A 72,089-nucleotide genomic window follows, 5' to 3' on the forward strand; every position below is an offset into this window, starting at 1 on the left:
AATTTTGTTGAAAATAAAAAGTAGTTCTAATTTTTGGACCAATTTTGGCCTAAAATGACATTTAGGTGACAAAAATCAAAATTATTATGTCACCATTATGTTCAGCATACTTTTTTTGTTAACTGTGTCAAATTTTGTCGAAAACAAATACCAATTTTGGCCTGAAGCATCAATACTAGACTTCTCAGTAGTTAAGGAGCTTGAGTACGAAGTTTACATCTTTGACGGACCAACGTGAAATCCCAGGGTCGATTTTTTCTCAAAAAATGCTCCGAAAGAAAAAATGACGGTTTTAAAGAATTTCCTACGCCTTCGGGCGCGGAAATTCAATTATATATAAAAAAATGCATGTTGGTACAATGCAAAATTTTGAAATAAAAAAAACACAGCGTTAACCACAAAAGTTTTGATCTATACCAAATCTTTCCGAATTGTAAGTATTCTTTTTTAGTCTAAATTGTTAAAATTCACATGTCAATATCGCCCCAAGTGGATGTTGTACGGAGTCCCTGTTTTAGAGTGGAAGAGGATGCCGTTAAGTACTTGAAATGAAAGACCAGAGTAAGAACTCTCAGTTGTAGTTGAAGAGCTTCGTGCAAAATGAGCATTTTTGTTTTTCTCTGAAGATTTAAAAGTTCTTAGGCATTAGAGGATAACAGGCACTTGCTATTTTATACTAGGAGAGAGATGTTAAATGTTTACATCTAAATTCCTCAGTGAACGTACGCATTTTTAAAACCGATTAATTATGGTCACGATTCTTATTGATAGTAGCAACATACGGAACCCAAAATGCTTACATTGTTATTCAATTTTAATCAGAGATTGCCACGATGTTAATTTTCGGGGCCTTGAAACTAACGAATTATATTCAACGGTAAAATTTGGTAAAATTTGAAACTTCTGCAAAAAAATACGCTATTGCCACTTATTCTGGTAGTATATAATCATACATCGCTTTCATCAAAATAGTGCTAATAAAATTTCTTAAAAGGTATCACTATAAAAAAGTGCTTTTAATTTTAATTGTATTAGTTGTTAGACTGCGAAAACTCACGGGGATATTTCATCTTCGCATATGTATGAAATAGACTTAAGCGCAACCTTTTTGATGCAAAGAAAAATGAGGGAATTAACATAAGAACGTAGTACAATATAAATTCACTTACGCAATACAAAACTTCACGTCCTTTCAATATTTTTCATTGTGTTATGCGTTTACACACAACAAGGCACTTTGCGTGATTAGCGCTTCTAACGATATAACCATCACCTTCCGCTTGTTAAGTGCATTGTGGTCACCATAAGGTGATTACTATTACATTGGCTTGGATATAAGGAAATGTTACCAATCCATTAACAAGTCAAAGGAAGGAAATTCAATTTGGGTTGATATCCTCATTGACAACAATGAAACGTGATGGGAATCTGCATATTTTTACAAAATGTACAATATTTCTTGCAAACTACCTTAAGAAGTCTAAGATTGGTGATTGATGATTATAATGGTAATGTCAGGCGTTAATTCCGCTTCAACAATTACAAATTCTAAGCTCCATGTAACAGAATCATCAACAGGAACGTTCGTGCTACTTATAAAACTTGGATAATAAAGACGAAACGGGTATAAAAAACACAAATAAAAAATTAGCTTATATTATTATATAACACCAATACGCTAATTCAAATTTTTAAATGCTGCACTTTATAATGATAGCCGTTTCTGTCTGTCTCTGCGCAAAATGGTAACCGCAATAGCGAGAAGCACGCAATGCGGTATAAAAAGGACAGACGAACACCCGTGGATTTTTCCACAAGCCGCCGACTAGTAGTTCACAATTTCGTTTATTTGAATATATTTTCCAATCCAAAGGAATGATAACTTAGGCGGTTATCTAGTGGAGTCGTTGAAATAAAAAGTCACGCACATGCGGTAGTAAGCAAGAAATTATCTCGAATTTGGTAAACAAAAATAAATTATAATTTTCCTGTTATAATTTTTTCTTTCGTTTTGTCATTAAAAATCATTGCTTATCTGTTAAGTTCGACGTACGGTCACGATACAACAAGTTAATAGAAAACAAATCAGTATTAATATATTTAATTTTATTTACCGCAACATGCGTCATCAAGTAACGTGACATTTATATATTTGTCACAACAACTGTCCATCTTTACTAATTTTAACGATGTTGGCTTGCAAACATATTAAAAAAAATACAAATTAAAAAACTAAAAAAGGGTATGTACTATTTTGTATTTATTTTATACTAGCCGCAAAAGTGATGGAAATAATCCATATTCCAGAAACCTCTTTAAATTTATTATATATACTTCTCAACAGTTTTTTTTTATTTTGTAAACAAGTTTATAAACAAAATGACCTTGCCCATGTACTTTTCATGAAAAAAACTTGCATTCCATATCGCCCTAAAATTATGACGTTAAATTTAGTTGTTAGTTACCTTTCTCTTTAATAATATCCGTGGTACGTGGTGCTACAGAACGCATGAAGTAATATTAAAGATGCTCAAAATATTGGCGCCGGAAACACATAGGAAGGGCGAAACCCCGTGCTTTATTCAAGAAGCTAACAACTAGTTTAAAAAATTCAATTTCAAAACAAAAAGGGACTTGCTCAAACTCGTATTTGACAAATGACGGTAACTTTATTCGGAATAGCTGGTTACTTTGTAAATAATAACCATCCTGCACAATTAATCCGCTCCATATCCTTTCCCTGCCGGAAACCATACGTAGTCACGTAAGATACAGTAGTGATGACTCAAGAATGCGTCAATTATTTTTTCAGGTACAAGTGGTAATAAAGTGCAGCAAAAAAACAACAACAACAAAAAAAAAAAAAAAACAACGAAGTAAAATATATCATTTAAACTATTGTAAATTAGTCTGGGAGAATTGGGTATTACTTAGGCATGCGAGGAGTGAAGTAAAATATGCCTTGGTTTCATATGGTTAGCCATTATGAAATTGCTAAAATGTGGTATTTTTAAGCAGTGTTTCCAATTTTTCCCTAACGAATTGGGACCGCGAATATTATAAAAAAATTCAAATTCGGCCAAAATATAAATGGCCACATTAACTTAAAGTTCCTAAAGTTAAATCTATGGAAACCTTTTGATAGTTTTCTGAACTCCGTAAATAACCTTCCAAACATCTGGAAAACTTCATAATACATTTAAATTAAGCAATCTGAACGCCGACGAATAAATTCTTGTTCTTTTTCATTAAAAAGTATTATTATGTATTTTCCTGACTTTTTCTGATTGGTTTATATTTTCTTAGAGTGATTACGTCAAATATTTCTGTTCCTAAAGAAATAATATCACTCACGCTTATTATTAGTTTTTCTTAAGTTTAAACTTGGTCGAGATTAATGCTCTCTCTCTCTCACCATTAACACATTTTTTGTAAAACACGACCCCCAAACTAAAATGATATCGCTGCAGGAGGGAGTGAAACATAAAATCTTTTATCGTGCTGTGGATGCATTTACTCCGCAAGGTATAAGAGAAATTTTGGTATTTCTTTTCGAAGGAAAGAAGCCGCTGAATAGGTAAACATTTTTTTATTTAAACGTTTGCAAGTGGTAACGTTTAAAATGGAGAATGGTCATGGAGGCTAGGCTACTTGGTTGTTTGTTGGCTGTGCACGAATTGGGCAGGAAAATATATGTCTAAACCCCAAAAAATTATATAAACGATTAATTTGTATTTATTTTTCTTTCTCATTGTTTAAGATATTTATTTCCCTTTCTTGTTTCCATTCAATCAATGATAGCTAGCTACCTAGTTCATATGTTTATTTTTCCATTTCACCATTTTGTAAAAAAGCTGGAAAAAAGTATGCGCATATTTAGAAACAATCACATAAAATTTAAGTCACTGATATTTTGAATTTGAAATCAGCTGTCAATTTGAAGTTCAAACAACCATAGGTGAGTTTTCTGAACTCTTCTTGTTCATTTTATTATATGAATTTCAATATATTTTTTATTATTCCCGCCTTTAGTATGAAATAAGCAATGCAGTCCCTGATGAAAATGACCACAAAGTATAATAGCGCTTTTATGAAATTTTGCGATGGTTCTATTTAGAAATTTATTTACTTTATATATTTTTTTCTTTTAGGCGAGCTACATACATGGAGCGCTTACTTAAGTGTCTTTATTGACTTTTTTTTGAAAAAATTTGCAAGTTAAACAATAACATTTCTTCCATCTTATTTTAAAAGTTTTATTGTTTCGCGGCACTGATACTCTCGTTTGAACTTTTGTAAACAAATGTGTAATCAGACTATAAGACTACAGTCACGTTCCGCGATTTTGAACTCTCACTGAACCGTACACAAATCTCAAGAACAAGAGTTAACTGCAGATTTTCACGCCCAAGAGATTAGTTAAATATGAGTTTGCGCAAATTCCCAGGTAATAATACACACGACCCCAGCTAATAAATTCGCTTTTTTATATGAGTTAATCAAGAATGCAAAAAACAAGGGGTTCTGCATTAATAAGACAATGTCTTGATAACACGATATTTAAATAAAAAAAGGAATCTTTCTCATATCCCAAATTTCTCGCAAGAATTTTATATAGTACAGTGACAATTTTTAAGTATTCCAGACTAGCCTATATCTATATTATAGGTAGCTAAAGGTGCTGTGAGGAGCAACAGGCGAACTCTCGTGGATTTTATAAAATCTGTGATCCTTCGCCTATCAACTAATTAACTTAATTGTGGACGAACTGATGACATACTGTCGTTGTAATAAATAATAATTAAGGATAATTAAAAACTAGTAAATAATATAATTACAGCGTCAAATTGAAAAATAAGGCGTGATAAATTTTGGATAAGTACCTGAAGACATGCAAACTTTATTTTGTTTTACGTCATAACAATTTCAAGGTCTTGTATGTGGTTCTAAATGTTGTAACATTATTCAAATTAACTCCAGGATGATGTAATTAGTCACTAATGTATGTTAATTATTATTAATGACACGTTGATTAAATTTCCTTAATGAGTAGAAATTTTGTTTTAAGATTCTATCCAACATTTGAAAAGGTCTATAGATTCTTTATGGCACCAAGGATATTGGAGAAACCTAAAATGTTCAATTTAGGGTGTTGTACTTTCTTAGGCACTTAAACCCGTCGGGTGTTATTTTAATCATCAAAGCAATATCATGTGGTAGTTAAGTTGCACAATTCAATTTGAAGATTCATTAGGGGGACTTGAAATAGCAATTAGGATTCTATTTGACATGAAAACTAAAAAAAAAATTATAATTAAGGTTACGGAAGAGTTTTACCTTATTGCAAAGCTTTTTTGTGACGCATTTTTATTTTGTGGATATCGTATATATCGCATATAAGAGGGCACTTGATAGAATTTCTTAAGACCTATGGAAGCGGGTTTCCATTTAATTTAACGAAACTGACAGTAAGACATTATGGATGCCATTAGACATGAACGAGTTAGTAAAATACGTCGTTAATACAGCATGCGGTTAAAGCAATCGTCCAGGCGCGTGTTTTTGTTCAGATAATATTTTAATGATGTCTGTTGCCATAAAGAAGGCATTCTAAAATATAAATATTTTGGTTAAATAGCGTGTTACGTATGTTAAGCTTTTATGTCAAATGCGTTTCGTATCAACCCAAATGCTAAATGGATTATTGTTGCACAATACAATACTTTGAGAAATGAAGAATTATTTATATAAAGCTGCTACAGAAACTCGAGCTGGTGTTTTTTTAGTGAACCTCTCTCTCATACACCGTATATATTATCCTCTAAGTTAAAAACTACAATATAAGAAGAGCACCTTGAGGCCTAAAAACAGACCTAATGTTGTTGTATGACTAATGTATCCTGTGTCCGCAAGGGTGAATAAAATTAATGCTTAATTAAATTCTTAAACATTCAATGTTTAAAAATATCAAACGTGCTATATGTCACGTTTTTTACACGTTTCACTATTACACGCTAGACTTGCTTAGCGGATAAGGTTTTGGAGCTGAACGCAGGCTACCAGAACTTAAATTTTACTTCATGTTAGGCTAGCGTATATGCAAAAATAAGCTTGAATTCGAATGCAAGCTGTCATGTTGTGCACGAAGAGATTATTCTAAATGACATGGTAATTAGATAGAGTTAAATTTGTTTTTATTATATGCTGATTGCTGTATTTTGTCTAAAACCATATGATAGCAGCATTCTTTTTTGAAAAATAATGCTTTTTTGTGTAGTATAAGGACAGACGCAGGCGTAATGGTGACATTAATGCTAAAAATATGCTTACTTATATTTCGTTTAGCTTAGTCGTTACAAAAAGGTTTATGGCTAATATGTTTCAAACACTGATTTATCCTACATAAATAATTATAAAGAATAAAGAATTCTTTAACAACAGTGTCAAAGAGTTAAAAATTGAAGATATAGCTAATTTTAAGGAGATATCTAGGATGGATTTGATTTGATAGGATTTGATAGAATTTAATTTTTTTTACCGTGCTAGAAGAATTGCTAAAATACGAATATGTTCGAAAATGTTATAGGGAGTCGAATTATATAGTTTTGTATAGTCCAGTTATTCTAAAAATCACGATAATTTGCCCGAGGTCAATATGTAAAATGTTGCTGTTTCGTTAAAGCAAAGGTGTCTTGTTTGTAGCAGTATGTAGCTTAGTGATGTGCTTTGTTTTAAGGCTCTGTGGGTCCATGGCTCCATTGTCATAAGTATTCGGCTAAGAATGGTTTTTGTTGTGCTTCTGGTGAAAACGATGACTTGTTGAGCAGGTTTCACTGTGAATTAGAAGAGTCTTCGATTCTAAATAAGTACCACTTTCAGAGATCATCCTTTTGTTCAATAAATATAAGAAGCGGTTCACTCAAATTATCGTGCGCTCAAATGGGCGCACCTTAGAGTCCTAAAAACTTAATAAGCGCGCAGCCGCCTAATCGAGAAATTAAGCAAGTTAATATACAAGCCTCATGCTGAATAATTTGTGACGAGTTTAACAACATGTTAGCAAAAACATGACAACAACAGACATAAATTATTGCTGATGAAGGGCGGAGTTTTAAAAGTCTTAACCACAAGCAATTAAAAGTCGTTTTTATGTATGTAACACGCACGACTTGTCATATTCACTTGTCAGTGTTTTTTGAGGACATAGGACTATGGATTTTTTGATAAAATTCTTAGAAAATACTAATTTTTACTGACGTCAGTTTGCTTAAATTTTACAAATTTTCTTACCTGTTTCATAACGAGGACGTTATGGAAAGTACAGCTTGAGCTTATTGGACGTTGGTTACTCGGCCCACACCCCTGACAGCTGGCTACAGAGTACTGGCCATGTGATGCCGTTAGGTCATTTCAAGAAATAGCCAAAAAATTATGTATTATATTTATTAAATATTATGTCCAGATTGTAGTTGCATCGCCATTACACTAATTGAATTGTATAAAAAGGTAGCACCCTTCTTTTTAGTGTGACTTGGTGTGACTTGCAATCTTTTTACGATGCTTAGTGAAGCGAATCATTCAAAAAATACATTTATGTATTTAAACATTTTCTTCTTTATATAGTTATTATTGAAAACTATGTTAGCTATAAAATTTCAATATGATTACAACCGTATATTGGAATTGGATCACAACGAATGATGAATTCAGAATAAGCTTAATTCTGATCGCCGTTGAAGACTACATGTTTACAGTTTTAAGTGTTGTAATAATGTAAAATTAATTCCAGGATAAAGTCAATTATTTTAACGATTGATTAATGACATATTAACTAAGTATTAATTCTAACTTGGTTTGTCTTCTACCGCTGCTGCAAGAAATTTAATGATTTTTTTAAAGGCATTTGTTAAAAGTGCTTATAGTGCGTTGGATTTTGTTAGATTCTTGAGCAAGTAACTGGCAAACCGGTGTGCAAAGGGGTTCTTGCCTTTTTGCAATGAGGCTTGCGAACAGAGGTGCAGCCTTTGATATTTTACTTTGTAAGCTAACGCTATTTTATATTTAATAAGTGGCTCTAGGTTCTTAATCTAATCTCACTTATGTTGTATAGAAGTTTGTTTTAGAAAAACAAACTATTATACCAACAAAACCATGACATTTGGCCTTAACCTGGAAAATTTCTAATCTTGCCTATAAAAGTGATATTTCCCCATGTAAAATTTTATGCATATTCTTTTCTTATTTTTCCAAGCCTTACTTATAAAAAAAGGTTAGCTAATGGTATTATTCTTGCCGGTAAGTATTTTTGTGGGTAAAAAAAATACATTTAACAACTATCTATATTATAATACCCGTAAACGTCTGTCTGTCTCTCACGCAAAATAGTAGCTTAGCTGCGCAAATAGCGAAACACACGCAATGCGGTACAAAAAAGGACTTGCGAACACGTGGATTTTTCCACGGGTTAACGGCTAGTTAATTTAACTACGTCAATTTTTGGAAGAAAAGCCAATAAATTATTCACTAAATACAGTTTTAATAAACCATTGTTATGATTTTATCGACTTAACTATCTTCTTTGACTGAAATTGATCTTGATTTCACACCAACATAAAATTGCGTAAGTTGGCATTTCTTCATTTTTGTCGCGGAAAATAATTTTTCGCAAATAGTGTCTTAAATATTATTTTGCGGAAAAGCACGAAGAAAAATACGTTGCAATGCTAGTACAAATAAGGTATTATATATTCTTGACAATATAATCGTGACAATGTGATGTAGAAAGTCGCTCAGTTCTAACTTTTTCTCCTCACCTTTAAAATTTCTATATGCACCATATCCCACTTCCGACAAAAGTTAGAATTGAATATGTATAACATTAAAGTAATATAAACCGGCGTTGCATACACTTTTTGTGATTATTTATTTATCACTTTTATTCATTAACATACTCTCGATTATAAAGGACCAAAACATAAGTTCGAGTTATTGAATACTAGGGTTTTCTGCTCGATAACTCAAAATGATATTTTTTTGTTATTTTTTTTTACTTTTTAATGTCAAAGAGAAACAAAAATATGCCCTGCAAAAACATGTTTTACTGTCATTTGAAATTTATTGGAGAACAAAAGTTTGCATCTATTTTACATGAGCAATTTAGTTGTTTAAAAGAAAAACGTTAACTTGATTTTTTCTATACATTTTTTCGGAGTTCCACTCATCACAATTATCTTGACTATAATAGCTCGATTTAGCTAATATTCCAGTTTGCGGGGTTTGATTATCAAGTGATTTTTATGAAAAAAAGCAATAGCGGGGAATTTAAGAACAGTTCCAATTACTGGAAGTTCAAATTCTCAGAGGCTTAAATTGTCAGGATTTTATTAAAAAAATTTATAATTAAAGTTGAGGCTATGGACGGCTGTGATATGAGGACAAAATAAGAGCAATGACAGGACTTAGATTTTATTAATTTTTTTCCATTTTTTCTGTAAAAACACAGAAAGAAACATGAGCAAATACATGTTTTAAGGTAGAAACGTTTAAAGTCAATTTTGTAGTACTTGTATAAAAAAGTATAAATGTGGATGACAAAATTAAATGATAAAGAAAATGAAGTTTTTCATTTAAACATCTTGCCCCAATTAAATTAATGAGACAGTGGCGGATTGAACAAAAAAAGAGAGATTTCCTTTCTGCATTTATTTTTTTTCATTTAGCACGTATTTTTGCATCAATTGACCATAACGAGTCGCATTCTCTTTTTACAGCTTAACCTTTTTACACTTAACCCGTTCTTCAAAATAGCAATTTGGATCATTGTTACTATATCAACAATAAAAATTGTATACTAAATCTCATTTCTCTATTTCTAATCAATTTTTGTTATCTATACGTTTGCAAGTGAGATTTTTCACACTGGAATCATATGTTTAATTCTAGTGTGAAGACAACGTGAGACTAGTTCCGTTGCCTGACTAAGCAGGTATAAATAAACTAACTAACTGAATTTTTGTATATTTTATCATTTGAAAGTATACGTTATATAAAATTTAAATTTAAATTTTAACTTCAAACACAAAAAATGAATAACTCAGTAAATATATTCTGGTTCTCACTGTTAGAATAAGAAGGTTAAATTACCTCTTTCAAGAAATCTGTCGTGAATAGAAACAAAAATGTTATTAATGCTCCTTGTCTCCGTTGTGTCAGTAAGAACGCATATTTGCTTACGAAACTTCAAAGAGTTTGTATGGTTTGATACTTGTCATACCATACTACAGGTAACGGTAATCAAATCATTTTATATCTTCCGCAGGACATTGTTAGTTATACACTATGGAATACACTCTTCGAATACGATGTCCAAGTGTAATATCAATCGTCTTCTTTCTCTGTCTCCTAACCCTGTTTTTTCTCCATGCAGCCGTCTGCCTAGTAGTGGCTTCGGCCTTGCAGGAAGCGACAATTAAATAGAATAGAAGAAAAGGTATTCCAGATTCACTGAGTAACTTTCTCTTTAGTTAGTATTTCTTCTTAAAAACCTGATTGTAATCCGTTATTAAGTTTTGAGTTTAAGTGTAACTTAGTTTCCAAAATAGTAGCTATTGACAATACAAGGCATATTTCAAGTAGACATTCTCAATTGTACCATAAGAATGTGCGCTAAGTAAGAGAGACTAGCCTGGTTTATGAAGAGAATAATAATAAAAACGTAGAATATTGTTAGGGCCTTACTGATACGTAAAATGTCAAGATGTCTTAGGCTAGCCATTCTTACAAATGATGTCAGTTTCGCATGCGCAAATGGTAATTTCAGTGGATCTTGTTGATCCAATTTCTACAAAGGTTGACTCACAACAGATAATGAACTTTGGATTGGCTTTTGATCTGTGAGTCACCCTTAGCAGTCTACTTAAATTGCAGTAATCTATCTAAAAACAGATAGCTCTGCAAAACTTTCTCACGAGTCATAGCGGTAAGCTAACGTAAAATAATGCTATTTTGTGCAATGCAAATTGAGTCATTTTAATAAAATTAATCCTGATCGACGTAAACACAAATAGCTAACATTATTGCTAAAAATATATCTCTCTGATCACAATAATAGACTTTTAATATCTATTGTAATGATAACAGCTGTTGCAGCAACACAGCATTTGCCTATGAAGACATTCAATCTATTCCTAGAATAGTTTTGCAACTTGCATTTCATAAATTATACGTTGTGGTGTTTCTAGGGAACAGTTGTTATAGTTTTACTAAATTCATACAAGTGATAAAAAACAAGATGAAACCATCTTTTACTATACTATAAATGACGCCGGTTGTTATACAACATTGGAAGCCACTTGCGCAAAGGTTTGTTTATTATTGCAGTGTGGTGCATCAAAATCTTAAAAACGTTTTCTTATCTAATGGGGTAAATTGTTGAGGAACTGGAGTGTTTTGTACATACTATGCTAGCTTTCTAGTCTATTGTACTAGTAAAGTATGAATTCAACCTGTCTAGAATATCCTTGAAACAAATTCTCTCTAAGAAAAATAAAGTTAAAGACGTAATAAAGGTTATACGTTACAAATGGCCATAGTTACCTATTTTATATTGTTTTTTTCTTTAACTACTACCTGTACTTGCTATTGGAATGAATTTATCAATGAATACTCGTTTGATTAGGAAATAGTATATTTAACGACGTCAGTGGGATCACAAATGACGTTTTGAGTATCGTTCACCTTTATTGTATAGCATAGGAAGGCGCATTACCTTAAAAATGTTAAAAAACATATCAAGCGTAATAATGTTTTGAATTTTAAGTTTGATAATGGGAATTATATTATCAAAATATTTCCTCTTTATTAATTCATCATTCCATTAACTTTAATTAATCATAAAACGCCAAAATAATTTCCGATATCGATAACCGTTGCTGAAATAATAAGATTGCATGGATTCTGGAATATAGCCCTTCCTTTTAGGATATCATTCTTGCAGTTGTTAAATGTTTACGTGGTAACTACATGCGTACGCTTTTCCTGTTTTTTTAACGTAATCAGATCCGTGATAGATTAGCCACAGAGTCAGGCACAACATATGGAAAAATTATATTTTTTCTGTTTGCCTAATCTAATTGAAAACATTACTCCTGAATACTTGTAGATTTTTAATTTTAATTATGTACAGCGTACGTAATAGTTACAAACGACAGGTTGGGCAACAACAGCAAAAACAAAACACATAAACAAATCGAAAGAAATAGAAACACAAACCCTTCTTCCGAAAATAACAATTAGTTGCGGTTGACTAAATTTAGCCACATAAGACAGCAAAAAATTCTAAAGAAAAGCCAAAATCATTTCCGCACTTCGTGATATTTTTTTCTTTTTACTTTCTACCACATCCAAAAAGCATTTAAATCTTCAGCATAAATTGCATGGTGACGCACACTGTTAAAATAGAACTCCTCCAAACAGTACCAAATTAGCAGATCTCAGTGGAGAAAGATTTTTCTATGCTGTAGGAATCTAAGTCTAACATGGCTAAACCATGGTATACCTCCTTTGTTAAAAGCAGAACAAATTGACTGAAAATTCTTTAGAAAAAAACAACACAAGGATAAAGCTAGTTTAAAAGAAAACTGGGAAAAACTTTCGTAAACAGCAGAATTTGGAAGTAGAATTTAATCAAAGGCAACTGTTCAAGTCGCCAACCAACGGAATAGCGATTATCCAATCTTTGCTATAACATACTTCCTAAATTACAACATTCACATCACTTTACTATCCAAACGGAACATTTTACAGAAATTGATACTTTCCTTAATCATGATATTAAAATTCCCTAAATGAACAACTACATTCCAGCTCAGAACGAAATGCCTATGTAACGATTGCCTAAAAACTTGCTCTTTTATTAAGACCTTAAACTGTGTTAGAGCAATGATAAACATATAATATTAAACATATTATATTAGTAATAATTTAATTCTCAATACAGAATAAGTCCACTGAATAAAATTAGTCAACAATATTTAATATAAAACGTTGCATGTTTTACCAAATCATCTCTTGGAAAGTATGTCATTTGACATTGACCTAACTCACAGGTGTAATTGAAGATTTCCCTAATTCTATAATATTTGGCACTGATTATTGTTGTTAACTTGAAAATAATGCAATGCACAAGTCAACCGACAAGACTTCAAAAGTACAGTGATTGTGTCAATTTCCTGCCCCTTTTAAGACGTGATAAGTAAGCGTCATTAGCGATAATTAGGAAGAGACATGCTCTGACCATGTGCGTCATTTGGCGAAGGCTCGTCTGACCCGTGGTATCACTTTCGATATCGCGCAGCGCCCTTCTGTTATGGTAAATTTGTTATGCTGGTATCCTTAGTTATCATGTTAATGACAAAGACAAGTCTGTCGTCTAATTACATCATCAAAGAACATTACGGAGATGGAAATATTCATGTTTCAAAATTAAGACAAATTAAATCAGTTCTTAATTCCTTGTTAACAAGCTCTGTTGAATCCTTTGTATTCGACAACAATAGAGTAATTAAAATTAATGGGCACCTCGATAATAAAAGATGCAGCGACTGTGGGATAATCCACATTCGAAAAAATCATAAATCTAGTTCACACCAAATTTCAAACACCAGAAGCAAGGTAATTTGATTGACAGTTTCTATGACTTGTTAATAAACGTTAAGTTTATTTAACGTTGTGTACATGTTATTATCCTTCTAATCAACGAAATATACAAAAATAAAAATAACATGAATGCTTTTATCAGTGTATGCTTTTATAACGGATAGCTGTGTTAGTTGAGGCGACAATTAGTTTTTTATCTTATTGCGGAATGTTTGTATTAACTTTCATATGTATTCTTAACCGCGTCAATTTTAATATAGCTTGTTTACTGTTTTAGGAAATATGATGTGGAGTTACATGCTTTGTTTTGCTTGCTATGCAGCAATACTATTTAAAGTAACAGCTACGAGGAAACAAACAGAACACGATCTGTTGTTAAGTCAAGTTGCTGCGAAGATTTCCGCTGATGGATTTGTGTCCGAAAATAGCAGGAAAGCATTATCCTTGTTGATGTCGGTAAAAGGGATTGAATGTCATGGTGTGCATTTTAAACAAACAGTCAGACATGAAGATTGTGCTACTCAGTTGATATCGAACAAAATATGCTTCGGCTCATGCTTTTCAAAAACAAAACCAATTATCGTTGGTCAGAAATTATTTCCACCTGAGATTAATACTTGCAGTCCAGGACATGTCATTGAAAGGAATGTGACAATGTCCTGTCCGAACGGAAAAAACTACACAGAGGCAGTGAAACTGACGAAACGTTGCTCCTGTGAGATTAGAGTTTAGTAAATGGTTTTGTGAGAATATGTAAAAAGTGTTATCATGACCTGGTCACAACATGTACGAAACATCGTAGACCATTGTACCTTGCAACATGAAAAGCTGGCATATTTTGTAATTTTTGTGTGTGTGTTTTTTCTTCTTATTTTTTTCAATATTTTGTTTATTTTATTCAAAATTGTATAATATTTTAAAGTTTAATAGCAACCAAGTATATCAGAACATTTCTTCTGCCCCTTTAGATTCAATTACAATTTTTGTTCGTCAAATTTCATTTTTCTTTGATGTAATAGGATTTCAGAATTTGAAATCGACTATTCTTATTGATTCAACACTTTATATAAATTTAAATGTCATTTAGCTATTGAATGATTTCCGCTCTTACACTCCAAAAAATACTTTGTCAAAAACCGCATTTGTTCATTCACAAAGCCATGAAATTGTCTGGCAAAGGATAAATTTAATTCAAAGGACAACAGGAAGTAACAAGGAAATTTTGTCAGATTACTTTTAACAGAAATATTTTAAAGGGAATTACTGAAAAAATGACGCCCATGTGGCTGGGAAAGAATAATGAAAGGTATCTATTGCAAACAACAATACCAATAATCAAGATTGGATTGATTTGTGATATCTTCGTCACCTAGCTGTAATCTGTAACAACTTGTTTTCTTCTATAGAATCTAGACACAGTGTGTTTAGGACAAGGTAAAAACGAAATATAAAGCCAACAAAAATTCATCAAGAAAACTCTTTTACGCGTCTATAAGCTCAGAAAATTTAATCCATCCGCCATCTTCAATTCCTATAAAAATTAAGTCAGGTCCGTGAGATTAAGCTCAAACAAAGTTTAAATCTTTTTTTATTATTTTCTGTATGCTTTAGAAAAAAGGAAACAGGTTGATCGTAATAGCTGTAAAATGAATCCCTACACAAAGAATATTGTGTTTGTTACAAGAAGAAGATTCCCAATTTTTAGACTTAACATTTGTACAAATTACTTTTTTGTCTTTTGTACTTCTATTTTTGTTTTGTTGAGGTTTTCCTGTCTGTAGAGAAAGTGTAAATGATCTTAATTTCTACTGTGATCAAGAGGGGAAGTATCATGTTAGCCAAACATGGTTCAGAAATTAAAGTTTCTCCTTCATTTTCCGTTTTGCGGGATCCGTCTGTTTTTTGTTTTTGTTTCGTTCATTTGATGATAAGCAAATCTTAAAAGTTTTAAAATGTGATAACTGTTAAAAGTTAAAAAAAAGTCCGATCTTGCTTTCATAAACAGCTTTCTTTTCTAAGCAAACAAAATTAAAAGGCTAGACGCAAGTTTGTTTAAGGTTCTGAAAATTACAGACCCATCTGTCGCTCACCTTGTTTGTTGACTACTATATACTTGAGCAGACCAAACTCACCTGTTTGGTGGTGCCCCAATGGAAATCAAAATTCAATTTAGGTTTGGCGTTGTAGGAAGCTTGCTTGTCGTTTTTCTGCTTACAAATTGCTTCGTTTTGTAGGGATTTTCTTAAAAATTGGACCTCAAGTTGCTTTTTAAAAAACAAAGCGTTTATTGAAAACGTCACATAAAAATATATAAAACTTCTTACAATTAAAGCAAATAAAATTGATTAGTTTTCCCCTAATTAATACTTAAACAACAAACAATTACAAGTAAAGGTAATCTAATTAGTTTAAATGTGGCTGGTGGTGATTCCCATAGCGACCAACAAATGTCAGCTTTTTTAATTTTTACAAGTCACAGTATATATTTTTATACACCCACGTGATAATACAACATTAAATTTGTCGATGTCAACAAATTAACGAATTAGGTTAAGCCCCTCCTACCTAGAATGATAAGAACAAAGAGAAAGGGAAACGAGTTGTTATAATACAAATCTGAGTTGTTGTTCTTTATCAGACATGACTGGACATTTGCATTTAGAGTGTGATCATTAACATTATTTTTGCGGACGTTGTCACATACTTAAAGATTATTGAATTCTTGCAGTACTTAACTCTTTTAGAACAAAAAAATAATAATAATAAGAAACAAACAAACACACACAAAAAACACAAGCAAGTTAATAAAAACTGTCTAAGCAGGTATCTAATAGGTACGTTGTTTCGTTTAAATATCAGAAGTCTAACAATTCTTTTAATTTTAAAATTAACTTTTATTTCAATTCCAGTAGTGAAGTTTGCTCACTGGTAGGTTAAAATTTTCGAACATAATGACTAACCAAAAAGACTTTTTCACTAAACTTGCTACAATTGTAGTACAACAGTCAATCAGACCAATGGGAATAGTACTAATTTTGGGTAACGTCATCCAGCGATTTTAACTGATTTTTTTTGTAACTGGGAGAATTTCATTAATTGCACATCAACAGGTAAACATATACATAAGATCCACAATGATGTAAATTTAGATAACAATCCTCTGTGGATTGCTGTATCAGTATGTTTTAATTTTTTGGCTCTTCTGCACTGATCAGAGTTGAGGAACTCGCAAAGTTTGGTTACCATTGGATACCTATGCCATACCTTCGTGCTCACTCGCACTTTTTTGGTCACCTTTAATACTAATCTGTCATAGGAGATAAAAGTTCTCCACAGGTGCTAAAAAGTGTATATATGTACTTTATTTTCTTTGATTTTAAAAGTCAACCGTAGAAATTCATAAGTTTAACTTCCTGTAATATTATTTTATATTTTGCAAAGTGTGATTTTAAACAATAAAAGGGACTAAAAATTAAAAACTGTCTTCTTAAAGGAGAGGCGAACAAAAAATTATTTTGTGGCAACCAGAAAATAAATTTTAAGCTAGAGAAAAAAATTATAGATTTTTAAATTCTAAAACCTACAAGGATGGCACTATAATAACAAATAAATAAATACATTTCACAACTAAGTATCTATATATCTTTCTAACAACATTTTTACAGAATTTTCATTGCTGTATGGGGTGAAAATTAGTAGGTTTTAAATGTACTTTCCAGTAAACTTTAAAAATAGCATCTTTTACTTGAGATAACCAAGAATATTTTACATACTATAGTATAACAGCATTTCATAACCTTCGTTTAAACTTCTTTAAACTTATAAAATATCTGTAATAACCAACAACAATATTTTTTTCATGTTTTAAGTCTCTTTTCCACACCATACTGCGAGCTTCGAACGATCAAGTTTGCTTTGATGAAATGGCGCCAAATTTAAATAAATGTACAGACCAAAAACATTCAACAACAAATCGAACGCGCAATATGATGACTTCATCTTTATTCACGAATCTTTGCTTTCTTTATTTTTACTCACAAAGTAAATATCAATTTGTTCGGTAGCTAGTATAAAACAATAAAAATATGTTCGTCACATGTTATTAAACATTTTTTGCTATTTTGATTTAACTTTTTCTTGATTCATTATTTTGATCATATTGACCTGTGACCATCACATTAAGGAGAAATATATACCATTGTTTTTTAATTTAGCCACCCGCTTGCAAATGTGTAAAAATACTCAATTATAAATAATTCAGCACTCACGAAGATGTAAAGAAAACTTTTTTTTTTGTATTATGGTTTTAGGTGAAAATTTACCGTTTTTATATCAAAATCAAAACATTCTTAGTCTTTGCTTCAACACGTTTTTTTTTTATATAATAGGTAAAACATTTAAAGTAATTTATTTTGGAGCAGATCAAGCCAGTCGGTCTTCAAAATAAGGGGCGGCGCCACTAGGGAAAAATAATGGCGCCGTCCTTGAAAATCAACACTGTCATCATAAACTTTTTTCAGCAGCCGTGCCGTGCACAGTTTGTCTCTCCTTTAAAATTATTAATTATCAAATTATTAATTATCTCACATTTTTACTTATAATAAACTTTTAATGTTAATAAAGTGACTCACATGACATGTATAAGCATCCGTCGTAGGCTTAAATTTGCTCATTTTTTAGGCATGTTAAACATTATGCGAAACCTAAGAAAATGTTGTGAAGTTTTTATGTATTTTGCTTTATAAATAGTTTTTTCTTTTTCTTCTTTATGTCTGAATTAACCAGTATGTAGTGAGATTTAAGTTATAATTACTGATTTTCAAGATTCAAATGTAATATTTTTTTTCAAATACTTGCCTACTTGGAGCCTGATCATGTGTTTTTCATAATCATATTTCAATAAAACTTTTTGCCATTAAGCATAACTCAGAAAAAAATACTTTTCACAAGCATTCGTTCGCTTTCAGTGCGGGAGGTCTTGGGTTCAAACCCCGGCCGAGTCATGCCAGAGACTATAAAAGTGTGAATCTAACCTTTCTGCTTAGCGCTCAGCATGAGAATAGGATTGATATCTTAGGCGGTTGTCTAGTTGAGCGATTGCTGTGCTTGCACGACTTTCGTAGCTCAAATGGGAGCTTTAAATACGCTAGGACCCCCTTCGCAGGACCCTCGTTGATAGCAGTACCAATAGGAACTGAAGAGGCTATCCTGGGTAAATAATAGTAATAATAATAATAATAATAATCCTAATTTCATTTGCAATAAAAAACCATGCAATAATTTGAAGAACCTGCTCTTAAACACAGACTCGTCACAAAAGATTAATTCCTATAATTAGGAGAACGAACAGAAACTATTCTAAGAAGGGTAAACAAAAGCGTGTTATTTTAATCACAATATATAGTTCTACTATCAGCGACGAATTTTATGCAGTTCTTGGCGAGTCAATATAATACACCTTTCTCGAATTAGTTTTGTTTAATGTACCGTTTTTAAATATGGTCACCTAACTATTTTTGTTTGTGATACAAGAGTTGATAGCTCGCATTTGACATTATATGGAATCCGATTTAAGTTCTTGTTTGAAGTTAAATTCAATATCTAATGTAAAAAATATTTAAAAACTTATTTCTAAGAAAAAGAGGCATAAACAAAAAATTTTGGGCAACATTTTTGTGATTAGGTGCCATGAAAAAAAATGTTGGCGATCAAAAACATTTTTATAAAAAATTATAATTTAAATATTTTACAAAAGAAAAATGATGACAGAAAAATGTTTTAATTTTATTTATTTATATTTTTACGGTTTAATATATACTTTGATATATACTTTGTGAAAGTATATATCAAACAAACATGTATATGGAAAAAATACATTCTCGTCTTGTTTTACAGAATTAGGGTTAAAATCACAAAACATTGCCTAAATTAGGATACCCAAAGATTTCCCTTCATCCATAATAACACTCACAAATTTTTGTACAATAAAAAAAAAATTGAAAATTTCTACTTTTGCGGATGATAAAAAATGCAATGTGCAATGCGTAAATTTTTCAAAAAAAAGAATTTTAAATTTTAAAATTGCGGACATAAAATTTCACATATTTGTAACCAGTCCATCATTAAAAATCAGACATAAACCAGGATTAAGGAGAAATGTGTATCGTGCTAAAATCATAAGCTAAAAATATTAGCGGTCTTGCCACAATTTAACTGTTTGATCAGATTTTCTAATTTCATCTTTTTTTAACTTACTTTTTTATTAAAATTCTCTTAAATTTTATTTCTCAAAAATTCAAAGAATGGTTGTGACCACCTCTGTAACAGCATCTAAACGATTGTAAATTTATTTAAGAAGTGACTTGCCATTGAATAATCCTTTTATAGGTATATTGAAGGTATACAATCTCATTTTATTAAACAATTATTTTCCTGTTTAAACCAAGCGTATATATAATAAATACTTTATATTTTGCTGAACATTTTCTGCTAAAATTCTGTTCACTGCTATTTCAACAAAAAATTAAAAAATGAACAAATATAATATTTTTCGCAGGAATAAACTTTTACGAGGTTGCTTCAAAATTTTTCAGAAATAAATACCATTTGCGACTCATAATACTTTAAACGCCATGATTGTTTACATTTAAATACTAAATACAATCTATTGCGGAAAAACATATATCTCTGATAATTGAACAAGCACAGTCCATCAGGTGACCAGATTTATCTCAAAGAGCTCTGGGGTCGAGAATGGGATATTCAATAATCTCATTACATGTTAATCATCATTATTAGAAGGACATTTACATTATTAAACTATTAATTTAGAAAAAGTATATACCTGAAGAAAAGAGGGTATATATCACTATATGTGTGATTCGAAACGACTTTTAACCACTACGAAGCATATTCAGAATGGAATTTGGGCAATTTCATGTAGCCATGTGTTTAACCCTTTCAGTAGTGGTGACATAAAGGGCGTGCTATCTGAGTTACTATTTTGAAAAAGCTATACCTCCATATCTAGTGACTATTGAACACTATAGATCAGTTTTTCGAAAAGTAGACTAAATTTCCTACAAGATTCAGTGGTTTTGAAGCCGCCCTTAATTACCCTTTTTTCTAACAATGTACAATTTTTTTTGTTGCGAAAGAGTTATCAAAAAAGATAAAACACATTTTAAACTAAAATCTCCACGAACCGCGCTGACAGCTGACAATGTGGTCAGCCTTAAGTTATATCACACAACAGATTTGATTCAAGTGATTGTGCGGTTTATAACGTTGACAAAACAATATCAGCAAACAACATAACTTTTGATGATGCACTAAACCTAAAATAAAGTTTCACGAGAATGCAACAAATGCCCGAGGCAAATTCAGATTTTATCATATTAAAAAATACTATCTCAATTTTTTAACCGATAATATGGCATTTTTTGTTGCTGCCATAGTAAATGACACAATTTAGCTTAACTCATATCTTTGCTAAACAAAGGTTTTCAACGGCTAAAATAATTATACACAAACTAACTAATATGAAGAAACAATAAAGCAATAGGAAAACAAACAAAAAAGCAACAGGGTGCACGCACACAAAGAAAACAAAAAGGAGCTGGTCACATTAACGACAACTAAATTTGGTCATCCAAAAAAAGGTTGTGACAGAATGGCTGACCAACAACCAAACTATAGCCTAAGTGTGGCCAGAAAATGCAATTAATGGCACTAACATAAATGATATGATACAAAAATATCTCATAATTTATTATTAGATATTTTTGTATCATATTATTTCTCCAGATAAAGTTTATATTCTTTAATTGCATCACGACTTATTAAACATCGAGTTGAGAAATTTAGTTTCCCCCGGCTTTCACGACCCTATAGTGACATTTGAAACGTGTCAAATTTTTCGGTATGTTCAAAGTACTTATCCATGAAAATCTTGTTAAAACAAACAATAAAGATATGTAATGTCTCGCCTGCAGTGGTGACATTACAGACCCATTCAAAAAAAACATATTTGAGCCCCATGAGTTAGACCTGCCTCAAAACAGCAGAAAACAAACTTCTTGTGTTCCTGTCTATAAGTGCTGATATCTTATTGCGTAGAAGACATATTGTATGAATATTCAGACATATATAATGCACATATAAAAATGCTACAGTACACCCGCTAATTAGAGCCAGCAAGAGATCGGAAAATATGTTCGAATAAACGAAGGCAAAATTATGCAGCAATAAATGTAGCTAAGGGTTTGCAAACGGCCAAGAAATTTATTCAAAATAGTAGAATTAAGGACATTGAAAGTCAGGATTAACTTTGAAGCATTTGTATTTAACATTTTCTTAATTAATTACAGAAAATTCGTCACACATTTATTTACAATGCATTGTATATTTTTCGATGCAAATCTAAAACTTTTGTCACCAAAAAAAGTAATTAGTAATCTACTTGATGCGCAGACATTTTGGAAAAAACCAAATTAGATTTAATTAAAAATAATAAAAGTTTCATTACAGGGGCAGTAGTGTCTGGCACGATTTTATTTTAAAAGCACGAAAATACGTGAACAATAGCATAATTAGTGGAAAAAATCCACTTCGTTGTTTATTAAACATTCTGTTCCCAAACGGGTGGGTTGATCCATCTTTAAGAAATTGGTACTATTTTGCTTCCAAGTGGTGCGTAGTTATCCACGCAGAAGACTACATTACTTATTTTCAACCGTGTTCTTGTTATTTGCCCTGGAATCATGTTCTTGTTATTTGCTCCGAAATTAAAGAAGTGTAGTGTAGATGTGGTTTCATTATTTTAAATTAAGCTGTTGACGTTAAATTAAAGTTATCAACGTCGTGACGTGTCGATAAACATTTAAGACATGCCTTTTTCGGTCACTTCAAAAAAATTGAACGCAAACATTAAAGAAGAGGTAAACTGCGCATTGCACGGCTTCTGACTAAAAGTTCATGATGGCACTGTTGATTTTGAAGAACAGAGCAACTCGCTTGGTCTGATTTATAATAAATCAATTTACATGTTACGGCCATCATAACAAAAAATGCCAGTTTGTGAGTGCTGAATTATTTATAATTTAGTATTTTTACACATTTGCCATTAATTTTTATTGTGATGCTCACGGGTCAATACGTACAAAATAATTAAACAAGAAAAAGTTGAAGATCAAAATAGCAAAAATGTTGAACAACATGTGACAAACATAATTTTTTTATTTTATACTACTGAACTTACTGAAATTTGTAAGTAAGAAAGATAAGAAACTAAAGATTCTAAAATAAAGATGAAGCCTCCATATTGCGTGGTCGATTTGTTATTGAATGTTTCCGGTCTGTATATTTAATAAATAACAAATTTCATCGTTAGAAGCTCGTAGTATGTTGTGGAAAAAGGACTCAAAATATAAAAAAAATATTGTTGTTGGTTATAAATTATACTCCTTAAGTACAAAGAAGTTTAAACGGCGGTTATAAAATGCTTTTACTACTATACTACGCAAAAGTTGCTTGCGTTGACCCCATACAACCATAAAAATTCTGTAAAATTGTTGTTAGGATAGATACATATTTACTTAGTCGTGAAATATAGTTATTTATTTGCTATTATAGCAGTTATTTCAATAGATTATAGGATTTAAAAATTTGACTGCAGAAAATAATTTTTCATTCGCCTCTCCTTTAAGCGTGTCATCGACTTACCGTATCATTATATAAAACTAGTCGATAATCCCGTCAGATAATCCACTTAGGTCAGAAGAACAATGGAAAAAATATTGGTAATTTTAAAACTTTTCATGACGTCGTTGACTTTATTGTAAAAAGCTTGAAAGGCTTTCAAGGAACTTTTTGTGTATCGACGGGTTATTGTTGACGTCATTAAAATTTAAATGACCGACTATTTCCATTGATCTTCTAGGTGAATTTTCCACGGGCTCATCGGCTAGTCTGATATACTAATTTTCCACCTTTGTCTGTCTGTGAAAGGTAAAGTTGATGTGTCCCTTTAAAGTCGCCGAAAACGTTTTAGAGACCTCACGATATGACGTGAATGTCTTTTAGACTGACCTCAATGACATTTTTAAATTAGAGAAACAGAGTCGTGACGTCAGTTATTTTTTATTGCGTGGGTAACTAGGAACCACCTGGGATCAAAATGAGATTAATTTCTTAAAGTTGGATCAACCCACCAGTTTTGGAACAAACGGGTTTATGACGTCATTAAAAAAGCATTTAAACCCCAATATGTCTTCAACTGTTCGTTAAAAACACATGTTCCTATCCATTCTCTTGATCAGCGTGTCAAGCGATGCACAAATTATTTTTTAACAAATTTGTGCATTGACACGTCATTATTGACATCATAAAAACCCGACTGACATTCTTTCCCACGGGATTATTGAACAGAAATGCATTAGACTTCTGAGGCGAAATATAGCTACGAAAAGCCGTCTTGAATAGAGAAAAACAGGTATTATTATAAAGCAAGCCGGGAGATACGACGTGAAGCGTCCGGGTAAGACATTAAGCTCGGTTCTCACTATGGGCTAACGATGAACTAACCATAGTGCGCATAGTTTGTCAGCCGATTTCAATTTTTGAGCTAAGGGTACCTAATATTTTCGTTTCACGTTCACACTACGGTGCATCGTTAGCTCTTTTGTAGCCGAATCTAATGCGACAAAGAATGAAAAAGAAAGATAGAAAAAAAGTCTTGTTATTATTACAACTTCGAAGAAGAAGACGTAGCCTGGAAAGAAAGAAATTAACAAAATTACAAAAAAAGAAACAACTTTTGGTCAGAAAGGCAAGGAAAATCTTTCACATTGAACGCCAACTCTTCTTCTTCTTCTTCAAACGTCATTTTTTTTTAATTTTGTCAGCTATTTAAGTTTTAAAAGGACCTTTCACAACGAAACATACTACTATTTTTAAAAACATAAATCGCTTTGAGCACGTTGTCGGCTTCCCTTGAAGATTGCTCAAAGTGAGCTTATCTCACTCTTAGCCGAAAAAAAAATATCACAAAATTTTGATTTATAAAAATCGGCTAACGATGAGCTAACGATGAGTTCAGCTGTGAGCTAAGCAGGTACTTTTACGTTCACACTATGGGCTAAGGTCTCATGCGCACTATGGTTAGCTCATCGTTAGCCCATAGTGAGAACCAAGCTTAAGTAATCAAGCGTTGAACACTAGTAGACCATGTTGCGCAACCGGCATGGTGTTTCAATGCAAGTACACGGTGTCTAACAAATCAAGTTGAAAACTTCCAGCAATAACATCCTTCAAATGTATTACGTCAGTTTTAGATAAACCTTGCTGCGCATTCGTAAGGAGCACTGTGCTACAATCCAGTGATGTGGTTACAGCATTGTTTCCAGAAATGTCTTTCCCGCAACCTTAACTGAAGTAAAAACACATGTTGTTACCCCGTGATAGCAATAACAGTTGGGCAGCATTTTTTATTTTGCGGAATAAGTTCCCGTGTGTCGCACTCTATTAGCGCAATATCCTTTTCTAAAAATAATTCAACGCGACTTCGGTTTGATTAAAACACGGCGATCGGCAACGAAATACGTTCCAGGCCATATAACAACTTAGCAACATTAATTCATTTCTTCAGGGTTTTCCCCGACTTACTGACGCGAGTGTCTTTGCAACCAAAATACAATATTCTCTCCAATTAACGGATACTCTAAAAGGCGGACACCTCTTGTTAGTGGACATTTTGGTCATACACCGGCCGTTTTCTAGTCAAAGTCTCCAAAAAGTGGTCACGTAATTAACGGACACTCTTTCTTATTGGCGGACAATATTTTTTTGCTCCAAAGAGCAAATATCGTTGTTTTTTCTCTCCAAGTAGCGCACAGTCCGAAATAATCGAAAGCGAGAAAAGAAAATAGACACAAAATAAATAGTTTTTCTAACATTTATTTCAAAGATTTTACAACTTTTGTGTCCTTGCATTTAATCTCGTCAATTTTCCTTATCAACCACTTTATCAGCTTGTCATGGCCATGAAAGCGATAAATAACAGGAACCTCTACACCATAGCCACCTTCAAATCGCTTTCCAATGACTTTAACCGTAATGACAGTATTCGGAGGCAGTAAAATGCTTCATTTTTAAAAACATTAATCATATTACTGAAATTTGTATCAATTGTTAATTTTCCTTTGTGACACAAAAATCGGCTTTATTTTCTAATTTAAGGCTAAAAATGTTAAACTTTCCAAAAGGCGGACACTTCCAATGGCGTCCATTAATTGAAGAGTATGCTGTAGTTACGTCAGCAGGCGGAAACATAATTTCGATGGTGGGCTAAATATCAAAGGTTAATCGACACTGTTGTGTCAACATTGAATCAATAACCTTTGCTCTGACTTAGATTTGACAAGGTTAATTTACAGTAAAAGGTTCACTACCAATCTCTTTTAGCATAAGATTATTCAAAAAATTTGTTTCCGGAACGAACTGTACATGTTGTAAGATCTAAAAATCTGGTTAACGTCTAAAGTAAATTTTTGTGATTCATCTCTTAGTTTTGAGACCACCCAGTAGATTCTAACAACAAATAATCAATTGAGATTACTTTGATATTAACCACTTGCAAGGCTTATAATAATGCAAACGATTACTTAGGTATTATCAAATTTTATTTAAAAAATGTTCTTTTTTTAAATTTTATCTGCTAAATAACGATTCATGGTGGTCCAACAGTATTCTTCCTAGGAGGTTTTGAAATCTAATCGTCTGTAAAGATCTGTTTGAAAGTGAGAAAATTCATCGACGACTTTAAAGAAGCGTCGAAGAAAATTGACATGTAAAAATAGATAAGTGAACACTGGTCAATATGGTCAAGAAAAATGCAGATCAAGTAAATCTAACAGAATCTAAAATCTGTTGTCTGTATTGCGAACGAACCACTTACGACCGTAATTACTAAAAGTAGGAACCAGCAGTAACCAACAGTAACCAGCAGTATTTCGAAGTAACCACCAGAGAACCAACAGTATTATGAAGTAACCACCAGAGAACCAGCTGTTTTCTTAAGTATCCACAAGAGAACCAGCAGTTATTATTAATTTACTCCAAATAAGGCTGCAACAGCCGCGCAAAGGTATTGGGATTTTTGTGTGCAGCACTTCTTGACCTTAAAACTACCAAATATGATAAATAAAAGGGCACCTAGCTCTCAGGGCTTTTTTCTGATACTTTATGCTCTTGCTATGTAGCTACGTTTAAGTTGTTTTCACGAGGTCCAATAAAATGCATTCCGTGAAGATTAATTTTCGCAAACATGAATAAAATTCGCGGAATTCGCGATACCAACTTAAGTTATTTATTTATTTATTTATTTCGCCTAAAGGCAATAATGGAAACAAGAAGAACAGAACGATAATAGTATTTTCGGGAATAAGTTTCATTCTTTGAGATAAAATATAACACGTTTCAAAAAAAAAAGTTCATATCGAAAGCATAATTTTTTTTACTTGAACAGAAACCATGTGAGAAAAACGCCGGATGCCACAATGTTTCTCCACACAATTTATTAATTCATTCGAACTTTACTTTGTCTACCAAAAGAAAAAAATGTCTCTTTTTGACCCTCCTCCGCATAGCGTTATATTTGGTTTACAATACACGAATTGTAAAATGAAAACCCTTTGGTCAAACACATCATCTGATTAAGCAGAATAATTTTTAGGAAACGTTGAAGGAAGTGTGTAATAGCTGCGAAGAATAAACTAAAATTTGATATGAACAAGAAAACAATGTCTCTTTTTGGACTCTTCTCCGTACAGTGTTTCTTTGTTATATTTGGTTTAAAATTCAGATGTTAGTTCGTTATTTAAGGCATATGAGAAAAGTGAGACCCGATACCCTATGTGATACCCGAGACCCGAGACCCGATACCCTGATACCGATACCTGAGACCCGAGACCCAATACCCTGACACCGATACCCGAGACCCTATACCCTGATTTTTTTTTTATTGATTTTTTTTCGGCGATGTTTTATTTCAATAAAAATCTATTTTTTCTCATTATTTTCTTGTTTTTTCAACCTAACATATCAGAGATGATATGTTAAGTTTATTCGAAGCAAGACGTACGTTCGATCGAATGAATAATTAATGAGGAAGTCCAGATTAAGCATGTGAAAGTGTCTGTTCGATGGATTGAATGGGAAAGGAAAAAGCAAAGAGTGAAGTTCGTGTGTTTAGTGAAGTAATAGTAATTTTAAAACGCGTTTTTATTATATTTTACATTCAATTACAACTACAATGGAATCAAGGTATGTTCTTTTTTAAATATAAATTGTTTTTCGAGTAACAGAGACTATGTAATCTCACCCAATTTTTCTTCTAACAGTTACATTTTGAAAAAAATGAAGTTGATGGAAGCGAGAATTCAGAAAGTAAAAGGAGATGGTTTTTGTGCACTATATGCTGTGTTGGGTGCTATGAAGCAAAAAAAATTTAGCGCGATACCTTCGTTGGATGGTCTCATTGAAATGACAAGATATGAACTCTTAAGCAATTTAGATTATTACGGAGTGTTTCTGCCGATGACACTGATATTATCGAAGAATTTGATGAATACGTAAAGATGAGGAATTATAATCAGAGTATAGTTGATTTAATCTTACACGCTATTAGCAATAGCATGCATTTAACTATAAAAATATTTTTACAACAAGAAAAAAGAATACGTGTTGTACGATCTCAACAATATTGTGCCCAACAGAACAACATCGTATAGACGTGTTGAAAGTTGGCAAACACTATGATATTTTGACATTGGGTGAGCATCATTTATTTCCGTGTATAATTCTTAGTTTAATACAGACAAGTTTTAATTGGAATATTATTTTTTTTATTAGGCACCCATGGCATCTGTGTGGATTTCATTAATCTTGATTCTGACGATGAAATTTCAGACGCAATGTCCGGTATGTCTAATTATCTTATACTTTAGTTTTTCTCGTATTTTGAATGAATAATCTACACAAAATATTTTTTCTTTTTCTACCGAGTGCATTTTTCACTTACTTTTTTATTTCTAACGTGCAGAAAGCTTATATTATTTATGTGTCTAAGTGATGATTCAGCATAATTTCTCTAGGCATTAAAAGAGAAAGTGATGATAGAGAATGGATCCGGGTCGGAAAAGTGGGGAAAAGAAGTAAGTTAATTTTTTCGATAGCTTTTCATGGTGAAACAACGTTGGTAAAACGGTAAAATATTATCATTCATAAAGTAGAAAATTTATCATTTTTCACTTTTTTATGGTTTAGAGCAGCGGGTAGATAACAAACATGATAAGCAAAGAAAAGTTATAATAATAGGTAAATAATTTTATTTCCATTTTTCAAACTTGAAGACAAACTTGATATTCTGGATCCTTGGGTATGGAGCTAGTAGAGTTCAACGTTTTAATTGATGATAATTACATAATATTATAGATACAAGTAGTGATAGTGAAGATAACATTTTATCGGAGAATCCATTCGAATGCAACTTTCCAACAGGTTAGGAGGTTTAACATTTTTATCAATATTTTGGTGTGTCTGTTCAATGATTTTTACGTGTCATTAATTATTCGAATTAGATAACGCGGGTTTAAATGAAGAAGAAAGTATCTGTGATGAAACATCTTCCGATAGTTTCAATATGATGGATGAGAGTGATGGTAATGAAAGTGATGTGGATATCATACCAGACGGTAAGAAATCAGACGACCTCTCTTTGGTGCACCTGATGGCTTAATGAACCTTTTCAACAGGATAGCCAATAATAAAAAAAATTATGTTATAGGTATATCGTATTACAATAACGACTTGACGCTACCAATTCTTTAATCTGGAAGCTCTGGGTCATGCGAAACAAAATGGATAGCAGATATGATCATTCGTCAGGACTTTCCCACCGGAAATATTGCTTCTGCAACACCCGTTTATGTTCAACATAATGTTGAATTTGTTGTCGACACAACTAAGCTTGGAGATTGGAGGGATGTGAAAGTCGATCTCATTCCTGACAAGAAGAGGAAGGCTACAAAGAAATTTTACTATGTCACTGATATTGATGGTGAATTGAGATCTGCAGATCAGTTCGAGTCGCACGAGTACAAAGTCACGAGATTTGTTTATTCACATGGACAAACTGGTGATTTTCATAAAGTCATCATCACTGTAACCGAAGGAAATGGTGGAATGAACCCGTTGGTGTACATAAAATACTACTTTGATAGCCACGAACATGCAATAGATATGAAAAAAGAAGGAAAAAATAACCGCAAAACATTGCACTCAACAAGAAAACAATTGCTAGAAACACGTAGTAATATTAACAAAAGGGTAAAAATACTTTCCATAAAGTCAGTGATAACATTGGTGGGTTTAAAAATGCACGAACTGTGGCTGAAATACCTAATAACTATAGACAATCATACGATGTCAGTAAAAAAACTGATGGTCTACACAGTAAAAATGAACTAGTTGAGTTGCTGGATTTATGCCAGGGTCAACTTGGCACAAGTAACGCGTTTTTGAGAGCTATAAGAACTGCACCGGAGCAAACACTGTTTATGGCCACTGATACTCAGTTAAATGACCTTGAGCGTTTTTGCATTAACAGTGAACCGCCAAGTATTTTAGTATTTCAGAGGGAAAAGACGTCGAGATTGTGAAAACGTTAAATTGGATTCCAGAGTCGATAGTTGAAGAAATAATGAAAGATGCCAGATTGTTAGCTGGTAACAATGAAGATGTCATTAAAGGATTTGGCGATACATATATGTTAAAAATGCTAAAAACGAAAAACAACCATTCACAGTTGGAATAAACAAGAAAAAAAACATTTTAACTTGCTGTGAAATTTGCTATCAGTTTAAAGGTTTCGGAATATGTGCGCATACTGTCTGCATAGCATTCAAGTTGAATGTGGTCGAACCTTTTTTAAAGCAATGCGAGAAAAAGACAACTAATGTCAGAAGCCTAGTAGACTTTTCCAAAGAGAAAAACGCGGGCAAAAAGAAAACGAAGGCAACTCAGAGAAGAAAAGGGCCAGCTAACGTTAAAAAGGTTCCAATCACAAATTTAATCAATCCACAAGCTTCTGGGTCTCGGGACTCGGGTCTCGGGTCTCGGGTCTCGGGTCTCGGGTCTCGGGTATCACATAGGGTATCGGGTCTTACTTTTCTCATATGCCGTTATTTAAAATATTAATTTTGTTTTTGTTAATTCTCGCGTCTGGTCTTCTGTCTCAACTGTTGCATGAAGCCCGAGTCACACCAGACATAAACATTTCAGAAAAATGGGTAATGAACTGTGGTGTATGTACATTATTAAATGTTTCACATTAGAAGCGGTAGATGTGTTTAATTCGTTTTATCGATTTAACTGGTCGTTCTCTTGTGGTTACTTAAAAAAACTTCTGGTTCTCTGTTGGTTTCTTCCAAATACTGTTGGTTCTCTGGTGGTTACTTCAAAATACTGCTGGTTACTGCTGGTTCCTACTTATAGAAAAAGCGACTTACGACTGCGACCTAGTCTCTAAATTAATAACAAAAATCGTCTGTCTGTTCAAAATGGTTGCGCGTTGTCTTAGTTTGTCCTCCCGCAAAGTAATTTCATTGAATTAAAACAGCCGAAAGTAAAGCACGAAATGCACGAATTGGAGAAATAATTTGATGGGCGAATTCCCGTGAATTTTTTCAAAGGTCAGTCTTATAATATTAGACGTGTGAGAAAATAGTATTTAGTAGTTATCCGTGATTTATAAGCAGTACTAATTCTAGATTTTTAAATTTATTCCTAATACTTTTTGTTGTTTCATAGTAACCAGTTGGAATTTACGCCTGACTGGTTATTTTAATATGATTTATTTATGAATTCTTTCTGTAATATTTCATTCCTTCCATTCATTATTAGCATCTCTAGAGAGCTATGAATAGACGTAACAACTTGAGTAGTTTTGTTGTGTTCAAGAAATCTTATCGAAGGCGAACTTGAAATCTATTATAAAGTGCAGTGGAGAAATTTTCTTATGGCATATGTGAAAAAATATTGAGCTACAGAGAAGGTTTGGTGCCGCTGGACAAACGAACACAAGTCGGCTGTTGTCCTCCGTGAATAAGTTGTTATTTACGGAGGACATCTACCGACATGTGTTATTCTGCTTGGTAGGAAGCTTAAACATCTTACAATTTAAAATAAAAAGCAAAGTTCTAATAATTTATAAAAGTTATAATAATTTTAAATATAATGAATAGTTATGCCAAATTGAGCGCATCACTTCCCTCTAAGCTAAGCTGAAATGTCCAGGGTTACCAAGTTCATTGAATACGTTTTCCAGAAAGTCATTTTCTGTTGGATTAAAGCGTGCAAAAATACTTTTCAGATATTAGAAACAAGTAAATACCAGACAATAAGTGATTGCGCCAAAGGTTTCAACCTCATCAAGAGATAACCGTATTTACAAGGTGTTTAGCAAGTATCCACTTGGGCTATAGTTTTTTATGTTGTGATATCAGAGTTCGTGGTTCAATACAGTATCACAGTTTACATGTTTATTTCATTAGGGATTTCGTTATTTTTTTGTTTCTCAAGGGATGTGGATTCCAGATGCTGTTTGTAATGTGTGCATATCGGATATATGTAAGTCGTTGTTTTATATCTTCATATGTACTTTACCTTTTTTTTTGGCTTATGTACTTGTTCTTTAATCTTATAACAGAATACGACTTGTTTCAGAATCAAAATTTATTTGACGCTGCATTTATATATACAGTTAAACTCATGTAATTCAAATCTCCAAGAAGATTTAAAATTTGTTCAAATTACATGAGTTTCGAATTATGGAAGTTTGACTTTTTTTGGCGAATTTGGGTGGGAAAGTGTTAACGGATTTACGGCGCTATTAATTATCAATGTTTTAAGATCCTATTGAGTAAAACGACGCGTAGTATTTGAGAAATAAGTTGCTATTTTCATGTAAAACAAGTGTTATAAATTTTTTAATTATCAATTTTTCTCACAAAAGTCAATGATTTTGCTCTGTTTTCTATTAATCAATCTTCTATGGTTGATCTTATCGGACATTTGCGACAACAGAGTATCAAACTTTGGATCGGTCTTAAACAACATCAGCACACGAATTTACGAAAGTTTTTCAATGCAAAGACTTCACGGCATCAAATGGGTGGTTAAGAGGCTGGAAAGAGAGTTTAATTACATTCTATGTACTTTTACTGTATTCAATCACTCTTCAATACAAGATGCAATAGAGACTCTGCATTGGAATAGAACGGAATGAAACAAAATAGATTTTTTTCGTTATCCGGTCCGGTCCGCGGAACGTTTTCCGTGTGTGGATATTGGCCTTTAGAGTAAACTCAGATGGTACCGGAGAATTCGTTCGATTTATATGATTATTCGAATTATAGGAGTTCGAATTACATAAGTTCAACTGTATGTATTTTTTACCTTCTATGTGTCGTATTGGAGGTACGACAAACTATTGCGTTATACCACCTTTAAGTATAAGTGTTCGTCTTCTTTCTACAAATAAGCTACTTCCCTTTTTTGGTTTTGTGGACCAGAATAAAGAAATAAAAAATACACAGTTCATTTAGCTGCTTATACGCACTTTTGGACACCATTATGTACCCCATATTGAATTCGAGGGGAAAAAAAAGTTTCCTAAATCGAATCTAAAAACTTAATTGTAAAGCATGATTTTAAAACGAATACAATTTTATCTCTTTAATAATAGCCGTATTTTGTCTGTGTGTCCGCGAAAGCTGCGTCCCATAACGGAAACACGAAATGCGATACATAAAGAACAGGCGACCCCGTGGATTCGCCACGAGCTATTGACTAGTCTCTATAATAATAGCCGTATTCCGTCTTTTCTGTCTATTCAAAAGGGTTACTGATATTCCTTTGATCTTTCCGCGATTTTTAGAAACCAGGGGGTTGTTTAATCGTAAATCAAATTATTGATTAAAATAAATTCTAAAAATTAATTTATTTCTTTAATTAATTGAATTACTTTAGTTTATTACCATAAGTAAGAAAAATAAATTTAGTCAGAAAAATGAATGCATTATTTTAATACGCCATTTTTAATAATAATTACCCCTGTGACCTCAATCGCCGTTTTCGCTTAGGAGGTACAGAAAACAAATGGGACAGTTTACTGAGAGTTTTACTAACTTTGTTTTTACCGCTCGCACATAATACACCAATTAAAACGCTTGATTGTTTGAAAAACCGATCCAAGACTTTCGCGGCCCGGCATACCGACGAAGAAACATGAGGACCGAAACATGATGGCCATAAATATATTGTCTAAATATATTGTCATGTTTTTAGTCACGTACAGATCTTAAACGCACCAGTTTTAGGATTTTTGGCTAGGAACAAAGATTTTAGAGGCTAGCTAGCTAGCTAGAACCTTACTTATTACTATTCTGTATGGTATAAGAGGTTTTTATCCTACCCACCATTTATTTTTGTGTTGAGACTGTAGCCATTTAGCTAGCTCCTATCTTTGGCTAAAAAGTGAGAGAATAAAAATGCAGCTTGCCTACAACAATATTCTTAAACAATAAGTGTTATGCTATAAATGCAGTTAGCTAGGTAGCTACATCTTTTTTTATTCTGAACCGGTAATGGGCTGTTCCCTGTGTTTTCATTAAAACGCAACGAAGTTTTTTTGGAAAGGGGTATAACGCCTATACGCCTGTTCAACTCTGTTTAACTATACTACGCAGTTAGCCCGGTGTTAACAACAGACTGTTTTTTTTGGTAAAGGCTGTTACGCCTATGCGCATTTACAACGTGGTTTACCTGTACTAAGGGGTCAACCCAATGTGATAATTCATTTTCAAACTTTCTCGGTAATCACACATGTACGGATGTGCAACAATGTTTACCCGGACTAACCACTCAGCCCTGTTGTGTTTTTTTAAACAGAGTCTGTCAGAAAGTTTTTTCCAAAGGCGTATTACTTCTAGACTCCTGTGCAACACGGTTTAACTGTACTAAGCGCTTAGCCCAGTGTCACGATAATTTGTTAACTTGTTAACTTTCACAAAAACTTATTCCGCAAAATAAAATAATATTGACTGATTGTTTTTGCTATGATGGAGTAACAGCGGTTTGTAAACTGTGCTTTTATTTCAGCTATCGTTGCGGGGAATATTTTGTGAAAAATATGTTACAGTCGCAAGACTATAATGGTTTATGCGATTCACTTAATTTACGACATACTGCATACCTGTACTAAAGCGCTCCACCTGATCGTGTGGCACAGTTTACGGCTCTTATTAAGCGCTCCACAGAGTGTTCAACATCGGGTCACACATTGACTTTGGCTTACCACGGCGTTTCGACGCCGGGTTTCCCGGCTAGTCTCTTTAATAATAGCCTTATTCCGTCTGTCTGTCTGTCACGCAAAATGGTAGCCCAGCGGCTTTTTTGATCTCGCTAAGTCCTAAACCGGGGGTTTGAAATATCTAATTTTGTTAATGGTAGTGTGCCATTTGATTTTATTCATTAACATTAATAAAAAAGAATAGTTATGGTTAACATTTTTTAAGAAATACACGTGCTATCAAAAACAAAAAACAAAATTTAAGAATAATAAAATATGAACGCCATTTTAATTATGAGCCCCCGTACGCCTCAAAGTTCTAGTGTTGACAACGTGGTTGGTGAACGATCTTACCTAATGGTGGCCATTTTAAAGGTTTGCAGGTCGTTTTTTTAACGTTTAGTTTTCTAAAATCTTTGTATTGTGCTTTTTTTATGTTTTGCATGTTAAGATAAAATATTGTTACGTTTTCTAGCTATGTATAAATCTTAAACAAACGAGTTTTTAGGATTCTGGGCTACAAACGTTGATTTTGAAAAAGCATGGCTAAGTTCAGGTTTTTTGGCATGCTTGCCAGCTAGCCTAATTTATTTCTAATCTTTTGAAGTTGTTTTTCTAGTTGTTAGCTAGGTTTAGGAGCTCCTTATTCTAGAAATTATATATTTTCACAATTACGTTTGCGGCTACCAGCTAGCTGTTTATTTATATCTGGCTTAAAAGTGAAAGTAGAAGAATGCAGTAACTACACGGAAATTCTTAATCAAGAATTGTTAGGCTAAATGCAGAAAGGCTTTGTTACTGTAATGAAAACTTCTTTTCCAAATAAAAACCGTGTCACACATGCGTATAAGCGTATTACGCTTATACGCATGTGTGACACGGCTTACCTATAAAAAGCACTAAGCTCGGAATTAACGACAGACTGTTTTCTGTGTTTTTATTTTAATCAAGGCTAGAATAAAGTTTTTGGAAAAAAGGGTATTATTCCTATACGAATGTGCGACAAGGTGTATATATACCTGTCCGTACAAGTGCCCAGCCCGGTGTCGCGATTAATTTTTAAACATTTACGGAAACTTATTTCACAAAATAAAATAATATTAACTGATTACTTTAGCTATGACTGGCTAACGACTGTGTTTTTATTTACGCTAAAGTTGCAGCATGGTTTTTTTTTGAAAAAAAATCACACCCGAAACACTTATGTTGTGTGCGCTTCACTTGATTCTTGACATATACTGCATACCTGTACTAAGGCACTTCACCTAACCGAGCCGAACAGTATGTGGTTCTTAATAAACACTTTTAAGGGCATTCAACGACAGGTCACACAGTTACTGTTTAACCCGGAGTTTTGATGCCAAGTATCCCAGGTAGTATTATAAAACACAGTTACTCATGATAATCCTGGACTTTTAAAATAAAGTAAATAAAATAATTGACTTACATATTATTTTAGTTTTCTGATTGTGTTTCGCCATTCACCATGATTCGACACGCCTGTTACATTCAGGATGCCTTAAGCAACGTTAAAGAACATCCTATACTTTCCTTATGTCAGTACTTCTCGATATAAACAATACACGTCTTCTGTCTGCAATATGACTACCAGCAAAAATACAATAATAACCGATTAGCTCGGTCGATACCGCAAATATCGCCCGAAGTCTAAGTGCCGGCCGAGCTTGTGACCTTGGTGCAATGACTGATTTGCTATCCGTCTAAGTTAGATAAAAACTAAGAAGTTCAGTTTACTGTTTCTTTAATATAAATTCACTATTTTCGTTATCACTCGAGATAAAAATTAGAAACAGTCATGTCTAAATGCAGAAACATTCTACGCAGAGTTCGAAACAATCTATAGAATGAATCCTTGTAAACAAAACATTACATGTTCGATGCTTTTAGAGGAATGTGTAAAGTTGGATGTGCAACTGAACTTTAGTTACAGCGATTATTAAAGTAATTTTTCGATCAGTTAGCCAAGAATGACACGGGCTTCTATATTGACCGAGTAACCAAAAAAGTGAATTTTAAATCTGAAAATGAGGGGGACAAATGTCTTATAAATTCGTCGTCCTGTATTTAGTATTTTTGATATAACGTACCAACTTTTTTTTAGACAATGTAGCTACCTAGCTAAGTAGTTAGCTAACAAGCTAGCCATTTTGAAGAAGCTTCCAGACAAGTTTATTGACGCTAAATCTGGGTACTTCAACAGTAAAACTTGACATTGCTGTTGTTTCTCTTCTTAGACAAGTTTTTATCGATAATGTATTGTAGAAATTAGATAATAATTTCTGATGCTTCTTGTGACTTTTTTATGGTTGTTTACATTTTAAGCCACCATTTTTCTTGACGACGTGCCATATCGACCTGTCATCAAGAGGTCTAGTCCAATTATATTGCCTAAAAATATAGGGTAACTGCGTTTGCCAGCCATAGCCTTCTAATTAAAAAATATCACAGCCTGTAATAGGATAGTTAGCACGTTGCTCCTAAACTGCTGTAAAATAACTTTATCTATAACTGAGCTCTTTTTTATCGACTGATTATGTTGTCTACACTACTTTTTCCCACTATTAATTGCCAGCCAACTAGCTAGTTAATTCAGGCAACCCCAATAGGCAAAACTAAAAACTTGACAAGCGAAAGCTTATTTCACGGGAACTTATTCCTAATAGAAAATATAGGGTAACTGTGTTTGCTAGGACGGGGTAACAATATGCTGTATCACGTTGTTTTATTTCAATCGCTATCGCTAATATAATAGCTGTCGTCTGTCAGTTTGTGCATCCAAAGCGACTTGTGTCAACCACACACGAAATACTAGCCCGATAGCGCAGGGACGAAAATCCGTCGGGCCCCGGCTGGGACAGGGACGGACGGGTTCCCGCTGGTACAATCAGGAGCGGAGTTTTATATAAATGATCAATCAGAAACTAAAGTTCTTTGTATTTCTTAGCAACGATTTTTGTGCTCTCCTAATATCGGTCCGAAACTTGACAAGCAGATTGGACCAACTCATTGCTGGAGAAAGAAAAGGTTTTTAACTGTTTGCTTTATTTTTTCTTTCTGATACTTCCATTTTTGTAATATTCGTTTTCTATATGTTTTTACATGCTAAGATAATAGTTGGCTTGACAATATATTTATATTGTCAAGTTTTTTAGCCATGTACAAATCTTAAATGCACCATTTTTAGGTTTTTTGGCTAGGAATGAAGATGAACAGACAGACGATGGCTATTATATTACAGGTAGTAATAGTAATAGTAATCCTCCGTACGATGCAAGGTGTCTATTTGGTATATAGCATCGATAAATGAAAACTTTTATAAGAAGTATAATCTTTGAACAATTCCAATTAACAAAAGAGAAAAATGAACGAAATTTTTCAAAAAACAAAGCTCCATAAACGTCAAAGGCGTCCTTTTTAGGGTGGAAGCAACCCTTTTAAAAATCCAATTTTTTTTTTCACTTATTGGTTACGAAGGTATTCTCAGACAAAAAATCCATAATTTTTATGTTATACCACACATGGTTTTAATGGTTATAATAAAATTATCTTTCACCCAAAATATTCAGGTTCTTAACTCCTCTTTAAATTAAAATGTCGTGAATAATTAAATAGTTCATCCGAATATAGCTTTAAGGCCGAACTCCACTAAGGGTAATGCGCGAAGAGCCGATACGATGTTTTGTTGTGTAAATTAGATATGGCGCAATATACTTCGCGCTTTCGGTGGAAATCTATTCGGCCGAGCAAATTCTGAAAGTAGAAACCTTCATACTCTTAGGGAACATAATTTGGTCGCACCAATCAAATTGCAAAAAATTGTAAACAGTGCGAAAACAAAAATAAATTCAATAATAATCAAGATAGTGCGGATGATTCACAAGCACGGTATGTGGACTTTAATAGAATTTGCTTTAAGCGGCAAATGCAGCAAAACGCCACACAAACTCAAGAAAATAAAAGCATCGTTTAGGATTGATGATTTGGGACGATACCTGTAATCTTGCAGATGCAGACTTTGCAAAGTGAAGATAATTACGATGAGCTGCTATTAAACGAAGTAAAAATGTTTTGGTAGGACACAAAATGTAGATCATACAGATAAAACCCCCAAGAAGATTGGAAGAATATTTCCGGAAGACTAATTCTGCTAAGCTTATGAAAGTAGGTCAGTACGACACTACAAAACTCCACTCCATATCTAGTTGAGCATAATTGTCAGAAGTTAAATATCTTGAGGACCAAACGTTATTTCTCCAAAAAAAGCAATATAGAAAAATTCACAGGAATTTTAAATTTCAAGTTTTTAGAAGCTAACTTCTTTAATTTATAACTAGCTGACAAGTTGAGAAATTCTTACAAAATTCCGGGGAAGGTTCAATGCAGGACATTTGATTAAACTTCCACCCCTATTTTGTTTAGAGATAGATTTAAAGAAATGTTGGAAAAACTTGAGGAATGCTATGATGGAATGTATCAAAAAAATTGATCTGGTAGCTAGATCTGCTAAATGATTAAGGACTAAGGTATTCGTTTTATTTACTATTTTTGTAAATACTTTTTTTTATGCTGTGCCTTTCATAGTCTTACCAGCTGGTGGGACTATGGAAGGTTTTGAAAAAATGAACACGGAGAATGCATAAGGCCAGCTAGAGAGGTGCTTCAGTTTGTAGCTAGCTAGCTAAACATTAATGATTTTCATCTTTTTTATGGCATTTGATTGTTGGCTAGCTTCTTAATCACTTCCTCTCTCTCCTTGGCCAAAAAGTTAGCTAGCTAGCTAGAGATATTTATAGCGCCAAGTCGTATTCTTGCGGTCGGAATGTTCTCCTTCGTTGCTCTCCCATGAGGTACAAAGTGGGCTTTTCACGGTCAAACCTTCACAGTAACAACCTTAATTAAACAGAATTTACAGGCAAAACGGCGTTAAAATGTCGCAAAATGCCAAAAATTAAGCAGTATCTAAAACATAATAAAGATTTGACTAAAAAAAAAAGAATTCCTTGAAAAATCCAGTATTGTAGTCATGAAGGTTTCACTACAAAAACATTATGATTACGGCATTTGTACACCATTTCATAATGGCTGCTTAACCTGAATACCGGCCCGTGATTTGTTCATGAAATGAACAGTTGATGAAAGTTGTCGATTGAATTAAACTGTACTTTCTTACTAACTAGACTTTATTAACTAATTCAGTTACCATATTCCCTCCAGACACAATAACATATGTTCAGAGTTTAGTTTTCACAATAGCTAGCTAAAGCTATACATACTTTTTTTCCCTCAAATTAAAAACAGAAAATTGCCATTTTTTTCGAGAGGATGCCTGACTGCTAAATATATAATTTTATCTAGGACAACACTTGTATATAGCTCTCTAGTCTAGCTGTATATGTAGTTGCCAGAAAAATTTTCCAAACTTATACTAGCTAATTATGCTTCAAAGAAGCTAGAGTTACAAATTAATAATTAAAGTAATGTATAGATACCTCACCTAAAGGCTTTTTCACCTGACTTCCAAAACACACAAAGTTTTAAAATGAAAGATTTCAACGTTTAATTACTGTTGTCATTTCCGCCAAAATACCGCCATTATTAGGACTATCCAAAGTCATTCTGTAATCTGATTGGCTAAAAATGCCTGTGGGATCTGGTCTGGTAATTATCCTTTTACTGATTTTTCCTATGTTTGTTTGGATTTATTACCCTAGCCAACACATCATGTCTTTATTGATCTTTCGCATACTTATTTGTCACTAAACACACTCATATATTGTATTTTTTGGAAAGGGCAGTAATTAGTTTATCAGTTTATGTAAAGTCTGCGGTGTTTATATGCGTGTCCAGCAGAGAATATAAACTTTTTGGTCCAAGGGTGACAACTATTCTCCTTGTGTTTCAATACTTTTGCATTTATTTCCTTGTCTAACAGACAATAACCCGAAGACTTTTTAGAAATTGATAACCCATCTTACCCATCATCTTGTTTTACTTTCACTCGAATGACTCTAGACACTTTAAAATAAGCGTGCGATTTTCCTAAAAACCCTTAAAAGTATAAGCTTTTTAAGGGGGCATATCTCACGCCCATAAAAGCCTTGAGTGTAACCCAGGCCTTAAAATGATCGTGGAAGAACTGTAAATTAGATATTACATCTTCTTATGGCTCCATGTACACTTCCGATTATTTACAAGAGCCAAAAAGTCCAATCTTTAAAAAAGCGGGGAAAGCGTGTATTTTGCAGCTACATCGAGAAATAAATAAGATGATTAAAAAAGTTTTAGTTCTGAATGAAATGAACAAAATGAAGACCCTGGCATTTTCTATTTCAGAAAGCTTGTACTATCATTACAAAGAATGACCTGGAACACAAGGAGAATAGTTGTTCAATTATAAACTACTATTTATATAGCATGGTATTTTAATTACTATATGTACTTTTGTTTCTTTTATTTGGATTTCTTAAAAACAGAAAAGAAGATTGTCGGTTTGTTTATCTAACTAGAATGTGGAATGTGGAATAAAGTATACGAAGGATTAATGTCTGTGAAACGTCTCTTTGTCCAAATATGTACAATTGGTTACAATGCAATGTAACTACTTCCGCACACTAAATGTTGGTAACTGAAAAGTACTATTTTAAAAATACTAGTTGTTAGTCTGTGGAAAAATCAACGGGTTCGCCCGTCGCAGCTAAGCTACCATTTTACGTGACAGACAGACACGTATACGGGCATTATAATAGAGATATATTTTATTAAAAATAAAATGTAAAAGGGGCTTGCGCCATCATAAGTATATAAAGGTTTTTATGTAATGATGATGGCGTAAGCCGAAAAGTTTTACATTTTATTTTTAATAAAACATATATTTTTAAAATACATTTACATGGCGAATTTTATTACAACATTAAAAGTAGCAGTTATCGTACACGAGCTTTTTTTATAATATTATTCTTTTGAGAAAGGCCAGATGAAGAAAATTATACAAAAACAAAAGTTTTCCACACACCTTTTTGATACGACCAACCCAAGGTTTGTTTTAGAACAGAAGTCAGTGAAAAATTACGAGGTTGTGAAAAGTTGGAGCTTGTGAATGCTACTCTTTTTCTTCTTCATTGAATATTTTTAAAGGAGTATATTTGCTGACTCAGCAAATTAAAAAAATAAACAAAACTACTTCAATGTGCCTCAAGGCCAATATTTTTAGGAAATAACAAAGTACGAAATTCGTATAGATAACACACCCACTGAAAATTCCAACTGCTTGAATTAAACGGCTAAAAATAGATTATTTCCACCTTAAGTGAGTCAGTGCTTAAATCCAACATAAAATTTTCCTTTAAGAAATTAAAACCAATTCTATATACAGGACGCTACAAGTCTCTGAAGACCACGATGTCAGAAAAACAGATATAGGTAAGCAGATACAGGTAAATGATAAATTACGTCATAGCTGATCAAAAGGTCGCACAAAAACGCACGGAGTCTAGACTCAACGAACCAAATATTCCCGGTCGTTTTCTGTGGTCACATCGCCAGTAAATACGTCAGACATCAGATCTAAGCTGTGACGTCTTGGTTGATAAATGGAATTAACGTGACGTCCAGTTGTCCGATATTTTTTGCAAATGGCGATCAAGAACAGGAAAGTCGTTAGAAAAATTGGAACACAAATTAGTGTAATCGTAAACGGCTTCGCTAAAATTTGAAACAGATTGTATCAACACTAAGAATTTATGAAAAAAACAAAAACGAAAGCAAAGTAAACACGTATCTCGTTACACTTTTCGTCGAAATACTTATTGTTTCAACATCTATCTGACGTGATGTCAGCTATAACAAAAACAAAAACACAACCACAACAACAACAACAACAACAAAAGCCACAACCACAACAAAAAAACCCACAACAACAACAACAACAACGACAAAAACGACAATTGCAATAACCAGTATAATGAATCTAACCTTTTGTGCATGACGTAGCACCTCTGTCCGATGTAAAAAATGTGCTGGTACATGATTTACAACCAGTGCAACTAAAAAATGTCGAAAATAATTTTGACATTCTTTGACATTTTCAACCCATAAATGTTTGCTGTCAATTTTTAAGAAACATTTCTCTTTAATAATAATGACTTGGTCACACACTAGTGCGGAATAAATTTCTCATTTTTGTATTTTTTAAATACGAAAACAAACCCTGTGAATGTTAAAGGTTCTTCTCTTCAATGGATTAAAATGAGGATGATCGCAATATTATTAAATTTTCACTACTACATAAGGAATTATTTCATGAACTATTCCATGATGTCATATTTAACAAATTATGACGCCCACACATGACCATGCATAAAAATCTTGTTGTGAATTAAAAAAAGCGGGTGCAATTTTTAATTCTTGAAAGCATATCAATTACCTTATTTTACTTGAATTTTGTGCATGCGTTTACTTTGCGCATGCGTTTACTTTGCGCATCTGATTTCGCGCGTCTGTTTTCGAGCATTAGACTTTAGAAAGTACAAGGAGAAGGATAGGTGAAAAGTTGGATGCTGAGTTGTCCTTAAGAGGGTAAAAAGCAGATGATAGATGATTGAAAATAAAATGCAGATAAAAGATCTTTAATACTTGCACGTAATTTACTATCTTGAAGTGGAAGATATACTTTATTCAGAAATTTCTACCTTATGCAACAACAATATGTGTAAAATAGCGTAAACGTTTTAGTATTTTTACAGGAGTATATAAAATAACTCACCCTTGCTTATCACAATACGAAGATCTTCTGCATTGAAAACACTCGGTTTGCTTGTGTTGATCAGCATAACTTCCTTTTTCGCATCTGTTGAACATAAGAGAAAAATGTAGGTAACACAGAAAAACGAGTCGATAGGATGAAGAGGTGACACAAAAAAACAGATCGATGGGACAAAGAGGTAACACAGAAAAACATATGTGGGATGAAGAGGCAACATAGAGAAACAGATGCGTGGGATGAAGAGGTAACACAGAAAAACATATCGATGGGATGAAGAGGTGAGAGAGAAATTTGATTGTGATTTTTCTTATAACAAAAGATTTATTACTGTTGTTGTTTCAGGCTAAGGATATCTTCTAATGTCAAATTCTAATATTGAAAATCCATCAGAAAACATAGAAAAAAAAATTCGTCCGGCGTACTTTCGGCAGTATCTTTCGTTCCGGCGCACGGCAGTACCAGGGGCACATGGTTGACAAAAAATTCCATTGTATATTCCATATCCTGTTTCATCACAAGTTACTAAAAACAAGAATATTTATTTTACATTTTAGGTAACGGTTTGGATCAGTGAATATTTGCAACAGTGCGCATCCGTAATGACCTTTTAAAGCCTAAATATATGAAATTTACTGATGTCAGAAAATCTTTGCTTATATTATCTTGCTTATATTATAATACCCGTATACGTCCGTCCGTCCGTCCGTCCGTCCGTCCGTCCGTCCGTCCGTCCGTCCGTCCGTCCGTCCGTCCGTCCGTCCGTCCGTCCGTCCGTCCGTCCGTCCGTCCGTCACGCAAAATGGTAGCTTAGCTGCGCAGGTAGCGAGACGATCGCAATGCGGTATAAAAAGGACGGGCTAACGACTAGTCTTAACAAATATTCCTTGCTAAAATTGAAAAGAGCATCATCTGAGCGGAGGTTATATATTGGAGTGGCGGGATATAGCCTGGCGCAGCGGAAAAAAAGATGTGTAAGCACAAATCAATCGAACTGTCACAATATTTCCCATTACCTGGACACTTTACTGAACGACAGTTGGTGCATTCTATGATACTCTGGTTATCATACTTCACAGGACTTGGATACACTTCAATTAAATTCTTTCTGTTGCATGAAAACTTGCATTCCTAGCCAAAAATAGAGTGGTTAATTGACAAAAAAATAATTTTCTGGGTTTATTTAATCTATATCTTAAAACTGATATGCTTACGTTTGGAGTTGTGTACAATAACTGTCAATACTAGAATTAGTTGGTCAACCGAAATGTAGAGTTAGTGCAGAGCAGGGGTGGTGGTGGGGCATCCATTTGTTAACTATGAATGTTTTTTTTTTGAAATCGGATAAAATTATTATACTCCAAATGAAGTAAATGGCTAGTTATGTGAGCCCACATAGTATGATTTATCCTTTTGCACACGGATAACACAATGCGTGTGTGTGCGTGTGGGGGGGGGGGGATTCTACGTCAATATTATCTGTAGCACGTTTTAGTATTATGTTATATACGTATTATCGGATATTCGGGTTATCATAATCTTACACCTCCGGGTTATCATACACCTCCGGGTTATCATACACCTCCGAGTTATTATACACCTCCGGGTTATCATACACCTCCGAGTTATCATACACCTCCGGGTTATCATACACCTCCGAGTTATCATACACCTCCACCTTTATTATTGTGTCGACGACCCTGTAGTAGAAATCGTCGATTGATTTGTGTCGGTATTTTATTTCATCAGTAAAATAAAATTTTAAAGAAAAGGATCTCTTACCTTCAATAATATTTGAGAATATTTAAAATTAATAAGACTTCGCTTCTTTGGATTTGCCAAAATTGTGTTATTGACAAAAGTTATGTTCTGTAGGGTACCATTAATATTAGAGAACTGCAAAGCAAAGTCGATATTATGTGCCATAACAAGGTTGGTAATATTCAGCGATTTCGCAGCATAAAACTTGATTTCTTCGTGACCCCTCCCTTTGTTAGACTCGATCGTCATATTTTGAACGCTCACGTAAGTCTTATTATAAGCTTCCATCAAACTGCGCCCTTGATAGGAAGTTGTGTTTATTATCTTCACGTTGATAAGATTTAGAATTTCTTCTTCATTAGAAGATCCTTGGAAGTGTAATAATAGTTTCATGTTTAAAAACACACAGTTTCTCATAGTAATAAACGCTGCGTCTCTTAAACTAAAGTTAGAATTTCCAGTAAACGACACATCTTTTATTTTGATGTTGCAGTAAAGAGTATGAAATGAATGCCCAACAATGGTCACATCCGATGGCTTTGAACCACTAAATTGAGAAGATAAAATGATAACTATCAAACAGAAAAACAGCGTAACCTAACTAGAACTCCAAGGAGTCCGTCCAAAACTCGTTTGTTATATCTTAGCATAAAAAAATTTTTTTGGACGTTGCAGAACATTTTTTATCTAAAAGTAACAATTACTCAGCAAAATATATTTTCTCTGAAAAAAAAGACCTATTTGCCATATCCATTCTCGTTCCGCGAAATATAAATACGGAAACACCGAACAGCATGAAAACAAAGTTGGTTATAAACAATTTTTTAGTTTGCAGAAAAGTAATGCAGTTATATTTGTTAGCAATATTTGCAAACTTATTTGTCATACAGGTTGTTATCAAAATTGAGCTAGGTATTAGCTTGCCTTGAAAATGAAGATATGAGTAAGTAATTGACTGGCTGACTTGTTCCAAACAAACGTGAAATTTTAAAGCATCAAAATTGGCTGTGTTGCTGGTATATATCCTGTCTATTATTCAGGCTTACTGGCAGTGGTTTTGAAATAGTAGTTGACCTTGTGCACCCTATTAATTTTCTTTCCAAATGAGGGTAGTTTTAAAGTATTTATAACTCACCATTTTACACGTTTGTGATTTTAGAATTAGGATACTAATTTAAGTTTTTGTTCTGGATTTACTAGGAAACAGTTAAAAAATATGTATTCACATCATTCTTCAAACGCAGCTAGGTGTTAGGCTTAGCTAGCTACCATATACCAACATATATGCTTTTAAAATCTGCTACATTTTAACATTTTTGTCACACTACTAACAACAATACCCTCTTTACAACTGTGGTAATTACGATTTTGTAAAATTGCCAGTGAAAAGCCACTAAAGTGAACATTTTGCTGATACATTCTTCAAACTTGCATGTAAACAACTAGCATCCCAAACTTGCTCATAACAAATTTTGTTTTTATGATATTCTGCATTTTTATTTTTTCATGATCGGAAGTTACTTAATGTGTGTAATAGCGTTTGTAGTGTATATAGAGCGACGTATTTGTACGAGAAATTTTCTGTATTACTACACTGGAATACCAATTTTTTAAAAGAACGCCTCCTATGTTTATGACCCCTAAATAGTTAAAAGTTCAGGGGTTTTAGGAAACTAAAGTTATGAACGCAGTTTGTGTACCTGTTGTTAGCAGCGATAGTAATATACAGAATGCCATTATAACCACATTCAAGCCATTGATGTTTTTTATCATTGCAGTGATAATATCCCGGACTAAGTAGAAAGATAACTTCACTGTTATCTTTCTTACGGGGAAAAAAGTTACGCCAGGTATACCGCAAAGATTTGCACGGTCGATCACTATTGCCGCAATTCGCTACATCTTTGCCTCCTTTGTCACTGATGTACCATGGGTCTTTTAAAAGTTTTTCTACACTTTCAACAGGAAATAACACCAAACATAGGCGAAGTAGAAACACCGAGAAAAACAACCGCCTTAGCTGAAGAACATGCATAACTTGCTGTAAAGTTAGTAATCTAAATATACAAAATATTTTAACATTTAAATATTTATCGCGATCTGTTTTAGCAAAAGCATCTTAATCAACACAGGTTGCAAGAAAAAGGTCATCAAAATATCTAAAATCTATCATTTGTTATCTCAGCTGTCATAGTAAGTGGACCTGATTTCTGCACATTACCACTTCGAACCTTCTACAGTCGTATCATATCTGGGGCAAACATAAATAAAGACACACTTCATTTATGACTATCTTAAGATGTCAAACTATTAACTAAACAATCACGGGAATTATTACTTAAGTGATCTCAAGTAACAAAACTGTACGTACCACTTAAGCTCATATTACACTACACAACATTATGCTGATGCAAACAGACAGTATTTTTGCACACGGCAACCTTAACAAGTTAAACAACTCGTATTGAAAAAAAAAACAATATAAACACTAGCTGTTAATACTGCTAACAAATTCCTATCACTTGACTTCCTTATTTGTTTCTGTTATTTTTGTAAATAATTGAGTCAGTTAATGTGACACCCACTTAATACTTTATCCTGAATATTTCAAAGTTGTCAATGATCGAAAAAAAAGAAAGGAGCTGCGATGATTATTTGAAATATATTGAATATGTCAAAAATAAAGAAAGCCAAACATTTTATTTTCCTCATAAGAAAATAACAAACAAATAAACAAAATAACTAAACAAACAAAATAAATAACAATAAAAATAAATAAACCAGTAACAAATTAACCTGCTCTTATGAATTGAAAATATAACTACACAGTAAAATTTAAGTTCAAAGTATAAAAAATATAACTATTTCTAAGATGTCAAATTATTAACTAAACAATCACTGGAATGATTACTCAAGTGATCTCAAGTAACAAAATTGTACGTACCACTTAAGCTCACATTACACTGCACGACACTATAGATACAGACCTGGACAACTCAAGAGAGTTCAATCTTACCATGCTCTACACGCTTTTTTATAAGAATGGTGTTGTTTCGTTTTAACCTCAGTAATCTTAACTTTTTGACAAATCTCAGCCACAAATATTCTTAACATATTCTTAACATCGCCACAGCCAGAAAGAACATGTGTTATAATTACCACTATTGTAATGATTAAAAAATGCGGAAAAGTACTTAAACAAACTGTAAAAGACAGATGAGCTAACAAAAAAATAAGCATGCAGTATAAGAAATTAAACTTCTAATCAGGTCACACAAATTTTTATATCTGAAACAAAAGGTCAAGCCTAGGTATATTCTTAGGATATTTTTAGTTTTTATCCAATTTCTCAGCCTCGATATTCTTATAAAGTATATTCTTAAATTTTTTTTCACGTAGGTCGAAACTCCCAATTTAAAAAACAATACGAAAATATTAAAATCTGAGATCTGACTTATGTACACAACATTATGTTGACGCAAACAGACAGTATTTTTGCACACGGCAACCTTAACAAGTTAAACAACCCGTATTGAAAAAAACAATATAAACACTAGCTGTTAATACTGCTAACAAATTCCTGTCACTTAACTTCCTTATTGGTTTCTGTTATTTTTGTAAATAACTTAGTCTATAATGTGACACCCACCTAATACTTTATCCTGAATATTTTAAAGTTGTCAATGAGCAAAAGAAAAGAAAGGAATTTCGATGATTATTTGAAATATATTGAATATGTCAAAAATAAAGAAAGCCAAACATTTTATTTTCCTCACGAGAAAATAACAAACATATAAACAAAATAACTAAACAAACAAAATAAACAACACTAAAAATAAATAAACTTCTTTAGCAACAAGTTTAGTATGTTAAAAATATAGCAATTACCATCGTCAATTTAAAAAATCAACCAACTAAATTAACCTGTAACAACCAGTAACCAAATTAACCTGCTCTTATGAATTGAAAATATAACTACACAGTGAAATCTAAGTTCAAGGTATAAAAAATACACTAGCTGCACCGATAATATCTTTATGTCTTTGCGTGTGTCTATGCGAATTGTTGCAAATCAACAAAAGTCCTTTTACAAAAAAATGTTTCGAAAGTACCTTGTTCGATACAATTCGTCCAGTGTTTTGGAAGTATTGTTTTTATGATTTTTCCAGCAACATGTCACGTCAAGATGTCGAGTGTTAGTGTAGAGTTACAAAATGTGTCAAAAGATGAAATACTTTCTCACTGACACTGTCTTTTTTGTGAGTGGAATATCACAAAAAAACCCAGCAAAGCTGATAGTGAGCAAAACAAAACAGTCAAACAAAATATAAAATACACCAGCAAGCAAGCCAGCTAACTACCCACGAAACATTTGTTCGGAAAATGTTTGTTCGTATTCTGTAAAGGTCTTTAATAATCCCATTTTAACGTGCAACTTTTGTTATTTCAGACGTTCGTTAAGTTACGAAACCATTTTGTATCTTCGTTGCAAATACCATTCTATGAAGCGTAGATGTGTTAAAAAATATTCCGACTAAGGTAGTGTTGATCTTTGCTGACATCAGCAGAATCTTTTATAAATTTCCATTTTAAATGCATTATCTGATATACATGTCTCCCAAAGCATAGGCATAGTAGCTATGGAGTCTGAGAAGTCAGTTGAAGTTGTTAAATTTGAAAATCTCGTTACTAAATGTAAAATTTATTGCAGGCTTGATCAAGCCACTTACACGAAAAACTAGGTTGCGAAAAGTGACTTCCTTTCTATTCTTACAGTCGGGTAATACAAAACTACATATATTGGGGATATTGGTTTCGGAGTAAAAAAGAGCTTGAAAGAGTTTTACAAGCCTAATGATTGTGACGCTTTAGGCCTTATATTATTTCTATCTTTAACATAACTTTTTCTGCTTGAATTTGACAACCATCTGCTGAAGTCGCCCCTCCTGAGTGAAGAGAATGCAATCCATAATGTTTTCCTTCTTCTTCGAGAAAAGCTCGCATTTTCTTCATAAATATTTCTCTGGTTCTAGTGTATGATAATCTTTTTAAAGCGTGAAAATTGTAGCGTTTTGAAGTTTTGGCCAGGCAGCAAAATAAGAAACGAATCTGATTCGTTAATTAAATTTGTCGTATCCAATTACTTATTTAGCCAAAATACAGTGCGGTAAGGAGTTTATGTGCTGCTTATTTAAACAGTGTTCCCCTCTCTTAGCTGATCACATTTCAATTTTTCAAGGAAACTTTTGATGCAACTTTATAACAGTTTTATGTTCCTTATTTTTATGTCCAAAACATCACTTATTTTGAAAAAGCCTGTGAAACCAAGAACAAAAATAATTAAAAATCTTAAATAAGGTAGATTAGTGCCGTCATAACTGTCCACCACTGTTTTCTTCAATAGTCTTTTTTTATTGTCTTTTTGTTTTTTGCTTTTGGTAGATGCTGCTAAGGGTTTCGCTCCTGCAAAACCCATTTTTACGAAAGGGTGATCAGTCTGACCATCTTTGACGCCGGAATAGTGATGTCCCCATCTTATTGCGCAATACGCCAAAATGATTCCCCCTTTTTTCGAACCCAATCTCACAAAGGACACTTTTGCACGAAGTAGAAGGTTTTGGCTATCTTGATAATAATTTATTAAAAACAAAGAAAAATGTAAATTGCAAAAAGCTGGTCATCAATGCATAGTCCTAGCATGACATGAAAGTTAAGCCTTTCAGATAACTTACAGAGTAACATTTTCTTGCAGCGGTAGAGTCTGTTCACCCAACGAAACAACAACTTTACCAAAATTTACCCAGCATTCCTAATGTCATCTATTATCTAATTGCAAAAATTAGCCTGACAGCATCATGAGACCCTTTTCTCACAGAAAACAAAAGAGCTCCAAGAAATTTAGCGGTACTCTAATATTGCTAAAATTACCCTGGAACCGCCACTGGAATATATATAGCTTTTGAGATAATAAGTCATTATTTGCTAATTCAAACTTTGTTTAAAGCGGGGGACACCATGAACTCTATCCTTAATAAAATCAACACGACCTAGATTCAACAAAAATTCCTTAATTATTACATCATTTATCGTTAATATTTTTGTGGGCGGGAAGTTATAGTTCATCTATATAATAATACGCTTGTGTGAGTATATGAGTCCACGACACGCAAAGTACGGGTCACTTTCTTACGACGTGGCGTTGCGCTAAAATTTACCAAGTTAAAAAAAGCGCAAATCAGGGGGTTACTATTTAAACTTTTGATTCTTTTTTTTTCGTTATTTTAAAAAATAAAACTTTTTTTCTTTATTTTATTAAAGCTAATTTTTATTTTAGTTTCAAATGTTTTTATTTGTTGTTTTGTTTTAAAAGCCCGGTTGTTCGTTATAGATAGAATAATTTAATTTTACCCTCGGTTTACCATGCGCGCGCCCTATCTCACGAAACAATTTGTTTATTACTGAAAAAGGAAACCAAAGCGAAGAAGGTTGTCTGTTTTTTAAAGTAATCCCGAAAAAAGTTATTTCAAACAAGACATGCCAATGCTTACTCATTATAAGGTTAGCTTAAAGCTCATTTTTGTGTTCTGGGACCGCGGTTGCTTCCTTTTATAGAAAATCTGTTAAATTCGAATATGAATGCAATTCGAATCTGAAATGTAAAAAAAAACTGTTGTTGTCGAACGAAGTTGGTGTTGTTAGTTAGAAATATTTCTAACGAAGGATGATTTAACATCACAAAAAGAATTGATTGGGAATGTATTAGGCAATTTTAAGCTATACATTTTCAATTCGTTCTCTTTGGGATGAAGCAAAGTTTAGTATTCGAAGTAAAAAATTGATTGGAGTTTTATTGAGAGAAAGCTAACGCTAAAAGCAGGTGTGTTGTTTACATTATTTGGTAGAGAAATGAATTTGGGTGTACAACGGTTTTTAGCCGTTTCTTTCAGAGCTAAATTTTCCCTTAAATATTAACTTTCTTTTTGTGTCTCGAGCTGAAAAATATTTTCTTTAAGCAATTATTTTGTAAGAATATACTGTGAAAAATGGGCCGGAAGTTTAGAATATCCCAAGAATATATCTAAGGTTGATTGTTTTGAGTTTAATTGAGAGAACGCTAACGCTAAAAGCAGGTGTGTTGTTTAGATTATTTGGTAGAGAAATAAATTTGGGTGTATAACGGTTTTTTAGCCGTTTCTTTTAGAGCTAAATTTTCCCTTAAATATTAACTTTCTCTTTGTGTCTCGAGCTGAAAAATATTTTCTTTAAGCAATTATTTTGTAAGAATATACTGTGAAAAATGGGCCGGAAGTTTAGAATATCCCAAGAATATATCTAAGGTTGATTGTTTGTTTTAAATATAAACATTTGTATGGCGCATAAAATTGATCAGAAGTTTACTTTTTTATTGTATATCAGACAAACTGAACTTTTTTCTGTCCGAGCAATGGGCCGTTACATGTAGAAATTTTCCTTAGCTATCTATAGTAACTTATAGCTTTATATTATTAAGGCATTATATATTTTCGGGCCATAGTCATGCTAAGAAGATATTCAAATGCTTCTTTCATTATTCTAAGAGAATAATGAGGATAGCATTTGTCTAAAAGGTTAAGAGCATCGACGCTCAAACGAAAACACACTATTCTTATAAAAACAGCGTGTACGTCATAGAGAAGAATTTATATAAACTGCAAAAAATTTTTTTTTCCGTTGTTATCGTTTTTCACACTACAGATTGCGTGACTCAGTGTTGATGTCGTTATAATAAACCTAAACCTAAAACCTAAACTTAATCAAAAAATGTTGGATTTTTTTTTTTAATGTTTGGTATCCCTCTTTTCCAAGGTATACTTCTGGAACGCCAAAGCAAGTATTTAGTTTTAGCGTATTTCGCTTTTTACGTAACGATTGTTAGACACCTTTGACATTTTGGGACATTTTCCATTTTTATTTTATATTTTTTTTGTTGCACATGCTTATATTTTTAGACGTTTGTTTTAGCGGTTCTAAACATAGAATAATGCAGATAGTGAGCAACCTCGATCCCAGGGCTTTTTTCTCTTTTGCCATCCCGTTATAAAAGAGACAGAGAGCCCGGGGTCGAGGATGAAATGTGCGTTTTGAAAATTCAAATGGTGTTGTTAGTTAGAAATATTTCTAACGAAGGATGATTTAACATCACAAAAAGAATTGATTGGGAATGTATTAGGCAATTTTAAGCTATACATTTTCAATTCGTTCTCTTTGGGATGAAGCAAAGTTTAGCATTCGAAGTAAAAAATTGATTGGAGTTTTATTGAGAAAACGCTAACGCTAAAAGCAGGTGTGTTGTTTAGATTATTTAGTAGAGAAATGAATTTGGGTGTACAACGGTTTTTAGCCGTTCTTTCAGAGCTAAATTTGCCCTTAAATATTAACTTTCTTTTTGTGTCTCGAGCTGAAAAATATTTTCTTTAAGCAATTATTTTGTAAGAATATACTGTGAAAAATGGGCCGGAAGTTTAGAATATCCCAAGAATATATCTAAGGTTGATTGTTTTGAGTTTAATTGAGAGAACGCTAACGCTAAAAGCAGGTGTGTTGTTTAGATTATTTGGTAGAGAAATAAATTTGGGTGTATAACGGTTTTTTAGCCGTTTCTTTTAGAGCTAAATTTTCCCTTAAATATTAACTTTCTCTTTGTGTCTCGAGCTGAAAAATATTTTCTTTAAGCAATTATTTTGTAAGAATATACTGTGAAAAATGGGCCGGAAGTTTAGAATATCCCAAGAATATATCTAAGGTTGATTGTTTGTTTTAAATATAAACATTTGTATGGCGCATAAAATTGATCAGAAGTTTACTTTTTTATTGTATATCAGACAAACTGAACTTTTTTCTGTCCGAGCAATGGGCCGTTACATGTAGAAATTTTCCTTAGCTATCTATAGTAACTTATAGCTTTATATTATTAAGGCATTATATATTTTCGGGCCATAGTCATGCTAAGAAGATATTCAAATGCTTCTTTCATTATTCTAAGAGAATAATGAGGATAGCATTTGTCTAAAAGGTTAAGAGCATCGACGCTCAAACGAAAACACACTATTCTTATAAAAACAGCGTGTACGTCATAGAGAAGAATTTATATAAACTGCAAAAAATTTTTTTTTCCGTTGTTATCGTTTTTCACACTACAGATTGCGTGACTCAGTGTTGATGTCGTTATAATAAACCTAAACCTAAAACCTAAACTTAATCAAAAAATGTTGGATTTTTTTTTTTAATGTTTGGTATCCCTCTTTTCCAAGGTATACTTCTGGAACGCCAAAGCAAGTATTTAGTTTTAGCGTATTTCGCTTTTTACGTAACGATTGTTAGACACCTTTGACATTTTGGGACATTTTCCATTTTTATTTTATATTTTTTTTGTTGCACATGCTTATATTTTTAGACGTTTGTTTTAGCGGTTCTAAACATAGAATAATGCAGATAGTGAGCAACCTCGATCCCAGGGCTTTTTTCTCTTTTGCCATCCCGTTATAAAAGAGACAGAGAGCCCGGGGTCGAGGATGAAATGTGCGTTTTGAAAATTCAAATGGTGTTGTTAGTTAGAAATATTTCTAACGAAGGATGATTTAACATCACAAAAAGAATTGATTGGGAATGTATTAGGCAATTTTAAGCTATACATTTTCAATTCGTTCTCTTTGGGATGAAGCAAAGTTTAGCATTCGAAGTAAAAAATTGATTGGAGTTTTATTGAGAAAACGCTAACGCTAAAAGCAGGTGTGTTGTTTAGATTATTTAGTAGAGAAATGAATTTGGGTGTACAACGGTTTTTAGCCGTTCTTTCAGAGCTAAATTTGCCCTTAAATATTAACTTTCTTTTTGTGTCTCGAGCTGAAAAATATTTTCTTTAAGCAATTATTTTGTAAGAATATACTGTGAAAAATGGGCCGGAAGTTTAGAATATCCCAAGAATATATCTAAGGTTGATTGTTTTGAGTTTAATTGAGAGAACGCTAACGCTAAAAGCAGGTGTGTTGTTTAGATTATTTGGTAGAGAAATAAATTTGGGTGTATAACGGTTTTTTAGCCGTTTCTTTTAGAGCTAAATTTTCCCTTAAATATTAACTTTCTCTTTGTGTCTCGAGCTGAAAAATATTTTCTTTAAGCAATTATTTTGTAAGAATATACTGTGAAAAATGGGCCGGAAGTTTAGAATATCCCAAGAATATATCTAAGGTTGATTGTTTGTTTTAAATATAAACATTTGTATGGCGCATAAAATTGATCAGAAGTTTACTTTTTTATTGTATATCAGACAAACTGAACTTTTTTCTGTCCGAGCAATGGGCCGTTACATGTAGAAATTTTCCTTAGCTATCTATAGTAACTTATAGCTTTATATTATTAAGGCATTATATATTTTCGGGCCATAGTCATGCTAAGAAGATATTCAAATGCTTCTTTCATTATTCTAAGAGAATAATGAGGATAGCATTTGTCTAAAAGGTTAAGAGCATCGACGCTCAAACGAAAACACACTATTCTTATAAAAACAGCGTGTACGTCATAGAGAAGAATTTATATAAACTGCAAAAAATTTTTTTTTCCGTTGTTATCGTTTTTCACACTACAGATTGCGTGACTCAGTGTTGATGTCGTTATAATAAACCTAAACCTAAAACCTAAACTTAATCAAAAAATGTTGGATTTTTTTTTTTAATGTTTGGTATCCCTCTTTTCCAAGGTATACTTCTGGAACGCCAAAGCAAGTATTTAGTTTTAGCGTATTTCGCTTTTTACGTAACGATTGTTAGACACCTTTGACATTTTGGGACATTTTCCATTTTTATTTTATATTTTTTTTGTTGCACATGCTTATATTTTTAGACGTTTGTTTTAGCGGTTCTAAACATAGAATAATGCAGATAGTGAGCAACCTCGATCCCAGGGCTTTTTTCTCTTTTGCCATCCCGTTATAAAAGAGACAGAGAGCCCGGGGTCGAGGATGAAATGTGCGTTTTGAAAATTCAAATGGTGTTGTTAGTTAGAAATATTTCTAACGAAGGATGATTTAACATCACAAAAAGAATTGATTGGGAATGTATTAGGCAATTTTAAGCTATACATTTTCAATTCGTTCTCTTTGGGATGAAGCAAAGTTTAGCATTCGAAGTAAAAAATTGATTGGAGTTTTATTGAGAAAACGCTAACGCTAAAAGCAGGTGTGTTGTTTAGATTATTTAGTAGAGAAATGAATTTGGGTGTACAACGGTTTTTAGCCGTTCTTTCAGAGCTAAATTTGCCCTTAAATATTAACTTTCTTTTTGTGTCTCGAGCTGAAAAATATTTTCTTTAAGCAATTATTTTGTAAGAATATACTCTGAAAAATGAGCCGGAAGTTTAGAATATCCTAAGAATATATCTAAGGTTGATTGTTTGTTTTAAATATAAACATTTGTATGACGTATAAAATTGATTAGAAGTTTACTTTTTTATTGTATATCAGACAAACTGAACTTTTTTCTGTCCGAGCAATGGGCCGTTACATGTAGAAATTTTCCTTAGCTATCTATAGTAACTTATAGCTTTATATTATTAAGGCATTATATATTTTCGGGCCATAGTCATGCTAAGAAGATATTCAAATGCTTCCTTCATTATTCTAAGAGAATAATGAGGATAGCATTTGTCTAAAAGGTTAAGAGCATCGACGCTCAAACGAAAACACACTATTCTTATAAAAACAGCGTGTACGTCATAGAGAAGAATTTATATAAACTGCAAAAAGTAATTTTTCCGTTGTTACTGTTTTTCACACTACAGATTGCGTGACTCAGTGTTGATGTCGTTATAATAAACCTAAACCTAAAACCTAAACTTAATCAAAAAATGTTGGATTTTTTTTTTTAATGTTTGGTATCCCTCTTTTCCAAGGTATACTTCTGGAACGCCAAAGCAAGTATTTAGTTTTAGCGTATTTCGCTTTTTACGTAACGATTGTTAGACACCTTTGACATTTTGGGACATTTTCCATTTTTATTTTATATTTTTTTTGTTGCACATGCTTATATTTTTAGACGTTTGTTTCAGCGGTTCTAAACATAGAATAATGCAGATTGTGAGCAACCTCGATCCCAGGGCTTTTTTCTCTTTTTGCCATCCCGTTATAAAAGAGACAGAGAGCCCGTGGTCGAGGATGAAATGTGCGTTTTGAAAATTCAAATTACTGTGTTGTATGTTTTTGTTTGGTATCCCTTATCCCTTATCCCTCGGTTTAATGAGAGATTCATTGGATTCTTTTACGGGAATTCAGCTAGTATTAATTAATTTTATAATTTTGAATTCGGAGCTATTGACGTATGTCATTGCTTCACTTACCACGAAAAATAAATCTAGGTCACAAGACTTTTTAATATGGTAGACGTAATTCACCTATTAACAAATAATTAATTTTTTTATATGATTAAATAAATAGACTTATCAACGTCATCTTGATGGACTCAGGCAGGAATTTGATATATGATGCCATAAATTTATGTCAGGGAATTTTTGTAATGTTCTATAATACCTTCCAATGGATTCCATGGTAATAAAGATAAAACAATATCAATATCAATGTGATATAACTTTATATATGAAATATATTTAAAAGGGTGAATGAAGTAGAAGAAAAAAATTGATAGCTCCAAAGTTTTGAAATATTTTATTAGGTAACTAGCCACAATCGTGGACAAAATATTGAGACTAAGGGACTTTTTTACTAATTATCCAAATATGGACAAAACAGTCAAACAGTCAATGCTCTGTAGCCTGCAGGCTGCAAAGTCGCTGCTTGTGCACACAAGTAGACCAGGCAGAGAGCGTTGAAAAGTTCCTAGTCACATTCTTTAGCACGCCCGCACACCGAAATAATTCACATCGGGGACCACGAAGGCCCCGAAATTGGTGATTAATGGCCTTGCTGACGTCAGCAACAATTTGCACATTTTAAGAAATTCGCATTTACCAAATAACCTAAGATCCGCTGAGCATTGACAAGTTCAAGATGTGTGAATCTAATATAGAATGAGCCTACGCAATTACTTGTGGTGGCGAACTGCGAAATTCGTTGTCTTGTCCCAACATACTGTGACCACGACTGCAGCTACACATGTTTTTTGATTGGGTGTCCCTAATCTCCAGTAGAGGATTTGAAGTATCGTATGTCGAGAAAGGATGTTGTGTGGGTAAGGGTGACCTAAGAAACAAGGGCTTCATCAGACGCACAGGCCTTGTTTCTTATACCACTTTCTGCTCGGGTAGTGAAATTGATCCGTGATAGATTCAAAGCAACCCGACCTTAAAAAATTTGTGGTACTTATTTTCCAATCTAACCACTGCTCTGATAACCTAACTTGCGTTGAGACGTCAAACACATTTTAACAAAAATTTCGAATTCTTAAAAATGATAACCATGATATTCACTACGTCAAAGATTACCAGTATGGGTCAGATGTACCCCCTATCTCTTATTTCGTTTTATCAATAAAACAATCTAACTGTCGTGCATCGCACCCTTTACTAACGCCTAGATATCTTTAAGACGTAGCACGAATACAAAGCGAGTGCAATGATTGCTAAAGTGATTACAATCTGTGCATTTCTTTCATTCAGCAACTTAAACATCCTTTCTCGTAACTGTTTATCAAAGCAGGAGATAAGTCTAAAGAACAAGCTTGTTACAATGCTCTGTCACTTTTACGTCCTCACATTTCTTTATACGTGCTCACACTTCTATACAGAATATCATTCAACCATATCATTTACAAATTCTCAAATGATAATAAACATATACCTTCTGCGATTCTTATCTTTCTTCACTTTCACGCTTCAAGTTGATAGTCTATCTGCTTATCTTTTGCAACCAGGTGTTAAAACTTGCTGTTATTGAGTAATCTTTTTTGTCTATACTAAAAAACTATTAATCCTGGCTACCTACACACAGATTTAGAATTCCGATTACAGTGCCAAAATTTATGTTTTATATAACGGACCATGCTACTTCATCACATAGCTACTAGAGTCTTCCGCACTTTGCTCACAGACAAAATAGAAGAAGAAACAAAACAATACCATTATCTGTCCTTTTATTGGTTATTGGTTATATTGTTAAGCTTTCCAGGGTAAAGTTAGCTCTCCAGAGGTTCAATAATTTTTTTTAGGGGATGTTCGTAAAATGATTTTCAGACCTTTGGAAATAATATTTTATTTTGTGCTAAATTAGAAAAGAAAAGTGACTTAAATTTCACGCTTCTTTTGATAAAAGTAACACCGTAGGAGCCTTTTGTTACAAACTGTTACGAAAATTTAGGTGAGATTCTTTGGCTATGTAGCAGAGACTTTTTACGTATCAGGGATATTTCCAGTTGGACATACGGTACCAAAAATGTCATCTTGTGTGCTATGTGAATGCCTCTGTTATATATGTTTCCCATTATTGAGCACTAATGTGCCTGATTATTTGTTAAGTACAAAGCTTTTTGATACTAAGAATTTCACATACTTGTGCCTACACTTGTTTAACATTTCAGATAAGGCTTTGTTAAGATATGAGTAGAAAGGAAATGTGAGTTAAAAAGAAAAGAGACGAAAAGAAGTGAAAAGAAATATAGTTACTAAGATTTTAGATATGAAAAAATGTTAAACAAAAATATATTCGCTACTTTCACGTTTAAGCCAACGTATTTGATGTAATCAAAGCGGAATGAATAAAATGCATAAGGTGAGCATGTACGCCAACATTAAAACCGATGCAAATTGATCAGCTAGCTAGCCTTGTGGCTATTTTTTAGTTCAATTGACCTTATCAAGTGTTAACTACCTTAAAAGCTTTTCCCTAATTATTTGTTGATTCCCAGTTGTAAGTGGAAATAGACTAAAAAGCAAGATATAAAATCCAGTTAACTTTTCAGTCTACAAACGAGTCGATTTTTTCCAACTAGTACGTATTGAATTATTTTCTAAGGTTGTCTTTTGATTGCAAGAAATAACGAGAAAAAAAATATTAGACCAAAGCATGCAATATACGGAAAATTAGTTTCAACAGTTGACTCGAGCATGGTTCTTTTCCTTGTCTACTTTAGACATTAGGAATCGACTGGCCTCACAACAATCATATCTGTGCCTATAAATATTTATTTTGTAAGCCTAAAATTCGAAATGGAATTATTTCGAAATAGCCGTGATAAAACAAAATTAGGAAATAAGAACATGTTAATTTGGTAGAAAAAGAAAAGGTGGAATTTAATGAAGCATAATTTTTTTTAAACTATATTTTATCCATAATAAATGAACTTAATATGTACAATGTTTATTTTGTTGATTTCAGAGGCAAAATCTGCTTTTCATTTCCACATTGACAGTGGGGAAGAAGTAAAAAGCAAGTTTTAGGACCCACAACGAAGTTTCGTTCAATGTCTCTACAAAGATCTTATTCAAACGGATAATTGACAAGTACAACTCTTCGTCACTTTGACATTCTTCAGATGGATGCTGCCCTTCAAACATTTCATCTTCACGTACTCATCGACTACAACACCTGGGTTACAAGTATTAATCTCAGGTGGCAACAATTTCCGATCAACAATAATAGGCTTTGTTTTTGAAAAGCATGAGCCGAAGCATATTTTGTTTGATATCAACTGAGTAGTACAATCCTCATGTCTGATTGTTTGTTTGAAATGCACACCATGACATTCAATCCCTTTTACCGAAATCAAAAGGGATAATGCTTTTCTGTTATTTTCAGACACAAATCCATCAGCGGAAATCTTCGCAGCAACTTGACTTAACAACAAATCGTGTTCTGTTTGTTTCCTCATAGCTGTTACTTCATGTATTATTGCTGAATGGCAAGCAACACAGATTATGTAACTCCACAGCATGTTTCTAGAAAAGAAAAACCAGTGAATTTAAATTACCTATAAAATATACTCCTTGTTCCTTGGGTAAGGCCGAAGCGGAAAGAATGGAATTCCTTTTTCGAGTAGGTAAAGATGATAAAATAACATGTAAAAGTTGAATTAGTTACTTACCAGTAGATGAAGGCGTTAGAAAGAATGAATGCTTGTGTATTTTGCTACATCAAATTATTATATTCAAGGCGAAGAGCAACCTTAAGGCTGACCTTCTTATCTTTTTTCAATTGAATAAACCAGTTGGATATTTAAGTTTTCATTGAGATATTTTAATTTATCAAGATATTTTTAAAATCAAAACATAAAGGCAATTAGAAAGTTTAAACTCAAAGAAATCTGAACGCTTGTTATGTTTTAGAATGAAATAGCTCTCCTGCAATTACAGCGTAGTTTCTGATGATGTCAGCGCCTCGGGATTCAGGTTCTATTAGCATCATAATCAAATAACACTTGAACAGAAACAGCAAGTAAAAGATCTACTTCAATAACACGGGTTAATAGAGTAGACATAATTAATTCCGACTTCAGTTCACAGAAGCTTAAATCCTTTCAAAGCAGCTACCCTTAACACTGTAAGGAAAGATAATAATAATAACCTAGTTTGAGTTAAACTCACTATTAGTAAACAAGCTGCAAGTGCAAAAGAGTGTATTTATGAATCCCTGTGTTTGTTTAATGTTTATCTGTCTTAGGCACGAATGGTTTCTGCGTGGAATTTGTTAGATAAGAAGAGCCTCCTCTTTTTCTTTATTCATACAATGCATACCCATTGCATTTTCTGTAACGGAAGCTTTCAAACTGTATACTAAAAAGAAGAAAAACAAAAGCTTAGCAGGAAGGCTTTTTAATTTCAAAATCTTTTGTTGATAATATCGCTTCCCACTGCTAAAGTTCGCATAATGTTCACTTCCTGTGTAACTGAGCGTATTCTCCACTGGGTATTAAATAACGTAACAAAGTTACATAATATATCCATCACAATAAACATTATAAGCAAGCCTTGGCAAAAATTAATTTATGTGAATTAGTTTTCTATTCACAATACGAAAAACAATCAACGTCTTCAATCGTCGTTTTCTTTTGCCCTTCAGGTTCCCGTCAATAGTTTCCTAGGAAAGTTAAAGAGCAAACAGTAAGATTGTAAAATTGCCCATAAAAATTAGTGTTTGAGTCGTTCTTAACTTCTCTGAGAAAAAATAGTGTTGATGAAAAAAATTACCGCATGAAACGAACTGGGATCAAATAAAATGATCTGTCTTGGTTGGGTTGGCAAAAAAATATCAAAAATAAAACTGTTCCAGAGAATTTAGTAATATCTAATATTTCTTGATTGTTATGTAACAGAGAATTTTTACGTATCAAGGATATTTTCAGTTGGACATACGCAAAAGTACCAAAAATGTCATCTTGTGTGCTATATTAATGCCTCTGTTATATTTTTCTTCTCATTATTAAGCACTAGTGTGCAAAATTATTTGTTAAGTACAAAGCTTTTTGATACTAAGAATTTCACATACTTGTGCCTACACTTGTTTAACATTTCAGATAAGGATTTGTTAAGATATGAGTAGAAAGGAAATGCGAGTTAAAAAGAAAAGAAGTGATAAGAAGCATAGTTGCTAAGATTTAAGATGTGAAAAAAAGTTAAACAAAAACATTCTCACTACTTTCACGTTTAAACCAACGCATTTGATGTGATCAAATGGAAATGAATAAAAAGGATAAGGTGAGGATGTACAACAGCAATAAAACCGATGCAAATTGATCAGGCTAGTTAGCCTTTTTTAGTTATTGTTTAGTTCAATTGACGTTATTCAAGTGTTAACTACCTTAACCCTATTCGGTCCGGGGGGGGGGGGGGATTCCGCCCCCCCCCCCCTGACGGTTTTTTTTAGTAACTCCTGATTGCTTTCTTATATGGTTATGATACTTACTGAGTTTCAACATTTATCTATTAGACACCTGCATGCTAAATTTTTAGGTCCCATACCTTTCAGAGGCTTTGATATTGGCCATTACTCGAAACTACCCCTAAAATCTCTATGGAATCCTTATAATGGGGAAAATGTAATAACTCCTGTTAGGATTATCCTTAGAACTTGAAACTTGCAACACAACTTTGTTTCATCAAGAAGAATTATTTTCAATAGTTTTGACACGTGACTAATCCATTTCCCGACTTTGTCGGATTTTACCCGAAAATCGGGAAAAAAACGGATTTTCGGGCAATTTTTGGCAATTATTTTATTCGACCCATGTGAAAACCGGAAGATATGTTAAAAAAAATTTATTTAGCTTTCAGAAACTTCAAACAGAATGTAAAAATTCGCTCTAGAACAAAAGTAATTATATTTTAAGAAGATAGTGGCATTTTTAACAATTTTCAAACTTCTGATGACGTCACAGAAAATGTGCTGACGCAAGCAAAAGTTTATTGCCGCCATTTTGTTCCTTTTTGTGACGTACTATAAGTGTGCCAAGTTTGATTCAATTTGAACAATCCTATAAAAAGTTATTGAGGGGGGGGGGGGCGGAATCCGCCCCCCCCTGGTCATAGTATGTTCGAAAAACCCCGGACCGAAAAGGGTTAAAAGCTTTTCTTTAATATTTTGTTGATTCCCAGTTGTGAGTGGAAATAGAATAAAAAACAAGACATATAATCCAGTTAATTTTCAGTCTACAAACGAGCCAATTTTTTCCAACTAGTGCGTATTGAATTATTTTAGAAAAAAAAATATTAGACCAAAGCATGCAATATACGGAAAATTAGTTTCAACAGTTGACTCGAGCATGATTCTTTTCCTTGTCTACTTGAGACATTAGGAATCGACTGGCCTCACAACAATCATATCTGTGCCTATAAATATTTTTTTTGTCAGCCTAAAATTCGAAATGGAATTATTTCGAAATAGCCGTGATAAAATAAAATTAGAAAATTAGAACATGTTAATTTGGTAGAAAAAGAAAAGGTGGAATTACATGAAGCATAATGTTTTTTAAACTACATTTTATGCATTATAAATGAACTTAATATGTACAATATTTATTCTGTTGATTTCAGAGGCAAAATCTGCTTTTCATTTCCACATTGACAGTGGGAAAGAAGTAAAAAGCAAGTTTCGGGACCCACAACGAAGTTTCGTTCAATGTCTCTACAAAGATCTTATTCAAACGGATAATTGGCAAGTACAACTCTTCATCACTTTGACATTCTTCAGATGGATGCTCCCCTTCAAACATTTCATCTTCACGTACTCATCGACTACAACACCTGGGTTACAAGTATTAATCTCAGGTGGCAACAATTTCCGATCAACAATAATAGGCTTTGTTTTTGAAAAGCATGAGCCGAAGCATATTTTGTTTGATATCAACTGAGTAGTACAATCCTCATGTCTGATTGTTTGTTTAAAATGCACACCATGACATTCAATCCCTTTTACCGAAATCAAAAGGGATAATGCTTTTCTGTTATTTTCAGACACAAATCCATCAGCGGAAATCTTCGCAGCAACTTGACTTAACAACAAATCGTGTTCTGTTTGTTTCCTAGTAGCTGTTACTTCAAGTATTATTGCTGAATAGCAAGCAAAACAAAGCATGTAACTCCACACCATGTTTCTAGAAAAGAAAAAACACTGAATTTAAATTATCTACAAAATATGCTCCTTGTTCCTTGGGTAAAACCGAAGCGGAAAGAATGGAATTCCATTTTCGAGTAGGTAGAGATGATAAAATAACATGTAAAAGTTGAATTAGTTACTTACGAGTAGATGAAGGCGTTAGAAAGAATGAATACTTGTGTATCTTGCTACATCAAATTATTATATTCAAGGCGAAGAGCAACCTTAAGGCTGACCTTCTTATCTTTTTTCAATTGAATAAACCAGTTGGATATTTAAGTTTTCATTGAGACATTTTAATTTATCAAGATATTTTTAAATTCAAAACATAAAGGCAATTAGAAAGTTTAAACTCAAAGAAATCTGAACGCTTGTTATGTTTTAGAATGAAATAGCTCTCCTGCAATTACAGCGTCGTTTCTGATGATGTCAGCGCCTCGGGATTCAGGTTCTATTAGCATCATAATCAAATAACACTTGAACAGAAACAGCAAGTAAAAGATCTACTTCAATAACACGGATTTATATGCACTATAAAGAAAGACAATAATAATAACCTAGGTAAACTCACAATTAGTAAACAAGCTGCAAGTGCAAAAGAGTGTATTTATGAATCCCTATGTTTGTTTAATGTTTATCTGTCTTAGACACGAATGATTTCTGCGTGGAATTTGTTAGATAAGAAGAGCCTCCTCTTTTTCTTTATTCATACAATGCATACCCATTGCATTTTCTGTAACGGAAGCTTTCAAACTGTATACTAAAAAGAAGAAAAACAAAAGCTTAGCAGGAAGGCTTTTTAATTTCAAAATCTTTTGTTGATAATATCGCTTCCCACTGCTAAAGTTCGCATAATGTTCACTTCCTGTGTAACTGAGCGTATTCTCCACTGGGTATTAAATAACGTAACAAAGTTACATAATATATCCATCACAATAAACATTATAAGCAAGCCTTGGCAAAAATTAATTTATGTGAATTAGTTTTCTATTCACAATACGAAAAACAATCAACGTCTTCAATCGTCGTTTTCTTTTGCCCTTCAGGTTCCCGTCAATAGTTTCCTAGGAAAGTTAAAGAGCAAACAGTAAGATTGTAAAATTGCCCATAAAAATTAGTGTTTGAGTCGTTCTTAACTTCTCTGAGAAAAAATAGTGTTGATGAAAAAAATTACCGCATGAAACGAACTGGGATCAAATAAAATGATCTGTCTTGGTTGGGTTGGCAAAAAAATATCAAAAATAAAACTGTTCCAGAGAATTTAGTAATATCTAATATTTCTTGATTTACAGTGTTAACCTTACCCTGGGGCTGCCAGTGGGATAATATGTAGCTATAAAGATAATTTAGTCAACTTTTATTAATTAAATCTTTGCTTAAATTGGAATCAAACTGAATCAACACGGTCTATATTTAAAAAAAATTCTTAATTATTAGATTTGTCATTAGCATGAGAACTCGGTGGGCGAAAAATTATAGACCTTTTTTATTTCATAATTTTGACGTCGGAGCTGTTGACGTATATCATTGCTTCACATTTAACGAAAAACAAAGCTAGGTCACTAGATTTTTTTAATAGAGTAGCCGTAATTTATCTATTAGCAAATAATTTATTTTTTAATGTGATTAAATAAATAGACTTATAACATAAGCTTGCTCAACTTAGGCACGAATTTGAAATATGATGCAACTAATTTCATGCGAGAGAATTTTTGTAATGTGATATTGTACGTTTTTTAATACCTTCAAATGGATTTCATTGTAATCATGTTAAAACAATATTTTTGGTGCCATTATCAACGGGATATAACTTTATGTATGAAAAATATTTATAAGAATGAATTAGGTTTAAGAATTGCTAGCTTTAAAGTTTTGAAATATTTTGTTTGGCAGCTAGTCAACTACACACACGTGGTCACCATCTTTAAATTTCTTTGCATGTAAATACAGTTTCCTATGAGTAAGTAAAAGGTCAGATAACCAGGTTTTCGTATTCCTTAGAAATAATGTACTCGCCTGCAGCAAGTGTAGGGATGATTTATAACCACATTTTTCAAAAAATCACGGTCGAACTCTCATAAAAAATATCAAACACAAAAATGTTTCTGACGTCACAACATTTCGTCACGCCTCATTGCACAAAAATCTATTGTTATGCATGACAAATCCCTATCATGCGGTGCTTAGTCATGCGTAACAAGGTAAAGTCCCTAACATACAACAAATGATCCCCCAACACATGCGCATATGATCAAAATGTTGAATAGGAACATACCCAACATCCTGCTAAACATTCGACCATTCAAAAAAACTACCTGAATATATGACAAAAAATAATAATATGGAGGAGGCCAAAAAATGCCTAAAATGTAGACAATTTTTATCTATGGAAATTTCAGGATCAAGGATGATGGACAGCTGGCAAAAACGTGCATTAAATGCCTTGATGTTCAACAAACTGCTGCTTCGGCAGAACGTCGGCAGAACGTCGGCTAAAATATGGTAATGATATAGTGTGTCCCTGTTGCGAGGAACATAAATTTGAATTTGAGTATAGGATAATAGACAAAAAAGGCCAAGATTTAGCACAAATTGCATTGAGTGCATGGTCAAGAACGCGAGCAGGGCAGAGTTAAACCGACAAAAGTGTTTCGACTGGGTGTATCATGGCATACCATGCTAGCTGCCATAATGAACGATTTGATTAGGGAATCCCCTACTCAAATCACAGCAATCTACTGACAAATGTGTGTATAATAAAGATGAGTTGGTTTAAGAATGTCATCAGCAAACAATATAACACCGTGTCGGCACCAGTGGCAGCAACTCGCGATGCTCTTGCCGATTGACTACAGAGTGTGCAGGATACCGTTGCATTCTATTACAACAAAGCAAAGGAACAAATTTCGGTAGGTATAACGCTTCACGACGAGATTGAACAGGAGGCAAGGGAGTACTACAGGGAGGAAATCCAGGGGGACGATATCCAGATGTTGGAGGATGGAAATAGGATCAAGACATGGGGGTTCAACAAGGATTTGAACCAGCCACTAACGGAAGCGATCACACGAATAATTAAAACCCACATAGAAATGCGCGTTACGGTTGTGTATAGCTTCAGTTCTCATAATTACAAGGGTGGGGGCGATGTGCCTGATTGCTACAAAACTAAGAGCTTCAGGTCAGAATCAAAATAGCAGAAATCGAAGTGTTCCTTAAGGAATGCAAGATGAAGCGTTTCGATCTGGAGGATCACGAGTTCTGGGTGTTTCTGTAGATGTCACGAACAAGATGTGACGGGTATCAGATCTCACGCGTACAGCGAACCCCACAAGTGTAGGACCCTCTAGGGTATGACGTAAACATGCTCTACCCGAGTATCTTGAGGTAAGACTTTCCCTGTGGGAAGGAACAGCTGATATAGGTGGCCACACCGACATCAGAACACAATATCGAGCACTGGCTTTGACAGACAGGCTCATAATGACCCCGATAAACGTATAGCGGAAGATATAGCAAAGTTGAAAGGCAACTACGGCAAAATCATTGAAGACTTAGCGACCACGCAAATACTACGTTTACGAGGGATGATAAGGAGGTTGATGCAGGCCTCCGAAGCCTCTACCTCGAGCACCTTGAATAGATTTGAGATACTTACGAGCTGAGAAGGGGCAAACACAAGTGTAGTATCAATAGAGCCTACTAGTGTGGTATTGCAGTGTACCAACTAGCCAAGCTTTGGGTGTTGGAATTTTACTACGACTTTCTGGACAAGTACGTGCATCGTAGAGACTTTGAGTACATTTACATGGAAACTGACAGTGCATATTTTTCCATCTCTGGAAAAGAGTTGAGAGATGTCGTTCGCCCCGAACTGCTTGACACTTACAACAAAGACGTGAAAAAATGGCTCGCTACTGATAAGTACTCGAGTCAAGCAGGAGAATTATTCAAAGCAGAATTCATAGGGTTTCGGATGATTGCCCTGACAGCCAAGTCTTATTTCATCGAGGGCAAAGAAGGTACGAAATTTTCATGTTAGAGCATGTCAAAGAGGCAAAATTCTGTGGCCTGGAGTAGATACATAAGTGCGAGAGGTAGTTTAGACAGGGCTAAAAACGTAGGCTTTAGGGTACACAACCAGGGTATGGTTACCTATGAACAGAATAAACTGGGGCTCCCAACGTTTTACGATAAGAGAGTTGTACAAGATTTTTGAATGACGAGGTTTACCAAAAGCTGTCCAAAGTGTTGGAAAGGTGGTACTATAAAACAAAAACAAAAACAATATGGAGGGGACCAAGAAATGCACAAACTGGAATCAAGCCCTATCACTATACAACTTTAAGGTGATTTAACGTAACTGAAAACGGACAAAAATGTGCATCAAAGGCCTTGATATAAAGAAGGCATCACAGGAACATACTAAGTGCCCACACAAAAAAACAAAAACACCAATGTCCAACATGCGATCGCCCTGGGTATCTCCATAAACTAATTCTGATGAAGATTCGTAATGCCCTAAATTATGATACAGAGATATCATCCCAAGAATATCTGGAATGTGATATTAAAACATTCATGAAGCACATCCAGGCCCAATTTAAAGGCGGTATAAAACTGGGGAAACCGAAGGCAGTGGAGTTTGATCACAAGATACCAAATAAAAAACAGGGAGAACAGGGTATACCCTAGCGAAAAGGTGCAAATTGCAAGACTCCACTACACCAACATGCAGCCCATATCGGCTGCGGATAATCAAACAAAAGGTCATCGATATATCTCCAGGTACAATGTAGTCTAGCGCGGTTGATCAAACACACTTGCTGTAAATGGAAGTGTAAATGTATATTGTGGTAATTCTACCCTATGCCCTGATCGCTTATGTTTTTTTTCGATATCGTCATACAATAAATAGGATGTCAGAGCTTGCACGCGTATTCGACACAGCCTCAGAAAGTTTTGAACATGATGAAAAACCAACGGATAAACGCCAAGCCTTGAAAGAAGCCCTGAGGAAAGGCAAAGGGCATTTCCTGCCAAAGAAATGTACGGAGGGGTTTATTGACAAGGCTCCTGATGAGGCGGTAGAAAAGGTACATGCGGAGTACGTGCAACATGAACTTCAGGAGAAGGGTGAGAAAACAGCAAAAGCGCTGACCAGCCATGTGGTCAACTGATATGCCAATATGATTGGAAATATCGTGGATAGCGACAGTGTCTAGGGCCTGCGCCAAGATATTGAGGAAGACCCCATTATTCGAGACGCCATGACAGACCTCTGGATTCTTGTGTACTAAACCATTGGGAGGTGTCTGGCACCCATCTTAGTAGCAGGACACACGGCCCGGCATATGGGCAAAAAAAGAGGATGAGGCGGAGGAGAAAGATATTCAAGGATGTAAAATTTATCTTAAAGCTCTGAGCAAGCAACGTAACCCCAAAAGAAAAGGAGATCCTGGACATGCTCTACGAAACCGTTGTAGATCTTAGTTTCCCATTTGCCTATGCCCTAGCAGGCAAGAAATTTTTGGGTATAACAAAACCACCTACCAAAATGGCTACCAGCGATGTTCTCCAGATGGTGTCCTATGTTGCAGCAGGCAGGGCGACTCGTGAAATGGCCGTCAAGAAAGGGTGGATCCCTCCACGTATAGTCCCGAAACCTTTAATAGACCGTCCAGTAAAATTTGTGTTTGCCCCAAAGGCAAATACAAACCAATAATGAGGATGGTAAAAAATGTTCAAAATGTAGACACTTTTTATCTATGGACAATTTCAAGATGAGACGTAATGGTCAAAAAAATCGACAGTGTATCCCATGTTTGACCGACAACAAAGCGTCAAAGGAGCGCACAAGCAGCCGCCGAAGCAACTGGCCTCTACGTGAAAACAAGGAACTCATAGCTATCTGTAGGGTCCATATTGAAGCCCAGGTTTCCGAGGGGATTGACTGGGAACACTACGAGTTTCTTCATATTCATCACAAGGTGACATTCAAGTATCAGGAAACTGGTAAGTTTTCAACGCTTGCTGATATTGCCTGGGTATTATACCAACACTCAAGTTAAATATACAAATGCAGGCCAAATGTTCAAAATGTAAAAACCTTCTTTCCCCAGACGATTTCAGGATTAGGGGAAATACTCGAACGAAAAGTTGCATAGGTTGCCTGGATAAAGTGAAGGGTAAGCGGCGGAGTGTCAAAAACAAAGAAATTATATCCAGGTACGCTGAACTCATCAGAGAACCCCCTGGGCATGTCAGCCCTGAGAAGGCACAGATCGTCAAGAGGTACCGCAAGGTACTGCTTTCCTGAAGGGTAAGCTATCGTTTGATCCTCTACCCTTCGAATACCATACACGAAATACCAAGTTCTGCCCTACCTGCCAGGGTTTTTGGTACACAATCACGGTGGTGTGTGGATCTGTTTAAACTGTACCGCGATATACCTTAAATAAAGAATGTTCATAAAGAATGAGGCCATCAATAAATGTTAATAAACGTCGTGTAGGAACCGCATACAGGTATAGTTACAGGCCAACAGGCTGCGGCAAGAAGCAACCTGTCCTGGATCTACTTGAGCGGGAGTACAAAAAACACTATCACAATATCAACATCTTGTGTCCTACCCTGCAATGGAATAACATCTAGTTAGAAAGGGCATCACTCTGTGAAGATCCCTATGTCTTCCTGATCGATCCTAAAGATAAATTGTTCGACTGGATCCTAAAATTGTCCTCATTGTTGGCAGGTGATGAGAGTCTCTTCATAGTCGACGACTGTATAGCCGATGAAGGCCTCGACAAGCGGAGACAACCCCTACTTGAGCTTACCATCAGTGGTAGACACAGGAAGCACAGCTTGTGGTTACTCAAGCAGTCGTATGCAGCTTTGCCCCAAAATTTGAGACG

General features: G+C 33.6%; 2 protein-coding genes across 6 annotated transcripts; one reads left to right on the forward strand and one right to left on the reverse strand.

Annotated features, from left to right (window-relative positions):
* The first annotated feature begins 2,111 nt into the window (after positions 1-2,111).
* LOC130657257 (cerberus-like) lies at positions 2,112-14,604 on the forward strand. 5 transcript variants are annotated; one of them, XM_057460236.1, is made up of 2 exons: positions 2,112-2,242; positions 13,934-14,604. In XM_057460236.1, exon 2 carries the CDS (start codon positions 13,939-13,941, stop codon positions 14,386-14,388), a length of 450 nt encoding a protein of 149 aa, XP_057316219.1. In that variant the 5' UTR covers positions 2,112-2,242; positions 13,934-13,938; the 3' UTR covers positions 14,389-14,604. The 5 variants fall into 5 exon arrangements, with proteins under 5 accessions (XP_057316219.1, XP_057316222.1, XP_057316220.1 ...); XM_057460239.1 differs by lacking the exon at positions 2,112-2,242 and adding an exon at positions 3,073-3,577; XM_057460237.1 differs by lacking the exon at positions 2,112-2,242 and adding an exon at positions 5,965-6,168.
* Positions 14,605-43,702: 29,098 nt separating this feature from the next.
* Positions 43,703-49,024, reverse strand: LOC130656932 (uncharacterized). The gene is made up of 5 exons (XM_057459877.1): positions 47,306-49,024; positions 45,627-46,152; positions 44,861-44,975; positions 44,270-44,369; positions 43,703-43,931 (listed from the first exon to the last, which is right to left on the reverse strand). Exons 1-5 carry the CDS (start codon positions 47,638-47,640, stop codon positions 43,844-43,846), a joined length of 1,164 nt encoding a protein of 387 aa, XP_057315860.1. The 5' UTR covers positions 47,641-49,024; the 3' UTR covers positions 43,703-43,843.
* Positions 49,025-72,089: the final 23,065 nt, after the last annotated feature.

The sequence above is a fragment of the Hydractinia symbiolongicarpus genome, chromosome 9 (assembly GCF_029227915.1).
Source record: "Hydractinia symbiolongicarpus strain clone_291-10 chromosome 9, HSymV2.1, whole genome shotgun sequence".
In the NCBI taxonomy this organism is placed as follows: Eukaryota; Metazoa; Cnidaria; class Hydrozoa; order Anthoathecata; family Hydractiniidae; genus Hydractinia; species Hydractinia symbiolongicarpus.

Excerpts from the sequence above, each read along its gene's own strand:
- LOC130656932 (XM_057459877.1), bottom strand. The coding sequence starts at position 47,640 with ATGCATGTTCTTCAGCTAAGGCGGTTGTTTTTCTCGGTGTTTCTACTT. Across the intron at positions 46,153-47,305 it reads ACTATCGCTGCTAACAACAG|TGGTTCAAAGCCATCGGATG; the intron begins GTACACAAACTG and ends TTCTCAATTTAG. Across the intron at positions 44,976-45,626 it reads ATTCTCAAATATTATTGAAG|GAATGCAAGTTTTCATGCAA; the intron begins GTAAGAGATCCT and ends ATTTTTGGCTAG.
- LOC130657257 (XM_057460236.1), top strand. The coding sequence starts at position 13,939 with ATGATGTGGAGTTACATGCTTTGTTTTGCTTGCTATGCAGCAATACTA.